Source organism: Patiria miniata, unplaced genomic scaffold, assembly GCF_015706575.1.
Source record: "Patiria miniata isolate m_02_andy unplaced genomic scaffold, ASM1570657v1 HiC_scaffold_9, whole genome shotgun sequence".
NCBI lineage: Eukaryota > Metazoa > Echinodermata > Asteroidea > Valvatida > Asterinidae > Patiria > Patiria miniata.
Genome location: NW_024037076.1, coordinates 10,988,417 through 11,047,333, shown reverse-complemented (window position 1 = coordinate 11,047,333; position 58,917 = coordinate 10,988,417). Strand labels below are relative to the sequence as shown.

Below are 58,917 nucleotides of genomic sequence, written 5' to 3'. Positions count from 1 at the left end.
AAAAAAACAAGCACATGTTGTTAGTACATTTTGTAGTACCATGTAAGATATAAGTGTTATCAGTAATAATTACAATGGCGAGTGAAAACTTAAAAAGTGATCTATTGAACATTTATACAATTTGTAAGCTGTATTCTAGTTAATCAAAAAAATGTACTCTCATAATTGTATTATTCAGTCCTCAATATGTTTACTCAGAAAGACAATTTATGTAATTTACCTGAGAAAAGTTACTTCGCTGGATTTGTACTTCAACTATGTTTCATAAAATAAAACCATTTGTTGCTAGAATAATGTTTTCTGAGTATACAACATTTAAAAAATTCGATTAAAAAGTACGTGAAGTGTTAGTTGCCATCGCCATGTTTGATTATTACTGATATAATTTTAAACTATAATCAAACATGGCGATGGCAACTAACACTTCACGTACTTTTTAATCGAATATTTTAAATGCTGTATACTCAGAAAACAAACACATGTTGTTAGTACATTTTGTAGTACCATGTAAGATACAGGTGTTATCAGTAATACTTACGACAATGGCGAGTGAAAACTTAAAGCGATCTATTGAACATTTATACAATTTGTAAACTGTATTCTAGTTAATCAAAAAAATGTACTCTCATAATTGTATTAGTCAGTCCTCAATATGTTTACTCAGAAAGACAATTTATGTAATTTACCTGAGAAAAGTGACTTTGCTAGATTTGTATTTCAACTATGTTTCATAAAATAAAACCATTTGTTGCTAAAATAAAATCATCTGAAAAAGATCAGCAAACCTTTATTTATCTAAGCAGTGACATTACAGCTGTAAAGGCTGGAGATATCAGTTTCCAAAAATATTTAAAATTACATTGATTAGCTCAAGGGTTCAAATTTATTATTACAAAATACAACTACGAAGTAGAGATTCGTGCTGGTTGGATTACAAACGCTGAGTGATCCGGAAGACAACAATTTCATGAGATACTACCGATTGAAAAGATCAGTAAATTTAACAAATTCGTTTCTTGGAAACCTTTAATAGTTCAATATTACGGCATTATTACTATGAAAACACCCAGAAACGTATCGCCATTACACAAAACATAACGTTATAATGATGAAAGATGAAAAATGTGGCAAAATGGCTTCACCAAGGCTTTCCTCGCCCAGTTGGGGTCAAGATGCAAATTTGGGTCAACGATATTATCACTTTTAATTTATAACCAGTGACAATATTAACGTGCCGTTTTGGTTAACACCATGTGGTAATAACTTCTGCTTAGAAGATGTTTAGTTCTGAAAAGAACTTTTCCTGCTGATTTTCAACTTTCGCTAAGTAGCTTTTGTTCTGATAACTTGACAAATCTGCCATTGTCAAACACTTTGCTGATTTGGATCATGTCGTTGATTGGGAACAAGTGGAAATCATAGCTCCAGAGAAACATTGGTACACCCGTCGTGTCGGAGAAGCTATTGAGATCCACAAACAGACACTGTACCACAAGATATCGGCTATTTCATAAGCAACATATGGCATTCAATAATACCAAGTTGCAACTCTCATAGCTCACAGCCAACTGACACACCTGAGCGAGCAGGGCACTCAGCTCATCCCAGTTCAACATAATGCCCAGGGCTCACAGCCAACTGACACGAGCGAGCAGGGCATCCCTCTCTAACACAATGCCCAACAGACAACCAATCAGAATCCACCTATACAAGCACTCCAAATCCTTACCAAGCCTACTTAAGGAGTAACATCTTCCACTCTAGTCTCCTGACGATAGAGCAGGCTAGTCGAAACGTTGAAACCAAAGACAAATTCTGTTAGAACTTGAAACAAGACTGTTCTTATCAGAAAAAAACTACTTAGCGAAAGTTGATTATAAGCAGGACAAGTTCTTTCTAGAACTAAATATCTTCTAAGCAGTAGTTATTACCACATGGCGTTACTGCAAGCCGAGACGATACCGATACTCCACCATGCAAAGTCTCAAATCTAATATTAACTTGATCTTAACCAGTGAATTGATGGTAAATGTACAACAAAATCTGTTTGTGTTTTAAAAAAGAAATAAAACGAAAAAACGTAGTTTGGAAATCACGTGATTAAAACGTGAACATTTGGTAAAAAAACCACCAAATTTCAAATTCAATACCAATAACAAAAAATGTTATTTTCTGATTTGTTTTATACTGGGTTGAATACAATTTCTGCCCTTTACCAGGCTTGCTCAGACTTGTTAATGAGGAGCTGCTAATAATAAGGATAAAGGTGAACGCAGAACCACAAACAGCAATCAGCCCATCCACCCATTATTTTTGTTTACACACCGGAACTACTTTGATTGGTATGGAATTTGAGGTTTGGTGTTTTTTTTTCCAAAATAATGTTCACGTTTTTATCTCGTGATTTCCAAACTACGTTTTCCAGTTTTATTAACACCTCCAATTTACCTATAAATCACATAAATAAAGTAACGCGATCCCCAAAGGTTATAGTAACTAGTGTAAATAACATTTTTAATAACCACTTACTCACCTTACGGAATAGCAGGTTTTCAACTCGTAAATGTGCTGTGTTTAAAATAGAAGATTATTTCGCTTTCGAAACACCAATATGTTTAACTTTGCAGGCACCGTAGAATCACTGGTGAAGATTACCTTATTCTCACTGAATAATCATCTATGCATGTAACTGCTGTATATAACGTGATTAATTGTTGTATATAACAGAATAGTATTTCTATTTTGAAACACAAATATATTTCGTTGTACAGTTATTATCAATTCACTGGTAAAGATCACGTTAATATTAGATTTGAGGCTTTGCATGGTGATGTATCGGTATCATTTCGGTTTGCAGTAACACCATGTGGTAATAACTACTGCTTAGAAGATATTTAGTTCTGGGAAGAACTTGTCCTGCTTATTATCAACTTTCGCTGAGTAGTTTTTTTCTGATAAGAACAGTCCTACCTTTAAGTTCTAACAGAACTTGTCTTTGGTCTCAACGTTTCGACTAGCCTTCTCTAGTCATCGTCAGGAGACTTAAGAGAGTTAGAGATGCTGCTCCTTAAGTAGGCTGTGTTAGGATTGGGAATGCTTGTATTGGTGTTAAGTGTTCAACAATGGCAGATTTGTCAAGTTCTAATCAGAAATTACAAAAACCACTTAGCGACAGTTGAAAATAAGCAGGACAAGTTCTTTTCAGAACTAAATATCTTCTAAGCAGTAGTTATTACCATATGGTGATACTGCAAACCGAAACGACACGTTAATGTTGTCACTGGTTATAAAATAATAGTGTTACTATCTTTGACTCAAATTTGCATCTTGACCCCAACTGGCGAAGAAAGCCTTGGTTAAGCCATTTTGCCACATTTTTCATCATTCATCATTAAAACGTTATGTTTTGTGTAATGGGGATACGCGTCTGGGTGTTTTCATAATAAATAATGCCGTAATATTGAACTATTTAAAGTTTCCAAAAAACGAATTTGCCAAACAAACAGCAAAATCAAACACGAAACATTTGGTTATGTGCCAACCGTGACAACAGAGGACAGTGATATTGGAGCATGTGAACACATTGAAGGACATGCAAAGACTGGATAACAGTCATAATCAGAAAAACAATTGACATAGAAGTGTATATTATTGTATACAGCCAATAATAACTGAGTTTCAGAAAAAAAGTGCTGCCGATCCTTGAAAGTTGCTTACACAAACCGTTTCATGAATTGCATTAATTAATGACTATCCCACGAGGTTTGGAAATGGGATTGTAAGGATGCGGATTCATAACCAATAGCGTGACTATCATTCAGTTGCTTTTACTTATTCATATTTTCTCATCCTGGCGTTTATAGAGTACACTACCTTCATTTTCTCCATTGTTTTAATCATAATCATAACTGTTTTAAATCTAAATGTTTTATTTTAATTTCAACTGAGGATTTGTATTATTCTGATTTGTTGGGTTTTAGTCGTTATTCCTTTATATGTCTTATTTAATTTAATTGGATTATTGATGTTTTTATTGTTAATACTATTATATGTATATTGTTTTGTTTTTATTCAAATCATCTTACTGTTTTAAATACATTTTTGTAAAGGAACCAGGGCCCTTACGGAAAGCAGTTTTCTAACTGATGAAGCCACCCTGTATGAATATGACAGCAAATAAATAAATAAAATAAATAGGTTGGGTTCTGTGGTCCAATGGTTAGGATGTTTGACTCGACTTGCACCGTGTATGGGTTCGAATTCTGACAGTGAACATGGTTATTGTGCTCTTGAGCAAGGTACTTTACCATTATTGCTTCATCTTTCGGATGGGACGTAAAGCCGTAGGTCCCGTGTAACTGTGTAATTTTAACTGAGGATTCGTATTATTCTGATTTTTTTGGGGTTTAGTCATAATTCTTTGATATGTCTAATTTAATTTAATTGGATTGTTGATGTTTTGAATGTTAATGATATATGTATATTAATTTGTTTTTATTCAAATTATCTTACTGTTTTAATTACATTTATGAAAAGGAACCAGGGCGCTAACGGAAAGCAGTTTTCTAACTGATAAAGCCACCCTGTATGAATATGACAGCAAACAAATAAATACAATAAATAGGTGGGGTGTTGTGGTCCAATGGTTACGTTGTTCGACTTGTGTAGGCCTACCGTACATATGGGTTCGAATTCTGACGGTGAACATGGTTGTTACGCTCTTGAGCAAGGCAATTTACCATTTTTGCTTCGTCCTTCGGATGGGACGTAAAGCTGTATAGGTCCCATGCAATGCAGGTTCAAGAACCCAGCAACACTTATTGCTAAGAGAAGGGGTTTGCCCCGGTGTTTTTGGCAGTGGATGCAAATATGCGCCGTAGCACCTTGTAAACTCTTATAAAATTGAGTGGGGTAGCACTAAGTAAAATCGGGTTAGGGGTTATTACAGTCGGAAGACTTATTTGTGCAAAAGTCTATGGTGATATCTTCTTTGTGACCAATTATCGGTAATGTTATAGGTTTCCCCGGTTGCATCATACGCATTCCTTGTATCGATACTTTAATTTGTCCCCGGACACCGCCAAACTCAATTCTCAATTTGACTTTCAATATACCACCACTGGATTTCATTTAAGGTTTAGTATGATAATTCAAATTTTTAGCATGCAATGTCATCGTAAATTTGTGAAATTCGTTTCTTGCAGCAATTGGCATTAAATTTAAAAAGCAGATTTGTCTTTTGTCATTACATTTGGTTCTGGTGATTTAAAACGCTACAATTAGAAAATGTGCCCAATCTTTGGACTTATTCAAAGAATTATGCTCATTAATATCAGTAAAATTTCAACATTTATTCCTTTATGATAAATAAAGTAGTTGGATGCAAGTTTTGAATCTTCTTTCCTTTATTTCACATTTTACAATATACTCTTTTTTATGACATGGAAGTTGAGCATTCAGATCAAACAATTTCGTAATACTGTATTGCTCTCTAGTAGCCACCCTACTTCTGTGGTTTTATTAATTATTTCAAAGAGCAACACTGCAAAGGCGTTTGATCTTACATGTAATGCTTAATTTCAATGTCCAAAGGTTTCGTGATGAAGTCATCAAGTATCGAATGAAAAGCGATTTCAGTTGAATTTTGGCCGTGAAACTGAAACGCCTTATCCTTTACTTTCGGGGCTACCAGAAGGTCAACGTTAAGTGAATTCTTAAAGGAGACATAAGTTTGATATCAAAACGAACCCTACAATTCTTCCAAACGCTTTATGGGATGATTAAGAACCTAACATGAACGGATTTAATGTCAACATTTGAAAAACAACTACTAAGTGGAACTTTTTGCACTAAATGGATCAGCGTTCTCATTTCGTTACAATATTTAACCCTAAAAGGGACTTTTTTCCGCGATAGCCTTTAACAATTTTTTTTTTTTGCGACCCGAGCTTTTATGACTTTTTAGCCTCAAGCCTTGCGCATCTGTTGACACCAAAAACATTACAATCGGACCAGGGATTGTCGCGCAGCGAAACATTTTTCGTGAAAACTTAATTTTCCCATAATCTGTTGTGTACACAGACCAGAATTGCCATTCATACATATGAATAATTAATTAGCCATAATTCCAAACCCCTTAATTTGACCTTTGGTCATGAAATTTCTTGGGTATGTTCATGAAGAGTCTGTTGCTCTATGCATGTACCGAGTTTCAACATTTTTCGTCACTAGATGGCCGTAATCTTAGCCCCCCCCCCCCCCCCCCCCCCAGGCTGAGAGATGGTCAAAATAACACGGCCTCTTTAGGGTTAAGACATTGCCTCACCAGGCAATATTTTTGATTTAGGGCAAAAGGCCATTTGACTTGCACTTCCTGTGTTACCGGAATTGCCATGAAAATTGAATTTAATTCGAAAACGAAACCATGTCGCTACAAACAAATAAATATAGCAGTGTTAGGTGAATAATACCGAACACAAAAAACAGCATGACGTCGTCAAATGATCATCTAAACGCACACCCTTTTAGCAGAACATCACGAAGACATTAAAATATCGTTGGAACTGCAAACAATTATTACATTTGTCGAAAGTTACTGTAATAAATCCACCGTCTGGGCAGTATTAGCATTGCGTGTGTGGTAGGTCCGTCCTACACTTAAGATCATGCACTGACACAAACAAACTAATTAAACTGAAGATATAAACAAGTTCTCATGATCTCACATCAATCACTTTAGATTTAATTAAATGTCAACAGATTGAGTTGCAATTCAAGACAGTACATTTCCTGATTAACTAACTCTAAATGTCTAAGTTAAAATTCAAATTACAAGTATTTCAAATTCCCAGAGTGTTCAGGAGGAGGACCTCGTCACTGTTGTCCTCCTTACACAACACACAGAGGAGTCGCTTGTAAATGCATGTTCGAATGGTGGTCGCACGTGCAAAATAGGCACACGCTCGTGAATGTCACATGAAACCAAAGAGTGACACGGAGCGAGAAACGAACTCAAAATAACTCGCTCGAATAATGTAAAATTCTCACAAAGACTCATCAGAATCATTTAAATAATGTCACCTATCATACAATGATAGTCGAGAGTGAGAAAATGATCCACCATCATCTTAAAAGTGTGACGAAAGGCCGACGAAAAGCCAGTCACATCTCAACAACATGGCGACCCACAACATTCAAGACACCGACAACAGTTTGTGCACATGCGCCACGAACTATAGCAACAAGATCCAAAACCTTCTCAAACGGGTCTCAATATTACAACGCCTAGTTTTAAAACAAACATGAAGTACATTGTATTTCATTAAACTATACTCAATGATCCATTTTTAACAGTGATAAAAATGCAATTACTTCAAAACAAGATCTAAAAGAATATGAAATCATATATGTACCTCTGTCATTTCTGTTTTAGCCTCTGAAGAAGAACTTGCTAGTTTGCAACGTCAGGCCACATTAATTTTAAGATAATCATATACTTCTAAGATAATTCGAACAATTATGTTTTCACGTATTAATACACTGTGGACTGTCGGGGTCACATGCAAATGAAAGAATATGCGATGAGGGAACATCCCGTAATCCTACATTCCCAAACTCCTCCAGATATTCTTCGGATAACTGCAGATAACTCTGTCTGGTTTTAGAATCATGACGTTATCAGACTCAAACAAATTTTATGGATAATTTGAAAATGGTCTATAATTTTTTTTTTTAATCCTTATTATCATCCATGTTTTACAAGTTATTCTTGATCCAAACACTAATAATATCCGATTCAATGTTGACCTAATACTACTACTAACAATAAAATCTAATTCCTGTATAGCGACAAATCCGTCAAAATTGACGCTCAAGGCGCTTCCAAATGCTTCTAGGACTTTCAAATGCCGTGACGTCATCAAATCTGAAGTGAGGCGTTAAATAACACTTATAATTTCCACATTTGTACAATATGTTTTTCTTTCACGATGAACATGTATCCTCTCTTAAGTAAATCAGTATTGACTCTCCCATTTGTGACTGATGTTGTTATCAAACCGGAAATAACTTGTATAAGCATATAAAATGTATTCTGACATTTATTATACTTAAAAAAAAACCCAAAGAGTTTTACTGTAAAGGCTAAATTTCATGATCCTTTTTCTGTTCCGACATAAAAATATTCACAAATTTAATGGGCAGTGTCTCATGCAGTCGTTAAAACCAACGCAAATCTGTAGTATTTTGTAATAATGAATTTGAACCCTTAAGCTGATCAATGTAATTGTAAATATTTTTGAAAATTGATATTTTCAGCCTTTACAGCTGTAACGTCACTGCTTAGAGAAATAAACGTTTGCTGATCTTTTTTAGATGATTTTAGCAACAAATGGTATTATTTTATGAAACATAGTAGAAGTACAAATCTAGCAAATTAACCTTTCTTGGGTAAACTAGGCCTTACATAAATTGTTTTTCTGAGTATACGTATTGCAGACTGGATAATACAGTAATGAGAGTAATTTTTTTTTGATTAACTAGAAAACAGTTTACAAATTGTATACATTTTCAAGAAATCGCTTAAGTTTTCACTCGCCATTTTCATAATCATTACTGATAACACTTTTATCTTACATTGTACTACAAAATGTACTAACAACATGTGTTTGTTTTCTGAGTATTTAACATTGAAATATATTCAATACGTGAAGTGTTAGTTGTCATTGCCATGTTTGATTATTACTAGTACAGTTTACCTTCATATTAAACGACAAGTGAATTATTGACAGTCACATTTTTAACTGTGTCAAAAGTAGCCTTTCTGCAAAAGGCAGAAACAGTTCATTCTTTTATCTTGATCTTTACAGGGATTGGGTTCCTATATTGTGTCCACTAAAACATGCATTGGCTGAACAAATATTAGGATAATAATATGCACAACACGGCAAGCCTTGAAAAGCTGGTCCCAGAGGCCACAACATTACATTCAATTGCTTCAGCTCAGGGCTCGATTTATGCATCTTTTGTACACAACGGGGCAGATTTGGCTGATTCATTGACATTAGGGGTAATCCTATATGATAGCACTGCCCGACTTACAAGTGACGGTGAGTCAGTGACTCCATAAAGTACAAAGCGGACTGTAGGCTGAAACTCTGTGGAACCAGCAAAATTAACAATTAAACAAGCAAGAAACTAGACTACTGAAAGCTTTTCTTTCTTCCGATAGATTACAACGATTCCGATAGATTGCAAATCTTTACTATCCTTCTCTCAGAACGGCGTACGGTCCACATTCAATCTAACAGACACGAGAATTGCGATCCAAGCGGCCAGCGACGTCATCCTGTAAGACAAAAAAAAATGTAAATGGGTATGACGAGTTTCCACTAGGTTTTGTTTTTGCCTGATAATGTAAAACAATTGAGGTATGATATAAAAATACAAAAGTGTCAGGCTAAAACAACACAGATCAAGTTACTCAAAATACACTAAAAGCCATATACCATTTAATTTTTCCAAGGATGCATCAATTTGTGGTTTGCGAGCAAGCAATTTTGCACCTTTAAAGGCTCTATACTAATGTATATGAGTGATAAACAAAAACAAAAAAAGGGTCAGTTCCAAATCTCCCTTTTAAAATCGGCTTAATATGCTCCATGGCTCACAGAGGGAGGCTATAATTTTACTTCACCACGAGATATAGCTTTCAATAAATTAGGTATTTTAAAGGCATCTTTCACCATTAGTCAGGTGTTCGCAATTGACACTTTAGATGCATTTTGTTGGGTCTAATTAAATAATTTTACATCTAACATTTCTTTTTAATGCAATACGCCATAAATTTCAGAATAAAAATCACAGACTGTTCATACACTGGTTTATTAAGCACCTTCCCATCATGTGATAACAGCTGTGATTAATATCCAACATGCAAAATAATATAATAAATACGTTTGCATGGTCGAACATTGTCCTTTACTCGCAGCAGAAGCTGAATTGCGATTTAAAGGCGCGGCTACAACGTGGTCGATCCGAGGGCCTGTAAATGTGCCTTGGGCAGCCACCATACCACCCATGTGTTGTCTCGGGGCACAATCAGATCGAAAGTTTTTGATTTTGGCGCAGGGAGGAAAGGGGTGAACCCCTTCAAAAAAACCTTGTGCCACAGGACAGAATCAACGAACAACCACTGAAAATTGAAGGATTTGAACCCGTCGCCATATGAGGTGAGATCTACTAGGTGAGTCAGAATGATCTGGACCCAAGTTCACCAGTTTTTTGGGCAAATAGAATATATTGGGGTCACCAAAAAGGGGCACTTGCCTTGATCCGTCGCTGAAATGTCGACCCGTATTTTTGACCGGACACTTGGCCTTCGTAAAATCAAAATAGGGGCCGCTCTTCAAAACCAGCCATTCTGCAAACTACGCATTATGTGCCCATTTTCAGGGTGCGTTCAAAGGGTTTTGGGGCTTTTCATATTCCTCGTTCATATCAGAAATCTCTATACCATTTGAGGAAATGGTTACTGAAAAAAAGGGTCCGAAATTTTTGGGCCTGTTTTGTTTTCATCTCGAGCGGGCACAATTATGCGCGAGGGGGCACATTTATGTCCGCAAAAGGGGCACTTGGTAAATTTGGGGGGGGGGGGGAAGTGTGCCCCCAGCCCACCCCCACCCCGGTTCCGCCGCCCCTGCCACATTGTGTTGTTGCCCACGCGCGAAGTGGGCCCGGCCCAATGGATCGGTTTACTTAGAAAGTTATGTACATGATAGAAAGTTATGTACATGAAAGTTATGTACTTTACTTACTGCTGTCCCGTCACTGCGATTCTCCATGCCTATCACCATATATGACATAGCAAACGCTTCACGGCCTGCCAAACCCTGTGAATTGCAGAATAAAGAAGGAGGCGTGCTCTTAACGTTTATAGCTTATAATTCGACAGGTCACTTCCAACAGTCTTCAGAATAACCCTCCGGCGCAGAATCTAGCCCTTTTGGGGACCCAATTTGGTTAAGTACCTTAATTAAAAAAAATATTTCAAACCAATTCTGGTGATCTTCCATCTAATCCTAGCAAGAGACACCCTCTACGGATATATGCAGTCACCTTTAGTGTGTGACCCCGGGTCAGGCATATCTGAGCATGACAACCTGGGCTAAGGACCGACGCAATTTCTGCCCATCCGGGGACCCACCATATGCACGCGCACAAAACAACTCCGATGCAATTTCTGCCCACCCGGGGACCCACCATATACACATGCACAACCAAGGTCACTTGCGAGTAGACAGTGCACGGCTTGACCACAGACTATGTATACAAATACACCTCCTTAGTCTACAGACATGGCAAGATTGTGTTCATGTGGATACAGTGTTGTGTAGCCTCAAACCGTGGCGCTAAATATTTGGGTCCCCGGGGGACCCCTTACTGTAAGTGTGTTACTAAATGGGCTTTCTGCGTCGGAGGGTTAAAACAGGATACAAAGAGGGGAAGGTGCACTCTGAGTTTATTATTATTTTCATGGGTTAAACCAATAAAATAAAGTCAATAAAGTCTTACCAGAATAAAGTCTTACCAGAATAATAACTAATGCATTGTTTTTTTCTAAATGATCGGATTCATTACTATCTTGCCAGCCAGGTTTTTTTATATTTGTCACATTCCTTCAATACATGCCTTTTCCAATGCTCCAACAGTGCGACACTTCAATATCTCAAGATATGAAACTCTTAAATATGCAATTTTAAAACACTTAAAAGCCTTCGTGTTTTCCAAAAAAAAACACACAAAAATGTAAATACTTACTTTTCAGAAAATGTTAATTTTTAAAATTCATTGACATAATTATGTTTTTTTCCCTTGATATCTCTTTGATATATATCTATTCTTGTGCAACTCTAAATTATCAATGAATTCCTCAAACGATGGACCTTTCGTTTGGTAATTTCAATGAAGTGTGAACAACATTGGCGGCTCTTTGCTTCCAGCAACCAGCACCACTTATTCAACTTGAAATGTTTATAATTATTTGTAAATGTTGTTAATAATCTTGAACCAGGTCAAAAATAAATAAATATGATTTGCATGGTTGAAAAGCACGATAAGGGATGGGTCTGAGGGTACACCATGGAATTGACAGGCTGTTGAGAGATGTCATGATTCTATGAAACAACATTCCCAAAGGGTGGTCAAATACACTATCCCAAAATGTCGGAAACATTTTCTTCCCTCGCCTGTGGTTCATTTCAGGGCAACCTTTGCTTTAAACCTATCCTTTATTGAAGTAATTGAACAGAAGAGAACATTGTGTGTAGGGCAACTAGACCCAAGGGACGTTATTAATGTTATTAACTACCTGCTGGAGGTCAGGTGGGTAACTGATGTTGTCCACCACACGATTAGTCATTGTCGCTTCCTCAACTATAATCGGGGCAACCTTATTCCGGTGGTTGGCAGAAACCTTTGCCTGCAGGCTTTGGTTGTGAAGAACAATGCAGACTAGCATGACTACCACCACGACAGCCAAAGCGAGAGACCCAATGATGATGAAAGCTAGGGCCAATGTTGACAATCCATCTGGAAATAAATGAGGGGATTATCAAACTTTGAGTAGGTAGTGATACATGTATAATGTGATCTAACGGTATAAAGAAGCTTTCATTCGTCATCACTTGGGCCAAGTGGACACATGCAACTGGGTTGTCTCTTTGTCATCAAAGTGTCTTTATTTATTTGTAAGTCAACTTGTATGACGTGATAAGAATACATTGCAAATTTACCTTCTGGATGTGGCAACACTTCGGACTCACATCGCTTACCACTAAAAGACTCAGGACACCTGAAAATAAGCCAATTCCATTAAACTGATTAAAGATTGTCTACTCGAGTCTAATTAATATTTTCTTCATGCTCAAAATTTGAGGCATATCTTTCGAAAATGGAAACTGGTAGGAAACATCTACAGATAGAACACCCAATACAAAGACATCATTTGAAGTTAGTACGCCAAGCTCATCGTCACATGATTTCGTTTTGTTAGATACAAGCGAATGCCACAACGGAGTTTCATATGCATTCCTCATGAAATGTGCTTTGCTTACACAATTACCTAATAAATTGGGCAACGTGTGTGTATTTTATTAATGGCAATTTGAAATACAGTGCAGACGTTGCTTTATGCTCAAAAAAATGTTTGTCAGTAAGTTAGTAACATCATGCAATTATTTGTCAATGCTTTTCATGCGTGCTTGAAATTTCGAAAAGATTGATTCTTACTTTTAAATTATCTTGTTTAAAGCTATTCACTAAAAAGATTTGGAAGAAATGTAAGGTTGACAGGCATTTCAAATGTATGTGGTTATGTTTGAACCATGCTATATATTTCAAAATGCTTTAACATATAAAGCTTGATTGTTGGGTCCTTATAATTAGCTAAGAGGAAACTGGGTTAAAGGGGATGAACTTTTAAGTCTGGCATTCTTTACCTGCATGCGTAGTTCTTATAAGGAAAGATGCCCAATGTCTCACACGTCCCACCGTTCATGCAGTAAGTCGGTACACAGTCTATTGCCTCATCTATCATATAAACAATCACAAGACAAGTCAAACCTAGCAAAGCTGGTCTCACTGATACGTCGCCTCATTGAATATCCAGGGTAACGTGTGTAACAAATCCTCCCGCAACAAGTCAATTTAAGTGTGTATTATTTACAGATTCGAAACAGGTTTTCGGCAATTTTCAATTTTCCCATAGTGAAGTTATCAGCACTTTGTTTTGGAAATATTCCAGGTTGAATATGTTCAGAATCTAGCAATGGTAGCTTATACAATTCGCCTGCTGCAATTGAACTGGTCAAAACCTTTTCCATATTTCTGTGACTTGTTATGCCTTCATGATATTTTTTTTTGTAAAATTTAAGTATGGAACATAAATGATATTCAACTTTATGGCATTCTAGAAATTGAAATTAAAAATATCTGATAAAAGTATTTGTACAGCTTCACAAGAAATACATGTTCATATTCTAAAGTGATATTTCATTTGGCAGCTGTTTATTGGAAATAACTGCTGCCAAAATAGCAAGCAAAAGGTTGTAATCTAATATTACGTTTGTCGTTTTTCATGCTGCTTACTATGCTTTAATAACGGTTCTAAAGTCATCATTTTATACGACAGTAGTGTCTACCATCAACCCACCATCCACAAGGATCGAGTTTTGATCGATGTCAATGACTGTACTGCCATCAGTCAGTGTATCACTGTTCGCCAGCACTTCACGTATAATGGCGTTGGACGGTGCAGCAGTTTCAAACAGTGCTACAGATCTGATGACCACACTGCCCTCCTCCATTAAAGGAACTACCACCGACAAAACGCCATTGGTTGATGGGTGTTCCTTAAGAGTCTTCAAAATCTAGGATTTAAAAATATCAAACATGAGCTGTGAACAGAGGTTGAACTTTTTAACCATTACTCCCTGTACTGCCCAAAACCGCCCAAGCACTCTTCAGAGATTTAATACGTTGGAGTACAATTAGTAGATGTGCTAAGAGTTATTATTTTCATACATATTTGAGAGAAAAACCTAGCACAATCTGGAAAATAATGCTCTTTTACATTTTTACAATTGTACATTGAAATCGCGATACCGAGACCAGTGCCTGCTTCATCTTGAAACGGCAGTCAGATTAGATTCCAAAAACAGTCAATCTTGACCCAAAAAAATAACGACGGATTGTACAAAATCTGTCATAATCTGTCCTGTACAAATGTACAAAAAACAAATATTAGAAACCCATTCTGTATGTGAATCTTGTCAGAATCTTAAAAAAATTGCTCTGTAGACGGTTTACAACGTACGTTGTTGTAAGTGTCATTAACGTTTCAGGGATTCCTCTTTTAAAAAGCAATGAATAAAACTGCTGCTTCCTGACTGAATTGACCTGAAATATTCGAATCCCAGAAAGTGAGGGTTCAGTGTTTTGAATCTTGGCAGCACCTCTCTGGTAGGACCTCAGAGACCAAGGTTTGTTGGCCGAGGAAACAAGAAAGATATAATTTACTTACTGTATTCTCAAACACGGCTGCAGTTTTATTGAAAGCTTTCGACGCTGGGTTTTTGAAGGCATCGTTGAAGTCCATAAGGACAGTAATCACGGCATTCTTGGATGGGTAATCTGGGAGACAAGAAAATCCAACGTTGTTGAGTGCCACTAGGTCGAATACATGAACAACCTTTTTAATGGTAATTTCGAATTGTTTGGTACAAACTAGATCAGAGCTTATTGTGACCACAATTTTTAACGGGTCTTTTTTTTTACATTTTTACTCTGGGATAGTATGCAGATGGTCATAGTCTATGGAATATCCTCTCGCGAGCAAGAGTCTATGATATGCGCACAGATTCGGCGATTAATTATGCAAAACAAGACTGCGTTTCGACCTCGATGATCTGAGTATTCAGGGCGCCTTCAATCTATATGGTAATAACAATAATAATCATAATAATAATATTACCATGGATTGGACATTTGGGAGACATTCCCTTAGACTTGTGCACACAATTGTTCAAACGTAATGTGCCATAACCCAATATTCCTTTGTCCTTTTTTTTCCACGAATTTCGGTATGTTTACTAATTAGACCACGAGCAACCAAAAAAAAACCTAATTGCGACACTTGAATACTAACATCATTTGAAGCAAGTAGGCCAAGCTCGTCGATACCTGATTTCGGTTTGTTGGATACCAGCGAATGACACAACGGAACTGCATATGCAGTCCTATTGAAATCTGCTTTGCTTACACAATTACCTTTTTATTGAATTGGACAACGTGTGTGTATTTTATTAATGCCAATTTAAAATACAGTACATACGTTGTTTTATGCATCAAAAAATGCTTTGTCAGTAAGTTAGCAACAACAAACAATTATTTGTCAATGCTTTTCATACGTGCTTGAAATTTTAGAAAAGATTGATTCTTCTTTTTTTTTTTTATTATTATCTTGTTTAAAGCTATTCACAAAAAAGATTTAGAAGAAATGTACGTAGTATTGCAAAGTAAAGTGAACAGGCTTTTCAAATGAATGTGATCCTGTTTGAACCATGCTACATAGTTAAAAATGTTTTAACATATAGAGCTTGATTGATGTGTCCTAACATTCCCATAGACTTGTGCACAACATTTTTCAAACTTAATGTGCCATAACCCAATATTCCCTTGTCCTTTTCCCATGAATTTCGGTATGTTTACTAATTAGACCACGAGCAACAACAATAACCTAATTTCGACACTAAAATAATGCCTCTAAATGGAACATGTGACATTAGGGAAACATGAAAATGGTACATCCACACGTATAATAATAATAGTAAATAATAATAATAACTTATGATGCGCTTATAATTATCATTTCAATGCGCTTTACAACTAGAATAAAGCTATATATTTCTAAATGTACCATTAAGGAGACACCTTATCGTTATTTTTTTCGACAAATACGGAGACACTGGTCATTTGGGAGACAAATAACTGTCTGCTTAATGGCACAGCCCCCTTGTAATATTCGTTGCTCATGGTATAATAAGTAAAATGGCCGAAATTCGTGTAAAATGGACAATGGAATATTGGGTTAGGGCACATTAATGTTTGAAATTATGTGCACAAGTCTATGGGAAAGTCTCCCTAATGACTAATTTCCTAATGACCCATTCCCTGTTATTTATATGATAATGCAAAATTACAATAAATAGCATAACTATAAAACATACCAGGCGAAAAGTTGCATTTCTATTACATTACATTCATTTTACGGTACATTACCTTACAATATCAATACACATGGCGACACAAATTTCTAGTGAGTTACTTACGTTGGCACTGACCAGAATCACCTTCTACAAATCCTTGGATGATATTGCAGTGGCAAGTAAATCCCAACGGATCATTGCTTGGTAAACAGTATTGGTCATTCCCACATCTGTTGTTGGAAAGACAGCGATTCTCATCTGCCAAGAAAAGAAATATCGGTGTGGGAATAAAATATATTTAGCTTATCACTCAATTTATTCCCCTAAAATGCCGGTAGTGTTTGGACTCGGGAACTGCAATACAGAGGCATAATAACCCTGTATTAAGTGCACAATCAGAAAACCATTGTGAAAGACGTTTTGCATTGGAACATTACCAGAGCATCTCATTTTGTACACACCATGCCACAATAATACACTGCGGGTGGTCAAGGAGTCTGCACACATAACTCTTTTATGCTCTTACTTAGATGGCAAACAAACTAAAGGTATAAACCATCCACAAGAAAACCATTCGGTGATTTGTTTAATTTCTAATGGCGTATACAATCAACTTTGTCCACAAATCTCCCGATCTCTGATTATTCCGAAATGGAGTTGCTGTCCAATCCGTGGGAATACAGCTTTTTTTTCAAACCACACTAGGAAAACGAGAGGGAAAAACACATGTTTTACCAGCACACGTCATTCCCGAGTGCGTAAGTGGACAGACGCACTCGCAAAACTCCGCATCAAAGGTCCCTCCATTCAAACAGCTCAACGCAGACAAATGACAACCTTCTGTAACGCCTGAAAAAAAAAAAGAACAGGGCAGCCATTCATGTTCGGGGAACATTACCTTTATAACAACTTTACTGCCTAACTTATAAAAACTTATAGGAACTAAACACTTAGAACTTTATTAAAGCGATTGCAACTCTTAGAGAACTTGGATATTAAAAACTTTGAACTTGTTGAATATTTGAATTGTTAAAGGAACTTTAACTATTAGGCAACTAGCAATTTGGTAATTGCAGTTAAAATTAAGAATTAAGAGTAACTTTAAGTGTAAACTGACTTAAAATCAGTTTTGTGAACTTAAGTTTTAAGCTCACTAAACTGATTTTAAGTCAATTTACACTTGAAATTACTCTTAATTCTTAATTTTAATTGCAATTACCAAATTGCTAGTTGTCTAATAGTGAAAGTACCTTTAACGTGAGATTGATGTCAAAAGCCACACATTTTTGTAAAGTCTTTGTGAAAGAACACGTTTTGGAAAGTACATTTGCGCCTCTGGTTTCATTCGGTTTGTCTTCGCTGCCTTGGCGCCCTTCAGTGAAATTATTTTAACGCGGACCTCCTTAAGGGCGTACCGCTTCAATTGAAACTACACAACACGTTTCATTTGGGTATTAAAGGGAATTAAAGTACTCTTCTATAACCCTTCTTATTTAGAATTTACCATATCAAAACCCAATCAAAATCTGGCGTCCGGGATTATTGTAAACAGGCCCAACATTGCCTAGGCGGGCCAAATCACGATTTGTATGCCCACAATTTCTTTGCTGTTAGAACATTTTGTGGACCATGAACTTGAAGGTTGTTGAAAAGATGGGTGGAAGCCGTGCACAGGAAAGCGAGCTATAAATAGGCACGCCTTTTGTAAAAGCTGGTCCAGGACCAGAGTACGTCACAAGTGACAGTCAGTCCGTGAATCAGTCAGATAGTCAGTCAGCTACACAGAGGACAATAGACCTTTATCATGCTGTCAACATTTCAGTCATGTTCCCTGTATGCAATAACAGTACTGAACTATAATCGGTTTTTTTTTGCAAAAAGGAACCAGACTATTTTTCCTCGCCTCGCTTTGGTTACGTTGATTTGATTGGGGAGAAAATCAAGATGGCCGCAACATGATAATGGTTTATAAAAAAAAAAAATTGTTTCACCTTTAGTGGTTGTCGACAAATCAGTTATGGAGTCTTCATTAGATTGTGTTGGTGGCTTTCCAGTCACTGTTGGTGACTCTATTGGATGATCAAAAAAGAAGAAGAAATTATTGAGACAGTATAACATTATCTCATGTCATTTTACAAGAAACAACACTTCCCTGTGGGAAATCATGGGTTTTACTCAAGTAAAAGTTTTTTCAAACAGTTTCACACCTTGAGTAGCGGGATTCTCAGTAGTTGCCACCGTTGCTGCGATCCCAGGTGATTCTGTTGAATGACACAAACACACAACAGATTTAGTTATACCGAAAACTTATTTTGCCATTCATTAAAATCAATTTCTCTAGTAGCTAACAATACTTCTAATATGAAAAAAATATCAAGTGTATCTCTATACACTACAGTACAGTGTGTAAGATTTCAAAAAGTGTTGAACAATTCTGCTAATGTCATTACTCTGTAAGACATGAAACCAAATTATCATGCAAACGAAAGGTTTTCGAAAAAAAAAACCAGCAGCAAATACCGTTATGAGAAATATTGACAAACTTCATTATAGAGAAAAATAACACAAGATGGCACATAATTGGGGAAAAAAATGTCGAGTTAGGCCAGTTACCTTCTGAAGTGATGCTTGCAGATGTTGTTACGACAGTTTCAGAAGATACAGAAGTGTGCATAGGCTCATTAACTGATCCTTTAAAATGATAAAGTACATATTCTCCAAGATGAGAAATGGTAAAAAGCTGCACCGAGGACATAACAGTGCAAATAGAAAAAGTCTGTATACTTCTAAATGTATCAATTGTTTTTCATTCATTTTGTTCGTTTCCAATAATAACACCACCCAAAATCCAATGAGGAATGTTCAAAAACTAACCTGTTGAACTTTCAGCTCAGTGAACATTACAATTCTTCGAGAAGACAGTATCAAAACCATGCACAATCTTTTGATCACGAAACACGATTTCATTCACAGCACACTTCATTTCCAAAAACCAGTTAATTGACTCATTGTTTGAAATCACTTTATCTCTTGATTTCGTCTAATTGTCTACATGACAGCAAGTCAGACAGGGTTTTTAGCTGCAGTAGGCCTTCGGTCTCCAATCCTAGCAAGCGTTTTTGATAATAATTCGGTACTCTTACTTTCAGCATCAATGCAATGATCCTATGGGATTTTAAAGAAAGATGAAAAGGCCCTGGTATTTGACAAATTTCTATATGCATGATCTATTTGATTTCCCTCCATAATTTGGTATACGAGTCACAATTATTTGTGACCAATACATTTGAACTCATTAATCACTGTACCGCCCCAAACTCCCTGCCTTTTTATTCATTTATGAATAAAAACAATGTAATACAATGTAGTACATGTGCTAACGGGTTGAGTAATGAGTAAGGATTTAGCACATGACTGCCAAAATCACAAGAGTTACCTTCGGTAGACGGCATGAGATTAGACACTGCTATTGTTTTCATGGACGTCACCGATTCTGCAATAAGACCAATGAAATATATGACATGGCCTAGCAATTCAATGATATTGTTAAGGTATGACATAGTCATGAATAAATCGGCATTATCAAACAAAGCCAAGATGTATACATGAACTCAGAAACAAGTAATAGGTTCAACATGTTAACAATTTATCATGTAAACTGTGGCATCCATTATGTTGACCTGTGTATACAGGTTGTAAGGACTACAATGATTGGATTAACACTCTTAGAAGAAATGTGTGGTATTTTAGGTTTGATAACTCCAATTTTCCAACAGCAAATATCTTTCAAAAGAGTTTGCCGAAAATAGCCACATGCCCTTTGAGGTGGACGCTGTCACTGCATCTTGACTTGATTTTGCAGTTGTCGGTTCGACAATTCCTATGTTTTGAAGTAAATAAACAGAACTTTTAGAACCGAAACATTAATTCTGTTTGCAAGATGGGTTTTACATTTTCAGATGTGTTGAACAGACGAACAATATCTCTCACAAGTGTTTTCAATACAAGAAAGCAACATACCTTTTTCTGTGGTGGACTTTGTCACTGCATCTTGACTTGATTCAGTTGTTGATTCGACAATTCCTGTTTTGTCAGGGAATAGAGAATAATTTAGGTCAGTTCAGTTTAGTTCACATTTATTTTCATTCTGCACAGGACAATTGAAATATAACAGAAATAACAACATATAAGGACGTATATACATGTAATTGCCGGTACATATACATGGAGGCATATTCTGAAAGCCAGAGCTTTTATTGAGATGCTTTTAAATAATAACTTATTAAAGAACTACTGAGTGAAATGATGAGACATACAAATCAGACCGACACAACAGACAAACAGATATACAGAATGACCAAATTGACGGATGAAAAAAACAACTGATTGGACATGACATTAAAACATACATAATGTGGTAAGAAACAATGTACATATTGCTGACGAAATGAAAACAGATACTTGAAAAACACCTGGTCTTCACAGTAATTGTACTAAACGAAACAAGATCAGAAAATGTAGTTTAGCTGAGTCTCACCATATGAGGACTTATTGGAATATTTGTACTCGTGAAGCACAAATGGTCGCTGCCTCTTAAGAATATTCACAAGATAATTATAAACGAACACTACGACGTGTTTGGGTATTTAGGGGTAATACAGTGTCCTCTTATTATCCCACTTAATTTAGAATGAACCATTATAAGGTAAAAGCGAAGCAATGACTGATTTCCAGGAATACTGTTGTTCCCTTTGTGTGAGAATCCCACAATTAAGTACCATCTTTAATAACACATATACCATCTTTTATTCATAAAGGTTTTATGAATAAAAGTATTAATCTTACCAATGCATCGCTTCCCATCTTCATGCAGTAAGTATCCAGCATTGCAGCTACACGTGAAGTTCATGAGGATGTTGTTACAGTTCTGGTCGCAGCCCAGTCCACCACCGCTAGCTGGCTGGTCTCTGTACAGCTCACACTCATCAATATCTGCAGACAGACGCGGTAAAAACGGACATTACAACCAGTGTTCAAATTTCATTTCTTGAAACTATCAATGTGGTAAAATGTGCTACTCTGTGGACTCAGCACACAAATGCCACCCCCATGAGTTTGGGGAGAAGACCACAGAATGGGACATTCGAACGCATTGCTTAAAACCAGACTAAGGCCCTACCGCAACCTGGGCTTACTTCCCATTTATATGCTCGCGATTCTCGCAATTTTTCTAGTTTATGGCTGGAAGTCAAATTTATAAAAGGTTAAGGGGGGAGGAGGGGATGAACACCATATGACTAATTGAAGGCTTTTTCAGAACAGACAATCTTGAACACTATCTGGAAATAGAAGGTGCTCTTCATTGCGGCACATCGCTCAAGATTTTGCTGATCAGACAATGATTTGGGCGACACAAGCCACCAAAGGTGTGCATGTGACTCCCCAACCCCACCACGCCTCAGCAATGTCCGTGACTCTGGACAACTGTGGGCATTCCTGACTGACCTTGGCAGGTTTTCCCGTCCCCTTCAAGTCCCGCTGGACAAGGTCCGCAGGTGCTGTTCAACGAGGGTGGATCCTCATCCACGCAATCAACATTCAGGAAACACGGGTTGTCTGCGCACGCGTCGTAGTTCTCTTCACAGAACTCTCCCGACCAGCCGGGCTCACATTGGCATAACACCACCTACAAATGATAAAAAAACATTCAACTTTTACCTCATGAACCAACAAACAGTAGCAATTGATCAGGCCGTTGTTATTCGAGCATATTGCACTGCATGTCTACCATTCCTTTACTTGTCGTTTGGATCAAGATCACAAATCATGACGATGTGATAATAAACAGATCCAATAAGCCCTACACCATGACACTTTGACCAATAACCGCCGTGCTTATTGTTCGACATGCGTGCAAGTGTGCGTGATTCCAGCTGGAGCATGCAGTTTGGCGCATATTTTGTTACCCACGTGCGTAGTGGGCGGGTTTAAATGGCTTAGTCTATTGAAAAATGGTGCACTCTGTTTGCAAAATATCCAGAATGTCCCTTTTATGGAAACCTACCCCAAATCGGTCCTGAACGATGTTCACTCGACTAGAGTACTGATCAAATAGGCAGGTGCCGTTATTCTGACAGTCACAGAGCTTCACGATTGGTTCCAGGGTGGCATTCGCTTTTCCATCTGTTGCTAGGAAACAGATCTTCACCTTAGTCTTGTCCTCTGGTGTCCAAGAAAATCGACCTTCCAAAATAAATTGAAAAAAAAGTACATTAGCTCACAGGAGTTTTTGCCAAGTTCGAATATCATATTGAAGTGGGCACCACAACCAATCACTATTGATATGTTAGAGTATGATGGAATTTATGACTTTAATAAGGATTGTTTACAGCTTAATACGAGCTTTAACATACGTTGCTTGTTTACAAACCTGAGGCTGAAATGGCTGCCCCTGCTACCATCTCAAGTAACTCGAAAGTGACGTCATCGCCGTCAGGATCAACTGCTTCCAGTTGCAGGATGAAGTTCTTGCCAACAATAACTTCGATGGAGTCCACAAGTGTTATGTTTGGTGGGAAATTGGCTAGAAAGAAAAGGTGATTTGCAGAAAATTGATTTCGTAAAAATGCTACAGCATGCAGGTCTCCCACCACTTTTCTTTATTACAGCGTACGTATACGTATATTATAACACCAAATAGGCGGGCGCCGACATCCGGGATGTTTTACATTGGCTAATCTAGCTCCCAGACCCATATTCCTGAAACTCGATGGTTCTTGAGTCTGGAGTGCAAAATTGTACCACCATTGAAGCAACCAATAGAAACTGGTGCGCAAATGGATATATGACTTAATCATGCCAACGACTATAGAAGAAAAAAAGAAAACAACACTTAGCACGCCATAGTAAAGCTTGTACCTGATCAATTTTGTCTGAGGGTATACATAGTCATCTGAGTCAAATGTTTGGACCTAGTAGGTGGAAACTCTAGCTACGGCGAGGTCTAATTCACAAGTGTCATGAGTCAGTCAGTGCGTCAGTAAAACAGGTGCAACGAGGACTGTTGGCTGGCCCTCTGGCACCTGCCAACAGATGCAACACAAACTAAACTGGCTTCTACTTCAAGCAAACGCTGTGTATCCACTTACTTGCGATTGCCATGTTTTCCATGTTCATCTCATTGAGTGCCGATGTAGCCATACCGATGCTTGTATCATTCAGAGCCAAGGAGTCGAACAGGCACTCTCTGCTAGATCCACAGACCGCTTTGGCCTCGTCGTATCTTCCTGGCGGTGCCTTGTCGATCAAATCTTGCAGGAAGTCTGGAGTGAAGTTGGGGTCGTTCAAGGAGTCGTAGCTTTCAGCAGGAGACTGATAGAAGAACAGAGAGTCTTCCTCCACAACTCGCCCTGAAATTTATCACGCCAAAATAATTATACTCCTTGCTCTGCAAAACAATCCAATTTCAAACCAATCATACAATGACAAGCCGTCCACATTAAAATCACATTATTCATGAGAGGTTTGGACGTTTTCTTACATGTTTCGCCAAATTCGAAGAGGTCTCTCTCCACCAACTCTCCATTGTCTCCAGAGCCCGTTTGCAAAGTGCCATTGCGCCTCAAAGCATCATTGCTTGGGTCGTCATCCCACACACCTTAGCAAATTTATCAAATCGGTGAAATTGAGAAATGGGTTTACAACTTAAACCGAACTCCCTGGGATGCGATTTAAATTCAAATTGAAAGAATTTTGGACTGTCACTTTATACAAACACTGTCATCTCAATTCGGGCGTTTCACAATACAGTGCGCCACCAAATTAGCTCAAGTTTGCTACTGACACTCATTCAAATGGGGCATGTTTTGTCGACCGTAAACTCAAAAAAATGGACTCTTCATGGCAAACTCTTGGTGACACACTGCACTGTGAATCGCCCGAATTGATTTAACCTACAATTTACTAACTTTATTTTTCTTCATCAGATTTGCCAAACCAAGTGGCATTGTAACAAAAATAGGATGAAAAAAAAATAGTCGTGGTACTATACAAAACCATACCTAGAATTCCTTTCGTTTTGCCTTTGAAGTCCTCGTTGAAAAGGACTGTGATGTCGGCCATGCTGTTATTCACCCCGACGGAAAAGGTGATGTAATCAGAATACATGACGCTCACTTTGATTGGGTTCTCCGCCCTCGTTACCTGAAGATTGTCAAACTGCAATCCTACGAGGAAAAAATACAATGGACTAACATTTTCGCATCCATTTTGAGGAAGATGTTGATGAAAACAGCACCGTCACAAAGTCATAGCCCTCAGCTGAGTTCAAATGTATGAATAACAGATGGAAAAGGTTACAAATAGACCACCAGATAAACCACTTATAATCTGAAATCGCCGTTGTAGGTAAAATACATCATTTGTGTTTTGTGCAATATGTTTGTTTGAAGAAACAAGTGCTCAAAATCTTAAGAAGGGTGCTTGTCGTTTATAATAGACCACCAGATAAACCACTTATAATCTGAAATCGCCGTTGTAGGTAAAATACATCATTTGTGTTTTGTGCAATATGTTTGTTTGAAGAAACAAGTGCTCAAAATCTTAAGAAGGGTGCTGAACAACTAAACTTGATGAAGTTTCAGCTCAGTGAATGTTGTATATTCCGAGAAAACAATATTTTAGGATCTCGATTTCAATTCAAAAGTTGCAGAGTCATGCTTTGAGTTGCGCCCGAATTCAGCGTCCGGGACACGTTCTCATCCAGCTGTTCTCATTGAGATGTCGTGCACTGAACCAACGAATCACATATATATTAATAGAACACATATTTATTCTTTTGATATCTATGATAAATTATAGCAACCGCACGCGTGTGTGCGTTATCTCAATGCTTGCGCGCATTGCCAAATTAGAAACAAACTGTCCAAAAATGCGTCTTTAGACGCATCGTTGCATATGCCCTTTTTCGTTGTTTTTTCTTCAACATGACAGCTTGGCAGAAATAGTAATTTCACAGGGAGTTTATTCCCATTACTACGTTTAAACCAAGTATGCTATTCAACACTAATTTTGTCAGTTACTTTTTGGATAGCAGCAAATGATGGACTGTACCTTTAAGGCAAATGTAAGATCAGCGACGGGTCTTACCTTCAGCAGTGGGTGTGACAACGGTCCCATTGACAGTCGTTATCAAGTTCATGGCATCGTCACTTAACTTGATCTCAATCTGTATTGAATGGGAAACAAAACCGGCAAACTGCTGTTGAGGTGTTTGAAATTAGTGCAAAGCATCGGAATTTTGTAGATTTCAATTTATCGCTGGTTAACCTGATGATGTGCAGCAAACCTACACATTCATTATGGCCCATTCAGTGGTTCCAGTAAAATTTAAAAAAAGATGATCGAACTTAAAAAAAAGACAATCACTAGTGCACTACACTTATTCAAGGTAAAGAAAATCAAGATGAAAAAGAAAGTATTCATATACATTTAACAAGATCCACTCAAGTGACTTGTTCAGATATTTAAATATTAGGATAAAACTGATGGAATATGAAAAGAAACGATCGAATTCATAAAGGACTAAATGTACTAAAGCTAGAGCTTTATTCGCTGAATAGAAAGGTAGTTGTAAGATGATGAATTAAGTACATTGTAATTAAGTACAATGGAATATTAAGTGTTTACGAAAGGAGAAAGAGAAAAACTCAGAAAGGAAACAAACAAATGTAATATAAAACCTTTTAGTTTAAATGATTAATAAAATACATGCACAACATTGTGGGCACTTGGTAGGACAAAACAAAAGGACTAGTATAACACATCGAGTCTAGAACCAAAAACTACAGAAACGATTACTTGGAGAAAAAAAAAGAAGCTTGTCACTGACTTACACAATATTTGTTTGAGAACGCAGAGAAGGATCTAATAAAAATATGGAATGCAAATCACTGAGTCAAGTCAAAGCATTTTTGAAAAGGTAATCTTTTAAAATACTTAATCTGTGTTTACAACCAGACCTTTGCTTCTCCTGTGTAAACTGCAGCGAAACCAGAGTAGACAGTGGCCTGGCTAAGTTCCCCTGTCTCCGTATCCACGGCCTGTCGTGTGCGACCTTGCAGTTCAAAGAGTTGTTGTCCATCGTCATCCTCGATGAGTGCTAGTGTGTATTCACCCAGACCATTAAAAGAGTACTCCAGTCCATCAAGCGTTACGATATGGGGGTCTCCCCACAACCACACTATTTAAAACAAAATCAGAACTTCACAAATTAAATACAAGTTTGTGTTTGGTCTTCACCAAAGTAGTCTAAACACTGCAATTCACAACTTAATGATTGGGACTTGAACACTCGACCACCTGCTTTGCTCGCTCAAGGTCCGCTGGTCAGCTCAAATCTGCTTTCAGCAGCCAGTGCTATACAACCAATATGTTTTATGCAGGAAACTGCATAAAAAAGGAACTCCTCTATCCTGGGGTCCATAGTTTGCAAGTATTGACACATGTAATATATCCCAGAAGAAACCTGCTTGTGGTTTTCATCTCTCAGCGCGAAACAATAGAACACTTTTGTCGGCACAGATCAAAACCCCTGCCTTGTGGTTTCGTGTACAATGGGACCGTAAATTACCAAAGAATTTGGAAGGATTTTATCATTAATCCGATAAGTCTGCTTTTGTTCTGCTCAGAACGTTCTCCGAAGGGCAATAAATTGATGCGCCTGATTTCAAAACTTCTGGTCAGACAAGACCATGTACCGGACGAGACTGGGCTGAAAACCGGACTGGCTCTGGACCGGACGAGGTACCGGGGGGCCCTTTTCATACCAGGGCTGAATGGTCACGGTCCCTTACATCATTAAAGCTATGAAAAAAAAACCCAGGATAATGTTGTATACGCTTGACCTCGCCGTAGCTAGAGACTAGGCTAAGCCACTAAAATTGAACCATCCTGCTTATCGAATACAAGTGACAATTAAACAAACAGTTTGAAGGGCACTTGGACGAATCATATCCATGCAAATGCTCTTTACTTTCATAAAAAAACCTTAACGTTCATAACTCACCCCAAGCCGGGGGCCTGTACCACCTGCAACTCATTAGAGGTCGCCATGTCCTGTACAGGTGGCAAAGAGTAGACTTCTGACAACAATAATGACGTGGAAGTACTTCTTCCCCTGTAAAATAAAAAAATAAAAGATTAAAATCCCCTATAGACCTTCATTATAGCGGTTGGATTTAATACAATACAAGCTTTGAGTTTGTGGGACGGGGACTCCATATTGTCCCTCTTTTGTTTGTACTCCCATATGTTTTTTACAGGAATCCAAATAGGAGACCTCTCTGGAATTGGGGACCCTATTGTCCTCTATTGTTCAACGTCCCATATTGAATGCAGAAACAAACTCACACACACCAGCAGCCTGTGGCTACATGTATCTAGTTAAAACGGATGATGACCACGTGTTTCCCAGCTTCCAGACTGGGCCTATGGTGACAGGGTGTTTGATGGCCTTGTAATAACCGCAGCTACACTTACAATACAATACAATGCAATACACAAAACAATTTACAATACAATACAATTCAATACAATTACAATACTATACGTGACAAAAAAATCCTTCGGGAATTGCCCTGGGTCTGATCTTTACCTCAGAAATTCAGGGTCAAAAGTTCAAAAAGGGTTAAAGGGGCTTTTATGACATAATTTTATGAAAAAATGACGGAGTAATTAAATATTAAATTGACTTTTAGTGTAGCATTGACGATAAGTCATTGAATGTACACAATCATGTAAAATGTACCGTTAAGATCTCCTGGCACTTCCAATCTTTTCAAGCACTTACTTTTCCATAAGTCGAAAGAGTCGGCCGTGTAGAATATAGGCCCAAGTGGATACCTCTCAAAGACAGACGCGACCCTGGCACTTCGGACGTCGTACACAAGATCACGACCGAAAAGATTATAGCAGCACAGTGGACCAGGAATTCCTGAAACCTGGAAAAGCCTGACGTAGCAAACAGCGGCTGTAGAACGAGTGTAGTTTTACAAAGCAAAATTTCATTAATTTAGCACTTTTAAAAGATTCACCCTCTGCGACTTTTAATAATAATGTACGCATTTAACACGAAATGAGGAACGCTACAGGTGATATCTCAAAAATGATCCACGTATACGATCTTGCTGTCTAAAGTTTGGAGTCAGTGGAAATGAATAAAGTACTACCGACAGCAGCTTGACGGCGGCTGGAGGGAGATATTCCCAGGGGTCAAAATGCTTAAACGACTGTTGCTGGTCCTAAGTGGAAATAAACAAAGAACCTGGATTTTAAATAACGTCCTTTTCTCCTGTGCATATCCAATAAAGATATGGAAGCAGAACATGCCAGGAAGCGGCACTGAAGGACCGTTTTATCTTCACCCAAATTTCCCATGAAAACATACGGTTTCTGTATAATTATTAAGCAAATGAATGTCTGGGAACAAACGATTAGTCCTCAAAATCGAAAAATTTGAGCACTTGTCATTCAAATGCAAATGCCACTTGGTGAATTTACACTCAGGTGAGATATTTTATGTGGCGCCTGTCTTAGGTTGACACTTTGGCTAAGAGCAGTAACTACAAACTCTTCAGATGTTTCTTCTCTACAGTTGTTTCTTTCATTTGAGTAATACAATTCTCGCTTTCTTCTTACAAGACTTCACAAATAAGATGAAATAAAAAAGAATGGCAACTTACGATATGAATTTCCATCATCTGGCAAGACGACTGATCGCGAGACCTCGGTGTATCTCCAATCAAATCTGGCATTCCACAGACTGCATGGGCACGTGTCTGCGAACGGAGGATAGTGGGTAGCAAATAGTGGGTACGGTACCTGGCGGTGGTACCAATCGTGGCAGGACAAACGTGGATTGACAAAACCGTCCGGGAGGGTGTCGAGCCGGTAGACCCAGCGTCCTGTCTTCCCTGTGTTGCCCACTATGCCACCGGGACGAAACTGTGATTCTTCGGGTATATCTACATACACAGTTTCGCCAAAGAGTCCGGAGGTGTAGCCCTGGATGATGTTCTTGTTGGGTAAAAAACTGGTATCCCAGTTCATGCCGCAGGGATCGTAATTGAAAACGACGAACGCGCGGACTCCGTCAGTCACTAGCAAGGTTTGGAAGGTATTTGTCTCCTATTGAAAAAAAAATATATATCGCACTCATAAAATGTTAAATAATAAAAGGTTTGCGGGTAAATCAAGGGCGAATAATTTCTCAACTAAGAGAACGGTTCTGAAAAGAACCAGAGGTATAAAATCGACGTTCCGGTCAGTATGCTCTGACCGTCTTCACACTCTCCTGAAGACGGTCAAAGCATACTGACCGAAACGTCGAGTTTATACCTCTAGTTCTTTTCAGAACCATTTTCTCAGTTGAGAAATTATTCGCACATGGTGTTTCCGCAACCTTTTATTATTTAGTATCTCCACCATGCAAAGCCTCAAATGTTACTCATAAAATGTTAGTCTTTTTAAAACCAATACAAAATTTCCCACCAAACATAACACTTGTGGACACCATCAAAGTTATTGTGGTCAAGAACCTCATCCTGCAACTGGATGCAGTTGATCCTGACGGCGATGACGTCTTTGCCTTTAAGCATTATCCCAAAATAATACGTCTTATATGTTGGAAGACTTACTTCTAAGGGTGATATGGCCTTTACATTTCTCCAGGTGATAGACAGAGCCCAGTTTGCTGAAAAACCACTGTAGTTGGCTGAAACTATGAGACTAGCAACATCCAGCATGTTCTGGTTGACATTTGGGTCATACTGATCGTGCACCTGCCCAACAAATGTCAGTGCAAGCAAAAATAGACATTGGTGCCTGATGAATAGTTTAAGGGGTTATTTGCATCTAGGCGAGAACAAAATATCTCCAAGATCAGATGAGTGCAACCTGGCTTTTGAAGTGCAGTGATTTTTAGATGCAGCTCCCATAAAAACTTCCGTTATTGACTAAACCATTTAACAAACCAGTTTAGCAAAAATTCCCAACGATAGTGGAAGACGTACCTGCCAAAACACATTATCTGTGTCAGTGAAGGCGTTAGCTTTGACATCCGCCCAAAACGGCGCTATCATCGTCCTGTTACTGGGGAAAGTTTTACCCTGCGGACTGGGGAATGCTCGTTTATCAAGGCTTTGGTCGTTGGACAGAACAATCACTCCGTTGTCGGTAAACTGCAGAAAGAAAGGATGTATTGAATAGCATTGATGCATAAAATCGAGAAGTATAGTGTTAAAGGGCCCATGTCACGAATAAGCGACAAAAAAGATTGCCAAGGAGCTGCCAATACTCACGTATATCTTTTCGTATAGCTTGCTGCCGAAGGGAAGGAAGTTTGGAGGATATATGGTACGTGATATCAGATCCTTTGCTGAGTGTGGCTGCAAGAGATATACACAAAGAGCAGATGCCAAATCAAAATTAAACCACATATACGTGTACGCAGGTGGTAACTGGTGAGGCCCCAATATGCACAAAAATGATCTAATCTGTATGGTTGACAGAGTTGTAGTCACCATAAGTCAATTACAAGTCATCATCAGTCACAAGTCATCGAGTTTGTGAAATGTGACAAATTCCTCTGCCTAGTAACTAGCTGTGACCTTACCGACTTGATTTATGTTGACTTGTGACTGACTTGATCACATCTGAAATGGTTGAAACTTTCTTATGTATTGACAAGTGCCATTGCAGGTTACTTTTTGCAGGAATCGCATAATAGTTGTGTGTGCAGTCAGCCAAAATAACACTTTTAAAACAAATCTAACACATTTGAACTTGAAACTCGGACAGCATTTTATCTTCTTTTTTTTACTTTCGGATTTTCATTTGTCAAAGTTAAATGGCTGGATAATTTTGCGCAGGTAATTTTTTAATGCATAAATGCATCGCAAAACTTACCCTTTCTGCGTCTTTTGACAACAGGGAGTCTCCAATTTCTTCTCCAAATGGCACAAGATTGCCCTCTATAAAAAAAATGTAAACCTGTTAATAATAAACTACCGAATGCATAGTGACTGTCTTGTTCTCAGTGCGTAAAGCACCCTTGCTCATAGTTTGGTGCCCAACTCATGTGTCACATGTTGCTTGGGAGTAAAACTTTAGCAGAGCAGCATATAAGACAAAAGTCCTGATTAAGTGTCAAGAGGGTACTCTCTCTAGACATTACCTGCCATACATGCAATGCGTGGTATTTGATCTATTTAAAATCTTAAAGTTTTTTGCCTAACTTAACAGTTAAGAGTCCATAGAGTAATTAGCCTTTTTTGTTTAACTGTGAAAACGTAATGTAGATTATGTAAAAAACACAAATAGAAAACCAATGTTGAAAATTTGAGCAGGGAAGTAGACGTATAGCATGGTGATAAAGACTTTAGCAGGCTGGCCCGCCCTCCAAAAAAAAAAAAAAACGTCGAGGAGAACACTGTCTTACCCATGACGTTAAAAGTGAAGTCCTTTGACTCTGAACACCCAACATCATTGACAGCACGGCATGTTATTGTATGCGGTCCTACTCCAAATACACCTCCTGCAACACCGACACCGACGCCATCACCAGAATCTGTGCAAACAATGGTGACTTCACCAGCGTCAACGGCATGAACCTCAGTCCATGTCACTGTAGATGTCTTCATGCCTGGATCCGTGCACTGCCCATCGACTTCAGGTACTGTCAGAGACGGGAAGTCTATAAGGCAAGAAAATATGTAACTTAGCTGCACAAGAATGACACCACTCTTCTAAAAAACATCTCTAAACCTTACTTTAACCCTTTTCAGACTTTTGCATTTGTTTCAAAGTTTTGAATGTAAACCATAAAAATGTTTGCTTGAAACCAACATGGTATCTCCAATTTTGTTTGCAGATGAGCTAAAATTAAAAACAAAAAAACGGTACTTACATGAAACACCGAAAGTAATCAGGCAGTCTGGGAAGGCATTATCTGCCGAGGAGCAGACCACGTGGTGCATGCCAACACCAAACACACCCCCGGTAGTCTCCACAGTGGCTCCATCCAAGGAATCTGTGCAAGTAACGTCGGAGCTAGTACCCGGAGGGCCGAGCGACCAACTAATTTCTACGGACGACAGTCCATCAGCAAGACAACGGTTGTCAACTTCTGGACACTGCAGAGTGTTACTGTCTGAAGAATAAAATCGAAAAACTGATGACCCTCCCTCTCTAGGTGACAATTTCAACTACGCCATCACAACAGTCAAACTCGATAAATGACTGCTTTTAATAGTTAAAAATTCCCTGGTTATTTTGATATGGCCATGCTTTGACCGGAGGTGAACCCTGCGAGCTGCGAAGCGTAAAAACTTATGCCGCGTAGCTTAGGTGCTCACGCGTGAGGCAGTTTTGATTTCGCGAATACAATATTATTTTGTGGACACAATCCTTTCTATGATTGAATCCCCTTCCAGTAGGTCACTCACAGACATTGTGGCTGCACAGACATGTACATATACACTGCATGCCCTGTGACCATTTCATGTTGGATTGAACATTACATGTTGGATCGACCATTACATGTTGGATCCCCCCCAACAAAAAGATGGACATGAAACAGTCTAGACAGCCTTTCTGTGGCTCTAGACAGCTGTCACTGGGCCAGCAGTAGAGGATGATTGATGACATTGTTGTGACGGCGGTATATAAAACACAGAGAACTTTTTTTGTGCACAAGTGAATGGGCTTTGGCAGGAGGCCCAACTTTTCCAGGGGCGGCTGACCCCCAAGTGAACTCCTACAAGAAAAGCGACCATACCATCTCAAACCACAAGGTTCACTGTAGGATTACATATAGTTTCAAGGGAATTGGGCGATGGCTTCACAAAAAAAGTTAAGAAACAAAAAAAGGACTAGCGCGTGAGCCCCTGCGCAGCCCGCAGGGTTTATGCCATCTGTATCTACAATTTACCACATTTTTTTTTGTCAGTTGATGGAATTTGACTGCAGTGTTAAAACGAATGTGGTCTGACTTTTGTTTAGCTGTTTGGGCATTTCAGCCGACACAGCTCTTGTTTCGTAAAAATTGTGTTTCCTTTTTGTCCGACTCTTAAAAGGTTTGTACACCTCTTTCTTCTACACATACATTTTGGCAATTTCCTCAATCTGATAAACTCAACCTGAAGATGTATGCTGAATATGTTCGTCATGATGACGTCATCAGGTGTCTAGTTACTTCACATTAAACGCTTTTTTTTCTTTGCACTTTAGCACTTTCATATGTATGATAGACTTCATAGACCACTACCCGATAATGGACCCTAATGATTTTCGCTACAATAACGTCATCGTATGTCACGTGACGTCATATTTAATGTGTATTTTTCAAATCACTATAACTTCGGAAGTCTCAGTTCGATTGGTTTGAAACTTGGTATGCAAATAGACAAGGATGTGTTACAGATATATATTACAGTGACGTCATCATTTTGGGCATAGCCCTTTTTTGTTACCAGCCAATGCATGGAATGTAAGTGGACGAAATTTGCGACTGTAGGCAAGCATTTTCTTAACTGAAAGAGAATGATTGCATGTAACTCATTGTACTCTTGGACGAAATAAGCTTACCGCTGTCACAGCGTGGTCCTGAGTATCCAGGATCGCAAAGATCAACATCTGTGCAGTTTGGATATGGTTTGCCTGGTCCTGTACATTCCACTCCCTCAGCGGATTCTGTTTACATAGTACATAATGGCAGTGCAGACACTTTTAAAACAAATAATTTGACCTATGTAGGATACTAAATGTTATTTTATAGACACGTACACGTGTCCTATTTTATGTTTTTCGGGGTTTATTTCATGCGAACTTCACGTTTCAAGCTCGACAGCACTGGAGTGATGTAATCGTGGAAGGCGCTTCATGGCATATTCTCTTTCGATGTAAACACACGCGGTCACTGTAAAGTCAGCCATGACAGTACGAACGTTATCCTAACTGCCTTCTACCTTCAATTTCATACAAAAAATTCTCCAAGACTTTCGCAGGGAGCAACCCTGACTTAATGAGCTCTCCACAGAACTATTTTTGAATGTGTAATCTTTCCTGCATATTTTCATAATATTCATCTTATTGGTATTATTAATTTCAATTTGTTTTTTGTTTACTTACGAGAACAGTCATGACCACAGTTTTTGTAGAAACAAGTGCAGTCGAGCCCTTCGTTTGACTTACAGATGCAGTTTGGTGGGGATCCGGTTTCTTCACAGAATGTTCCATCTGTTGTAATGATATCCATGTACACTCTTTTAATGTAATCTAATATTTGGTGGCGACATGTGTAAGATTTTCCCAGAGTATCTCGGACAAATCTGCACTGGGAACTAAGTTTTGCCCATTATATTGATAAGGTTTTTTTTCCGGGTATAAGTACTAAAGTTTCTACTTGCTTTTCAGGTCTCGTTTTCAGGTCCCTTATCACCGAATAGGCATTTCCTGGTTAACACACTCTTCTTACAAGCCCTTATGATGAGGTAACTGTAGCACTGCTCTCGGGCTTTCTTACTCATTGCATACTTTGGGGATGTTTATCCTTAAAGGGGAAGAACCTGTGTTCACAGGAACGGAGTGCCCAACTCTTCTTCGAAGCAAATGGGCCACACTCGAGTCCATGAAATGCTGCTGGGGGGATCGCCACACCTCCTCCACAGCGAGTCTGTTACCTTTCTAGCATTGAATAATACCGGTACCCATTGAACACCTTCGTTGAGAGGAGTAATTTAGGTTCTGAAAGTGCCTTACTCAAGGGCACAACACGCAAGGCCACGGCGGGGCTCGAACCCACAATGTCACGAACATATATCCTGCGTCTTACCGCGAGACCACACCTTAACATCAAGCTGCACCTACCTGAAACTTCTGCCACCGTCACGTATGTATAACAGTGTGCAGCGTAGGAATTGTCAGTAGCGGTGTAGCGCACCATGTGAGGTGATGCTCCCAGACTGAGAGTCGTGGTGTCGCCCACCTCGTATATCGAGCCGCCAATGTTTATGCTGATGGTATACTGGCCGGAGTTGTCGGATGCAGACTGGACGTCGGGCAAGGAGACCGTTGAGTAGCTCTTCCTGCAGTCTGTGTAGACTGTGAAGTGAGCAGGGCAAGTGATGCTGGGCGGTTCCACATCTAGAAATAACCGTACAAATTAAGGTTAACTGACAATTGTGTCATTTTTGCCTATGACGAAAATCCAGACTGATTCAAAACATTAGTCTCTATAGGGGTCTACTACTTTTCTAATTTGTAATTTCAGGTCAATTCTTTCATTAGGCAGTTTGTATAGCAGTTTATGCATTAAAAAAGATAATATATTTGTGAACCCTACATAATAAAAAAAGAACAAAATATGTTTATATTTTGCAATTTCTAATGATTTTTGAAATGTCAGATTTTTACCTTCTACATTTTTAGTTATATTTTATGAAGATGCATTAATGTGTACCATTAATAATGTTAATTAACCAAAATATTGATTTTAAAATTAACTGATATTATCAATGACTGTTGTAGACGGCCTGCAAGACAAAATGTTTCTTGAGGTTGATATATAAAACCACCCTATCTTAAGACTGCAAGTAAAGTTGACAATAATATATATTTTTTTCCACAAAGAAAACATGCGAATGCGAAAAAAAACCTGGTGTTCAGTTACCTATGCAATACACGCCGTTCCCTTCATATCCAGGTCTGCAGGTGCATGTGAAGCTTTCGAAGGTATCATTGCAGATTGCATTGTCGTCGCAGTTGTGCAACGGCGCATCCGGGTTACATTCATCGACATCTACAGGATGTATGAAGCACAAGACATCATTAACAAATCAGGTACTTAATAACTTTATCCTGTAACCATTAGACAGAGAAGTATAGGCAAAAATAAAGGCCCAAAGTAAAGGCTTCAAAGTAGTGAAGTTTTGGCTGAAATTTCAATTTGCTGGAGGGCCGTGCTGATTGGTTCCAAACCACGTCCACAGAGAACGCCCCTTGCACAAGTGGGCCGTGTGACAGACATCACAGTCGGTGTGCTTATTAATCAGGTGCTTGGCTAGTAAACCACTCTCTCACGAGAGGAGGGACAAGGAATAATGTTAATCAACGAAGTCTATGCGGACGTGGTTGACACTACCAGTACGCGATCAGGTAAATTTTAATCCCATGAAACCCCCAAGCGTCCCCTTGGCCGGATTTAAGGTTAAACAGGTGCGAAGTTGTATTGTTCTCAATTTTGCATAAATATATGCATACATAGGCCCTATGTAATTCTTTATCAACATCTGTACAGATTGTACGCGGAATTCAATTGCGGAGTTGCTTCGATATAACTGCCTCTGACCTGGTTGTGCGGTAAGTGGGATCAGTCCTCCCAAGCAGTGCTCATTGTAGTCTGAACAGCAGTCTCTGCTCAGCTCGCACGCAGCGTCGCACCAACAATCACCGGTCCGAGGTCCGTCTGAAAAGCATCGACCGAAACAGCTATCTATGGAGAAAAAAATACATGTGTATGAAGGTGGGGCATAAATAACCATTTGAGAAGAAAAAAAATACCAGTAAAATCAATGTTCGAAAAAGTTGGTATCAATGGATGAAACAAGGAGACCTAAATTAGCCTATACTGTCTTTGTCTATGCGCAGACCCGGGGGGGGGCTAAAAAAAATCTGCCAAATGTCCGGACAAAAAAACCTGTCTACATTTTAGCAATTATTTGCTGACGAAAAAACACTTGCAAACATTCCTGGATCAGCCCCTGAGTGGACAATTTCAATACTCGCTGTCCATCAACAGATACGTGGACTGCACACTCATTTTTCTTCCAACCTTTTGTCTGATCTTTTGTCATCAGGTTTTACTACCTATCACCATTTTGGGTTGAATAATTAAGAAATCAGAACAAACAATCACATTGGGCAGGCACACCCAGGTGTATTAATTAGAAGCATCAATTCTCACCGTTAATTTCAAATTAAAAGCAAATTTGCAGTAACTAATCTCAGATGCCGATTCCTCTCCTATCTTCCTCTTTTTCGCATTTGACATTTACCCTATATGGATTGTGCCCTAGTGAATAGGGCTCGTGACTCATGATCAAAGAGGCAGGTGTTCGAAACCAGTTATTGGTCATGTGTTGTGTCCTTGGGCAGGCTGCTTAACCCCCACTTGCCTCTTTCCACCCCGGAGTTGGTAAAAACATTAGAGTAGCATGCGCTGGACTAGCATACCATCCAAGGGGAATATAAATATATATTCTCTCTCTTTTTTATTACTTTACTTTACCCCTGTTAACTACATTGATCTGAATTTTAATGACCTTTTTAATTAAAAACAACACCCACATAATTTCTACTAAACGTTGGCCTACCGCAATTTTCTTCATCATTGTCGTCAAAACAGTCCAGTTGACCGTCACATCGCCAACTCCCATCAATGCAGACAGAGTGACCGCAATCAAAGTTGCGCCACGAACATGGAATGGTGTCTTGAAGTAAACAAGGAACATAAAATGGACAGTTGTAGGTACAATGAACAATTTTTTGCCGATTTCTGATGTTAAAACGTGGGCCGATGTACGGGAATGCATGCGACATTAAGATACTTATTCCATGAATTTCACCCCGAAAATGGATTTGTGTTTACAATTGATATTTACACAATTCGAATTATTGGTGCCCAACAATAACTCGGCCGTTGCAGAGGCCTTTTTCAGAGGTTGCAGAAGAGTTTCGTAAAATACAAACATCCTTGGGCAAACATCTTATTGATGTCCTGCAATGAAATAAACGGGCATCCAAATATGCTGAAAGTGCCAATACGGCAACAGTTTGAAGCTTTAAATAGTGTCCTAAACAGTGTTGTAGTTCTGTGCTATAGTGAAATTTGAGGTTGAACAGCAAGCGATAAGCCCCACCACTAACATTGTTCTAAATTCGTTATTAAAAAATATTGATACATTCCTTGGGAAATATTCCTTTCCAAAATTAAAGTCTACTTAATCAGACCACTTTTCCAGTATTTTGAAACCGTTCTTGTTTTCACTGCGATTGCAGGTTTTTTGATTTATCAAGATTGTATTAATAACATAATATATAATATTGTGTGGTTTTGGTTTTGAAGAACTTTTATAACCATGAAAATGATTATGTATTAAAATGGTAAGAAAAAGCTTTTCTTCAACCCCCTTCCCCTACCCCCTTCCCCTAGATCATTGTTGATCTAGGAAGGTAAGTTGTTCTGAAAAATAGCACTGGTAAAATGGAGAAATAAGCAACTTTGAGCGTAAAAAAGTACCTATAAAAATAAAGTTTCCTATACATGTATTTAAAACCATCAATAGAAGATATGTGCAGTAGACGTGACGTCACACTAACAGACCGGATTACACAAAGTTGTCTTTAAACGCGGCCAACTCTGTATTGCTAATGTGTGGGTATCGATCACTTCGTTAAAATGTTGATGGTACTCTGCAAGAAAGGTATGCTTCATCTCTTTAAGAATATAGACAATGCACAAACACACATACAAGCAGAAATCAAGGGTGCTTACAAGTTGACGGTACACTAGAAGCAGTCAAGACAAATCTCCAAATACTATTCTTGCCAGTTTCCAAACTGAACCACATTGTCCGGTTATCGGAGAGTAGATTTGGTGGAAACCTCCACAGGTGGGAAACAAAGAACGTGTCGTTAGCGCCGCTGTCACCTGCCTTGAATGTGCCGCCCTGAGAACCTGAAAAACTATGAAAAGTGACTAGAACCCTTCGATTCGCCTCTGTCTGTATGGTCCAGGTTGTTTTCAGGTTTCTCGGGTAGATGCTTGGATAAAACGGAGATGTAATCCGGGTGTTTTCGTTCGCACCGAGAAATAAATTGCGATCTGAAGACAAAGAAAGAAAAACATTATTCCTTCAAGTTTTTGTGATAACTTGTGCAATCCATGCTCACCTGTGGTGACACCTAATGAATACCGATAATTAATTTTAAAAGGATTCTACCCCCCCCCCCCCATTGGAACCAACCAACAATAACCTGATGGGGAAAAGAAATGGATTGCTAATATTTAGTAAATGAAAAATTCAAACTTAATGTTATGATTAAATATTATGATTTCCAGCGTTTGGAACATTGTTACAAATGGACAAAGAAAATTGGCTATTTCATTAAACTTTAATACTTTCTTTCTTTCATTTTTTTAAATCATATATTTTGTTCGCACAATTGTGTTGACTTGAAAACGTGTACAAATGTAATTAGTCAGTTGTGTAATTATGTTCTTACTGTCACAATCGAATTCATCACTTCCATCCAAACAATCATTTACTGCGTCACACTTCGAAGAATTACTTATGCAGACTGAATGCCCACAGTCAAACTCGTAAGGAGAACACGTCATTTCCTCTGTACGACCAGAAAAAAAAACAGTCAATCGAATAATGATAATAATCGTGCGTATTTATAAAGCGCACATATCACCGGGACTGGTGCTCAAGACTCTAAATCATAATTACCCCTGCTCATTGGGCCAATGAAAGTTTCAAACCATCTCAGCTCTCTGGGGAGTATATAGCTCGATGCAGCTTGTTAGGCACAAACAAGCTAATTCAATCACAATAACCATCACTGCCCTCACATGAACAAATATACTTGTTGGGTGGAGAGAAGCAATGAGTGACAAAATGTCTTGCCCAAGGGCACACGCACCCTTCTGTTAGCAAAGAATTAAGCCATGAAATTATGCCATGTAGATGCTTGCAATACCTGTAGCTGGCACGCTGGCGACAGACAACAAAAATCCGCGTCCATTGTAACTGCCATCTGATTTGAAAGTAAGCCACATCACCGAACCGCTGGAAAGCAGATCAGGCGGAAGCTTGTGCCAACTCCATCGGAAAAAGGCGTTGTCTGTGCTCCTGTTGCCGTCTCCTGCCTGGACAAAGTCAGTCAGATGTTCGGTTTGGAAGTCGGAGAATCTGACGCGAATCTTGCGGTCTTCGTCGGTGTGGATGATCCATGTAATCTCAATGTTATATGAATACCATGGATAGTTTGTAGACCCCAGCTCGGCTATTTCCATTGCCCCAAGGAACACAACACGATCGTTGTCTATAAAAATCGAAATACAGGTCTGTAAGTAGTTTGAAAGACTCCGTTGGTATATTTACATTCTTCAATTATTAGAATTAGAAATTTTGAAAATTAATGGGGCATATCGTTTTTTTCCATTCCCTTGTTCAAATATTTCTCTCTTACTTGCAAAAAAAGCGGGAAAAAATACAAAGGCTTCGGACAAAATATTCACACGCAGGTCTTATAAAAGAATTCCAATTGATAGACTAAATTTGCCAACATAAGAGTTTCTTTTCCCAGCACAATACATATTAACAAAAATATCACCAAGTTGGTGCTAACCGACAACCAGCTAACCAGATAAAACATATTCTTTTGTTTGACAAACATTTTGACAAACATTAATACAAATTTTGCTCAAGACATGACCAATATCAAATGAATTACTTACGACAGTTGTGCTCGTCACCCTCTGCAACTAACAAGCAATCGACTTGGCCGTCACATTTCCAAATGTCAGGGATGCAGACAGAGTGATGACCACAGTCAAAGTCACTTGGGGAGCACGACGTCAACATTTCTGCAACGATAACAGATGTGTTGTTAATCGATCTTGGTTAAATTCCACACCATAAAATACGGGAAAATGCGAAATTACGTTATTAATTAATGTTAGTGTTTCTTTACACGAATCGTGAAAACAAAAGCCTGTCATCTACAGTCTGACCAAGACCTTATCAGCATTGATTTACAAACCAACGTTAAAAATTACAAGTCACGCAGGATTTATTTTCATGCACTGACGGACCGAGAACGCTGACAGATGATTTTTTTTATTTTCAAGATTACCCAGGCACGAGGATGTATTTGACACCTTGCTATAGGAATTCACATCAAAACATGTACCCTTTGTAGATTTGCGTACCTGAAGAAGGTACAGAAGAAACCACTAAAAAAAATCCAGAGCCGCTGTAATACTCGTCAGAGATAAATCGAAGCCACATGTCACTGCCAGTGGATAGAAGATCGGGAGGCATTCTAGACCCATGCCACTTAAAAAAATCAGTGTTGGCTGCAATGCTACCATCTCCTGCATGGAGAACATCACCACCGTAGTACGTGTAAGTAGAGATTGCAAAGCTGGAGAATTTAATGCGAATCTTCCAACCCACTTCGGTTTGGACGATCCAAGTGATATTGAGGTTGATGGGGTAGTTGACTGGATATAATGTCGAACAAATGCGGGCTGTCTCATTGGCCGGAATAATCAGCAAACGGTCTTTATCTGAAAAGAAACCCGAATCAAAAACTGACTGTTTCTCCTTTGTAGGGAACATCATGAATACATCTTTTTTTTTTTTTTTAAATCATGAAAGGCATACCTGGACCTTAACAGCAAAAAAAAAACACCATTATTGCCTAAAAAAAGACTACTGACGCCTTGTCGCCCAGCGATTCACCTGCCTACTGAAGTTGGTTTGTTTTCTGATAGTAGGTATGTGGGTAGGAGGAGAGTTCCATATTCGGACCGTAGGTGGTAAAAAGAACCTTTGATAAGCAAGTTTGAACTTGTTAACTGAAATGCCAGGTCTGGTAATCGGACAGACTGCCAAAGGCATGGATCTAGAGTATACTTGTGTAGTATCAGCTGGCACAGGGGTACTGGACTTCCTGATATTTTTTGTTCTCTTAGAAAACAAATGTGATTCACCAAAACAACGTGAATAATTTTATCATTACCGCAGTCCAACTCATCATTGCCATCTACGCAGTCTGAGATGGTATCACACTGCAAGGCGTGGCTGAGGCAGACCGAATGGCCGCAATCCACGTCACCCAAGGAACAGGTCAGAGATTCTGAAAATCAAAGCGAAGAAAATCAAGAGGAATATTGTGTAAATCTTGACAATATATCGTCCCCATTTTCGCTACAACCTTATGGCCTGAGACTGACCAGTCAGTTTGCTACACCTCATAAATATTCATGATAAAATTGAGGCACGTCATTTGCCGATTCCGCCGCGCGTCCGAAAAGTAAAAATGATACGCGCCCGCTTGACGTCATCCCGTTGAGCATCCACTTCACTTCTGGGCGGTATTTTTTTCTGGTAGCACCAGAAAGTTCCCTCAAGTAGTCCACGCAAATAGATTTTGTTTTTTCTTACAAGTCATGTGTTTTCAATACAAAATTCGTGCATGTGGGCCAGTCTATGAATTTGGAGTCCAAAGTGACTTTTTGTCCTGTTCCTGTTACACGGGAACTTTGTAATTTTTTCATTCAAGTGTCATTGACGTTGACTAGATTTTTTTTTTTTTATTCGTTGAGGATAATTAGCTCCTTCACTTAACCAGTTTTGGATTAATATTACCGCTACATTAAAGAGCGAACCTTGAATAACAGACTCATAGAAGTCAGATGCAACAGGAACAGGAAAATGTGGACACCAGAGTATTTCCGAGAATGGTCCACAGGTCCATTATATGCCTACCAGTTAACGGGACGCTCGTAGCCAGTATGTCTAAGAAGTATGCGTTAAACGACTTTCCGTGCTCGAAGGTAACCCACAGCTTATTCCCGTCTGACAGCAGGTCTGGGGGTATATGTTCATTATAGCTAGACTCTCTGCTCCATTCAAAAAAGACACTTGCGTTGTTGGTACTATCGTCACCATCACCGGCTTGCAATACGTAGGATCCACTCAAGCGGAGGTAACCGGTGTGATAAGTGATGAGAACCTTCTGGTCTTCCGCAGTCTGAATGAGCCACATGGAGTTGATATGAATAGATGAAATGTGTATGGTGGCTGTTTCACTGGCACGGAGGAATATTTCATGAGTACCTGGCAGATAAAAAGTAGAAATAGAAATAGGTCAAACATTTCAAAGTGAATGGCTATGATGTCTACATGTATATAAATGGAACATTGTTGCAGCTGACGTATGATCCCCTATTCAGATTAACGTGAATGACCATCCACACCTCGGGTAAAATAGGGAAAGCGAAGTTGATGTCACAAATCGTGCAATGAAAAGTCACCGTACTTGAATTACATTCAATTTTTGCCATTTGTTGTTTTTGTCATAAGCTTCCTTTACATTTGCACTCCCATGGCAAATAGACCATTCTTCACCAAGTAATTAGGTCTCAGTATAGGTGTACTCCTGTCTGAGCAACTACTGGCGAATTAGGTTGGTGACGTTAGAAGAAAAAAAAATTAAAAGCTTTTAAAGTTGCTCAAATACTGGACTTCCTCCGTATTGTGACGCACACAGTAGAGACAGCAATATGTGAAAACAAGTTGTTTTAAGGAATTGAAATCATTTTTTTTTCACTTGATATTTACTACGGAAGATAGTAACCTTTTATTGACCAACACAAATTTAAGTCTGTTCCAGATGCCTGTCCAGATGCATGTCTAGTTATCCTGTGAATTTTCAGACACAATTTAAAGAGGTTCATCCAAAAATGATTGCAGTATTTTTCTCGGCGTCATGTACATTAGTCTGTTGATTTTCCCTCGTTATTAGCCAGGTAATTAGTTTATATCTCCCAGAATCCGGAGTAAAAAAAACCAAGTGAAACTTAAAAAAAAAAAAAAAAACGGTCTCGAATTTGATTTCCGCAGAACAACTTTTCCCTCACATGTAACTGCCGTCCCCTGTATGGCTCGACACGGAGAGGGCTCATAGCCACACTGACGAGGCTTCTAGTTAACCAGTTTATACCAATCCTGCTAATTGATGAATTCCATTAAAATATTAATGGGGTTTTACCACAGCCTAGTTCATCGCGTCCATCAAAACAGTCCGGTACATCATCACACTGCCAGGAAGAGGCGATACACACAGAATGCCCACAGTCAAACTGGTAAGGGGAACATGTCAAATTGTCTAGGACAAATGGGTGAAATGAAAGGATACATTTTAGTGACAGAATCGTCGTGTACACATTTCAAAATGCTAGGCTCATATGAAACTTGGCAAAAAAAACAAACACCGGCTGGTTTTAATGCACTGATGAGGACTCTTGTCATTCCTTTTAAGCGCGCCGCTCTTAGCTGGCTTTCCTGAAATGACATCACAGCAACAGCGCCCCAGTTGTCCGGAAAAGCAAGGATAATATTAAATGGTTAAAGAATAACCAACAAAGTTGCACAAAATGTGTTCCTACAAAAATTCATTTCATTTGAACATTTCATCAGATCATACATCTTTATTGATTTTTGTTTGCCTTATGGCTTACCAGAGGCAGGTACGCTGCGTGCTGTCAGCAGAAACCCTGAATATCTATTATTTTCATCGGCAGTGAACCGAAGCCACATGGTATTACCAGCTGACAGCAGATCGGGCGGGTTTCTGTACCCACTCCACTGGAAAAACACATTGTGGGTGCTATTGTTGCCATCACCGGCCTGCAAGACATCATACCAATACTCGGTAGAAAACCGGCTAAAGGAAATGCGGATCTTGCGAGCTTCTTCGGTTCGGATGATCCACGTTATCTGGATGTCATTGTCGTACGCGCTGGGGTATCCAGTCGAGGCAAGCTCAGCTGTTTCGGATGCTCCAATGTAAACGAGACGGTCCTCGTCTGGGTATTAAAATTCAAATATATTAGTAATAGCTTGCTTTAAGATCTTGTGTGCACATTAGTTTGAGTGCAATTTTCGCTCTTCTCCTGCTTGCGAACAAAACTAAATCACCAAGTGTACAGAAAATAATTCCCACTATTTATAGCAAACCTCTTCCTTTGTGAATAATATTCGAAACCTAGTTTTTTTTAGCTTATATGTACAGGACAACAAAAAGTTAATCCAAAATAATGGATTTTAGTAAGTAAACATTCTGATCTTGTGCACTGTCAGTGTGTTTACAGTGTGAGCTCAATTATGAAAGCCACCACTATAGGTCAGCCCAACTTGGAGAAAATTTGTTTCACCTAAATGATTTAAATCACCATTGACAAAGGCCAAAAAAAAAGTATCCGGTTTTTGGTATGGAGCTTGCCCAAAAAGTGGTGCGGCGACGCGGCTTTTTTTTTACCTGTTTTTTTTTGCTTCAAATGTCGGCTTATGACTGCAAATGGTGCCCGACTAAAATTAGTGCAAATATTATGGGAGACCAGAGAGGCCACATAAAGCTTATTCTCGATCATAACCCCATCTAAAAACACGTTAAAATTGTGCAGCAGCAGGATTCCAGTCAAACCAGTGAGTTTGGCGGTTTTGAGACATCATCTTTCATTGAATTTTTTTTTTTCATTTTGCCGACGCGCATGGCTACGGCGACGCGCGCGCATACCAGAAACCGGAGACTTTTTTTTTTGGCCTAAAGGATGCAAATAAGCTATGCATAGAAAATCGATAAATCACTCTTTTAGATGCCAGTACTACGACAGCGTCCAAATACTATTTGTATACATAGTAGTCCAGCATGGGCGTAACCTGGATTTTGCTAGATGGGGCAAAGACAATTATTTTTTTTCCCCCAAAAATCCCTTTATTTTACAGCATTTTCCCGAATGATTTCCTCAGAACAACTTTTCCCTCACATGTTACTATCACTGCTGTGTGGCTCGATGCAGAAAAAGCTCAGTATTTTAGCCACACTGACGAGGCTACTAGTTAAACAGTTAATAACAATCCTGCTCATTGATGAATTCCATTAAAATATTAATCGGGGTTTTACCACAGCCTAGTTCATCGCGTCCATCAAAACAGTCTGACACGTCATCACACTGCCAGGAAGAGGCGATACACACATAATGCCCACAGTCAAACTGGTAAGGGGAACATGTCAAATTGTCTAGGACAAATGGGTGAAATGAAAGGATACATTTTAGTGACAGAATCGTTGTGTACACATTTCAAAATGCTAGGCTCATATGAAACTTGGCAAAATGCCTCACCGTCTGAGTTTACTGCACTTAAGAGGACTCTTATCGTTCCCTTCTCAGCTCGCTTGCCCTCTCAGTATCTCAAGTTTTAATCTCCTTCGGGCAGTCTATTATTGGATGAATGCCCACCACCAACAGAAAACAATTCACTCGACTGAATGACGTTAGATCTGCCTGAACCATGGAGAAAGGAACAACCCTCCAATGACCTAAACACATCAAGTGTATACGTGATCAAGTGGTTTCTGTCCAGTAAAGGAGCTATCTTCGTATTCATGTTGTTTTATCGTTCAAATTGCGCACAAATAATGGACATTCTGAATTGTGGGACTGTGCACATAATTGTAGGCACACCGGCCATCATATACACTCGGCTCACAGACCCCCCCCCCCATATACCTAGGCTTTTAAAAGGAACAATCACCCTATGCATGTTTAAAGGACCAATACAATCCCAAAAAAATGCACCTTTGTGTCACATTTAACCTTATTTTAAGTTCATTTTACCATTTTCAAGGGTATTTTGGTGCCTTTTTATGCTAATGTAAATGTCTACATTCTTGAGCAAAAAAGTGATGTCATATCAGAAACCTACATGTTAAAGCTACTCCAGCACAAAAAGGTTACCAGGATTTTTGATATTTTGCTGTTGTAAATGTTCTTTTCTTTGGTGATTCGGCGTCAGTACATGGCAATAGGCCAATGAGCAAACTCTTCTCACACATGTTTAAATGAGCAGATGTTTTGCTTCACATTTGAACAGAAAACGTCTAGACTGAACAGAGTGTTCCTGAAATGACATCACAGCAACAGCGCCCTCAGTTGTCCGGAACAGCAGGGACAATATTAAATGTTTAAAGAAGTGCACTTTTGAATACAATTAGGCCTAACCAAAAACGTTGCACAAACTGTGTGTTATTACGAAAAATTCATTTCATTTTAACTTTTTTTTTCCAACGAGCAATACCGTGTAAAGAGCTGCCTCAAAAGGTCAGATCATACATCTTAATTGATTTCTTTTGTTACAATAATATTGCATTATGGCTTACCAGAGGCAGGTACGCTGCGTGCTGTAAGTAGAAACCCTTGATATTGGTAACTTTTGTCAGCAGTGAACCGAAGCCACATGGTATTTCCAGCTGACAGCAGATCGGGCGGATTTCTGCTCCCACTCCACTGGAAGAACACATTGTGGGTGCTATTGTTGCCATCACCGGCCTGGAAGACGTCATTCAAATACTGGGTATAAAACTGGGTAAAGGAAATGCTGATCTTGCGAGCTTCTTCGGTTCGGATGATCCACGTTATCTGGATGTCATTGACGTACGAGCTCGGGTATCTAGTCGAAGCAAGCTCAGCTGTTTCGGATCCTCCAATGTAGACGATGCGGTCCTCGTCTGTGTATTAAAATTTAAACATATTAGTAATAGCTCGCTTATAAATCTTGTGTGCACATGTGTTTGAGCACAATTTTCGCTTTTCTCCTTCTTGCAGACAAAAAGAAATCACAATAGTGTACAGAAAAATCTCTTTTTCCCCACTTATTAATAGCAAACCTCTTCCTCTGTGAAAAATATATGAAACCTAGTTGTCTTAAAGCTTATATGTACAGGACAACGAAACAGTTAATCCAAAAAATAAATGGATTTTAATAGGTAAACATTCTGAACTTACAGTATGAGTTCAATTATGAAAGCCACCAGTACTACAGGTCAGCCAAACTTGGAGAAAGTTTGTTTCACCTAAATATTTTAAAATTACCTTTGACTGAAGGGTGCAAGTAAGCTATCCTTAGAAAACCGATAAATCATTCTTTTAGATGCTAGTACAATGACAGCGTCCAAATAATATTTGTTTGCATAATTATCCAGCATGGGCGTCGTCAGGAGTTTTTCTAGAGGGGGGGAACAAAAATTCCCCCAAATCCTTACATTTTCCAGCATTTCCCCGATTGATCATGTTTTCCAGGGTGGGCAGGGACATTTCCCCCCCCCCCCTCACCCTTGCCCCCCACCCAATAAATAAACAACAATATGACCTCGTATCTCTTTTTTTCTTTGTTTTGGTCCCTTTTTTCTCTTTTTTTTTGGCTTGCGCCCCTTGTCCCCCCCCCCCGCGTCACCCATGTTATCCAGTACTTTCAGATTTTGTTCATCCACCCTCTGATTACAAACTCACATTTCGATAATGAATTCTTCAATCTTTATTTTATTGCTTAAAATGCGTTTTTTGGTGCATTTTTAGCTTTATACTTATACAAAGTTTAAATGGTTACCGTTGTAAATTTGCTGTAAAAGGTGAATTATTGTTGTTTCACTATATGACAGTAAGTCTATGAGCAAAATTTACAAACACAATGTTTGCAATGAAAAATGTGGGGGTTCACAATAGTATTTGAACAGAAAAAAAACTAAACCGAAAAGTAGGTGCCGGAAATGACGTCACATCAGTAGCTTTCTCAGTACAAAGAAAATGTATGGAACATTTTAAAGAGCACAAAGTTGAACAAAAAGTGATGTCGAAACAGTTTTCATATCACAAGAATGACAAATTTGCACACAATATTTTTTAGTGCAAAATTGATGTCATGAAATCTTTACGTTTACATTATCTGACTCTTCATTACCGCAATTTAGTTCATCCGTTCCTTCAAAGCAGTCATTTACACGGTCACACTGCAGGGTGCCACGGATGCAGTACTGTCCACAGTCAAATTCAGTACGAGAACAGGTCAACATTTCTGAAAAACACAACGAGAAAGAAAACCTAAAAACGTGGGAAGGTCAATGACAGGGGCAGTGCATTCACAGAACTATTTTGAAAAGTACAGCCGGGTTTTCATATATATATATATATATATATTTTTTACAGTTTTAGAACATGCCAGACATTTTTTTTTCTTCACAGGTGGAAATTGCCTCACATAATTATTTGGCTTTTATGACTTTTGAAAAAGTAGTAAACCTGAAAATGCAATAAAAAAAATCATTTCAAATTTTCCCGTATTACAAATACATAGTTTGAGTTTGTGCGATTGGGCAACAATTAAAAAATGGACTCTTGTCAAAAAGAACGAACTGACCAAACGGGGATAAAAAAACATGCATCATACAATATCAATAAGGTTGCTTGGGAAACTTTTGTTAACAACTTGAGTTGTCCTCCAAAATGTGGTTTCCACAGACATGTTTTAGCAAAATTTTTACTATAACTATAATTATCACTGATATATAACTATAATTTAAAGGGGCACTGCATCCTGAAATCCACGAAATTTTTATATTTGGATTGTTTACCTATCCCTTTTCAAACATCTGGTTGAAAGGAAACCAACCTTATGTCTTACCGCTCCCGAAAAAAGACGAAACAAAAAACCGGTGCGAACACGTTCTTCATGTCGTTTCAGGTTATGTACGTTACACGTTTTGTATCGTACTTGCAGCACCAATGGTAATTACACACAGCACCAATGCACTAAAATGTGGTTTCTTACAAGTCCGCAAAAGGCGTGCACTTTATGAACAGCCCGACTTTTTCTGGGTTGCAAAAGTGGACCCCGAAAGTCGTTCGCGCACGCACAACCCAAGAATAAAAACAACAACGCCCAGTTTTTAAAGGAAAGTTGTGTGGATGTTTATATCCTATGCGTTTTGTAGTCCAATTGGGTTCATTGCAGGACGCAGTATCCCTTCAAACACTTTTGTACCCATTTTTCATCTTAATGACGTTAAATGTTGCAAAGTATTCTTTATACTAGATAACATGCATAACATGCCACAATCATCCACAAATCTAAAAACATTGTTCGGCTCTAATATTGGGTAATAGTTATTGCATGTGTTTAGAAATGTATTTAAGCTCTGGAACACAATTAAATTAGAACATCAATGTACTCCTTCCGCACAAAGAGGAGTAGTGTGATCAACAGACGCACATATTGCATGGGCCTACCTGTCGAGGGAACACTGGAAGCCGCCAGCATAAACCCAGAAGCACCCCGCTGGTAGTCGGTGATGAATCGCATCCACATCTCATTCCCATTGGACAGCAGGTTGGGCGGGAGCGTAAACCCATTCTCCTCGAAGAACTGGTTCGCAGTAACATTTGTACCGTCGCCAGTCTGGATGTAGTCGCCGCCACGCCAAGTATCGACCCTAAACTCAACGAAGGTGATGGCAATCTTGTGATTCTCCTCAGTACGGATGATCCACGTCTTGTCGGCATTGTTTGGATACGTGAACGGGAAGTTGGGTGAAATTATTCGTGTTGATGCATTTCCTGCGATGGTTAAATTTTGGATTTCTGCAAATGAAAGTAAAATACAGTGTGTTATACACATGCCTTTGCAGTAAGAAAGCATTTTTTTTACGTGCTGCGGTTCCGTTTGTTGTGTGATGAAAAGGGGAAATGAGCCGATGGATTTCACGAATAACCTGCTCGACAAAAACGGATACATCAGTACAATACAGAATAAAACCACTTTTCATTACGTACAACATAACACTGGTCAGTCATTAATGAAAAACAAATGAATTCACATGTTCTTTTAACCTTAAAAGGGCCGGGGCGGAATCCCGCCCCCCTCAACTTTTTTCCGCGATAGCTTTGAAAAAGAAAGAGTTTGCGACCCGAGCTGTTATGAATTTTTAGCCTCGAGCCTTGCGCATCTTTTGATACCAAAAACATTAAAAATCAGGCTAAGCACCGTGAAAAATAAATTTTCCCATATACGTCGTATACACAGAGCAATATTACCATTCGTACACATGAGTGAATCAGCAAGATTCCATAGCCCTTTGACTTATAGTCACAAAATTGCACCATGGCATATTGTTGAAAAGCTATTCAAAACTTAATTGAATTGTATTTACGTACACAATTATAGGTAAATTATTGGGGGAGGGTGGCTAAATACGTTGCTACTAGGTGGTCGACCTGATGTCATGTGATTCAGGTCTGACCACTGAACATGTAGTCTGACCACAGTTCCAAAAAGTTGAGTTTCGGCGGAGGACGAAAAGCCGGAACATACAAAATCCTCGTGACGCAGAAGAGAATCTGGTCTAGGGGCTACTTGGCATGGTAACCCGCCGCCCCTCCGCGAGAGAGCGATACCACGGCCAACCAATATCTCCAAAGGAAGAATAGAAGTTGGTTCGGAGTGATGAATCCGAAAATGATGCTTACGAGGTTGGATTTGTAGTTTATATATGCCTAATTTGCATAATTCTTTAACACCTGTCGTTTTTATATATTTTGTTCCCATAATGTGGGTATCTTATTTTATTATTTTATTTTTTGAAAAGTTTGTTTTGGTGATTCTACTTATACTTCCTTACTTCAACTACATTTTGTAAATAATACAAGTGAATGAATAATTATGAGGACATCCAAAATGACTAACAATCCAAAATGGCCACAATTACACCCTAAAGTTTACCGCATTTACTTTGTCCCCAGATATCATCAAGTAGTCTTGCCAAACCTCAGTATCGATGAACTTCAAATTCACCATGTTGATTACCCTATTAACAACCTTTATGGTAAAATCATGTGAACAAAGATAACATTGTGATATAAAAGGGGGAAACAGGGTGTCTGTAGATAGGGCTTAAAAGTAGATGAAGGGTTGCCTGACGTGGAAGACTTGAACAAGTTAAAGGGCATTTCAAAAAATATTGGTAAGAAAAAGTTTTGTCGTTGACACAATTGTTGTCAGCAACAATAATCTTTTATTGGGGGGGGGGTTCCTTGAATTTGTTTAAGTCCCCCATATTAGGCAACCTTTTGCGAAATGTTTTGCCCAATTTACGGACACCTCATTCCCCCCTGTTTTCCTTTTTTTGCCTAAATATCAAGATGTTATCATTTTGACCTAATGTCTCTTGTATTTTTGTAAGGGTAACTGTGCTAGTACGTAACTTTGTGAATTTGAAGCTAGGGTGGCATGGGTGGCTTGTACGTAAAGCGCTCGCCTCTCACCAAGGTGACCACGGTTCGAATCCTGGCCGCGGATCGCATGTGAGTAGAGTTGTGAGTTGGTTCTCTCCTGTGCCACGAGGTTTTTTTTTCTACTGGCCCTCCGGTTTTCCTCCCTCCGGAAAAATCAGACACTTTCGATCTCAGGCTGTGCTCCGTGGTCAATATGGGTCGATGTGGCCGGCAGCCACATCCAGCTGCGAGTAAGGATGGTAAGCCTCCCAAATTATTATTATTATAATTATTATTATTATCAAAAATGACTTTTGGCGAGACTAATTGATAATATCTGAGGAAAAGTAAATGTGCACAGCCTTAGGGTATAATAGCAGCCATTTTGGATTGTTTCTATGCCCTCATAATTATTCAGTCACGTATATGCTTTGGAACATGTTATTTGAAGTAAGGAAGTGTACGTATAATCACCAAAAATAAACTTTTAAAAAATAAAATAACCAAAAATATAACCAAATATGGAAACAAATATATTACACGACACGTATTAAAGATTTATGCAAATTAGGCATTTTCCCACTGAAATCTAGCTTAGTAACCATCATTTACGAATTCAGCATCTCCAAATGAATAGATAAAATAGCTATGTTACCAACTTCTTCTAAAAACGGTCTCTTCTCTTGCCTTAAATGAGCCTTTTTTTGAAACATCGCCTAGACTACAAGTGTCTCTGCTCCACGAGCAGGGTCTGTGGTGGCTGACCCGGGTGAGCACCGAGAAAGACGTCAGAGCTAATCGTCAGACCCATGTCGACCCTGGTTAGCTAAACAAACGCACCATTATCATCCAGGATTTCATGCACATGCCTGTACTAGTGAACCACACGTATGACGCATGAGTGTCTTTTAAAGGAACCTAGACAACGGCCCTACTATTGTGTGTGCCTGTAAAACCAATGCTTTTGTCTCGAGCCTGCGCACATAAAAGCCCGCGTCTTTTATTACATGAAAACATAGGGCCTACCACATAATTTCCCAGTAGCTAGGCACTGGTCAAGAGTGGGCCCTGATTCAAAAGACGGCAATACATAAGCCTAAACATTGGTGCTGCTGTCGCGTGTGCCTGAAAATTCCATGTTTTATCTCAAGCCCGCGAGAACAAAAAACCGCATCTCTCGTTACCATGGAGATATGACAACATAGGGACTATACATGTCAAAGTAGCTAGGCACTGGTAAAGAGGGGGACCTATTCAAAAAGAGGGCAATATAGAAAACTAGACACTGGTGCTGCTCTACGATCTTGCGTGTGCCTGCAAATGCCATGTTTTATCTCGAGCCCGCGCAAACAAATAACCGCGTCTCTCCTTACCGTGGAGATATGAGGCCATAACCTAGGCACTATACTAAAAGGAATGGCTCGTTTAAACTTTAACAGCAAAGTAACTCAACATTAATCGACTCGACACTGTTGACCTTAGGACTTGACTTGTTATGAATAAAGGAATAAAATTTGTGTGTTGGGAGGTTTTAAAAACCCAGTTGAAGACCAGACAGAGTCTGGATGGGTGATCATTAAATGAGAAGAAACCGAGGGTTATTATCAGGATTCCAGACTCCAACCGGTCTGAAACAGAGTGTTTATCTTTCCGCTAAAAAAAAAAAAATCTTTTCGGTTCAAAAATCAAAACCCTTCAAGAGTTATTAATGAGTAAATATCACACTTTTTACCGGCTTCCATTGGTCGATACCGAGACCCACGCCAAGTCACGCCGAGTGATGCTAATGAATATGATATTATGTGCTTTGTCATTGTGTTACCGGGCCGAAATCGGTAAACCATATAGCCCCCTTTGACGCTATAGGATCTTTGCTGAAAAGTATGTAGGTGGCTTGTCGCGTGAACTTTAAAATTCGCCCTTCGCAACCACACGGCTGCATAGGGGCTGGGGAACATAGGGACTAGCCAACATCGGGTGGACCCGTACAGGGTGTACTCTGAAAATCGGTCTCACCTTTCACAAAAAAAAACCCAACAAAACCCCAAAATGTAGACACTGTCAGCACATGTGCATGCATCTCGCGTTAAAATAGCTGATGGCAAGTTGACGAACTTGACGGGAAAACGTATCATTAGTGTCACACACAAAACAAAAAGAAACGTTTTTCCTTATTTTAAGGGTCCATACCTGCCTTATTTATGTGTCTTAATTATGTATGTACTGCAAACAGACTAATACGTATTTCTGTAACCAGGGAAAAAAAGGTCTTTTGCATGCGTGTTGAAACGAAACTTCTCGGATCAAAGCGGTCTACAAAAAGGCTTTTAAAATCATCTTGGACCATGACCACTTTTATGTTAAAACCTTGGCTCGAAAGAGGTAAGACCTTTTTCTAAAACTTTCCAAATCTTGTGTTGCTTCTGAGCGTTTTCAGAGCTAGTTTTCCAAAAATAATTATACTCGTGCTATGGAGCTTCCACCAACTCGACATTTACAGCCGTGTGGTTGCGATCGCGAAAGCGTGCCGGTTCCTAAGCAAAGCTAATCCGATAGCGTACTTTGACGCTGTAACACAGTAGTGAAATTGGTGATCCCCAAAAAACTTGGCATTTTTAAAATGAAAACTACATGCAGGACATGTTCACGTTGGTGGGCAAAAATTTTGAAAGTTATTTTATCCCGTTTGGAAACCGTATCTTCACGCAACTGTGTTCCCCAGTTCAATGTTCCCCAGTCCCTATGTTCCACAGTCATTAACATAGGAACTGATGAAACATAGGGACTGGGGAGCATAGGGATGGGTGCGTACCTATGTTCCCCTGACCCCGTCCCTGTGTTACCCGGTCCCCAATCCTAACCCTATCACTAAGAACTGGGGAACATAGCAATTGGGTAACATATAGGGACTGGGGAACATAGGGACTGGGGAACATAGGGACGGGTGCGTACTTATGTTCCCCAGACCCCAGTCCCTATGTTACCCGGTCCCCAATCCGAAACCTATAACCCTATCATTAAGGACAGGGAACATTTAGGGACTACATGGGGACAATAGGGACTGGGGAATATTGGTATGCAGCCCCTGTACTCACGGCGAATTTAAACAATGGATCTGCGGCTCATCTGCGTCGACACATTATTTAGGCAGCCTTGATCTTTTATATACAAATCGTGGGGCAAGTTGGTGTTTCAAAATGAGGGAATGGAAAGAATACAAATTTGAATTCTGTAGACGTCGGGAGTCCCACAACGTAGCGCACTTCACGTTTCCTACGAATTTATTTATGCAGTGTCGCCAAAACCCCTTCTGATTCTGTAACCTCAAAAAAGCTTGCTGTTGAACCCTTGTAAAAACAAACGTGTCTTGAAATTAAGCCCGAACGTAATAGGTGGTAAAATGGGCACAAAATCGAGAAAATGTTCCCTGACGTACGTGAGCCACTTACAAAAGAACAAAAAAACTATACTCAGAAATCCCCCAGTGTTCATATCAGAATAAGGGAGACGTTACATTTCCTGAGAGGTTTAAATATATAAAGGCATCATGATTATTAGTATTATATCTATTTAACTCTGGCGAACAAACGGCCGGATTGCGGTACAATTAAATAATGATTTCAGGTTTAAAAGATAGGCATTAAAAACCTTTAAAAAGTTATATACATTCCTTCAGATATAACATAACTATTTAAGAGCAACAATGTTATACAGAGTTAACACTAACCCCTGGACCATTCTAGCCAAGCTCTACTTCTCGATAAAAATATTTTGCGCACTTAAACATTTGAACATTTCAAAATATGTCTTTAACGTTGACAAATTTCGACAAGGCATCATTATCTCCACTCAACTATCTTAAACGTTCACTTCCGATTTTAAAATAAACTCAAAAAATCACGCCCATTTAAATATTTTTTCTAAAGTTAGTGACGTACATAGTCTCAAAGGTTTATGAATGTATGGAGCTTATTGAAATTTAATTCATTGTAAAATGTAAGATAAATGGCCATAACAAGTAACACTAGTGCGAGAAAAAAATCAACGTGCGCCACGTTAGGGGACATCACATTATATTTGTTTAATTGAGGGGAGAGGGAAAATACAATGTGGTACCTTGAGCATCCGAGGATGGGACTATGACTGCAGCTATAGACAATGCAGCTAGCAGCATCTCAGTCGCTCTACGTCGACGACGCATCTTCGCGGACCAACCCAACTATTTGCCCAGATCTTGTCAAAATGGTAAGTAAGCCGTCTGCTTATAGTCGCAAAACAGATCAACGTCCTCAGCGCCCGCCAAACGCTGCACTTTTGACGATTTCCCCTGCTCACGGGCTTTTGTATAAGGGGAAGACAATGGAGCAACCTTTCAACAGATATTTTAGAATTTGTTTTGTCCTAAATAAAAAAAGGGTGACCCGTTGCATATGTACGGATGCCGATCGTTGCCGCAGAAGAAGAGTGTTAGAAAACAATAAGTCACTGTTAGCGTTCCAATAGCGCTTGTGCACAAAATTCCCATTGGCAATTTATTCACCATGTGTGTGCCAGGTTTTACGGGGTACCAGCTAAATCTCAGATGTCACATTAGAAACTGTTGAACACACGCACTTAGACTGCAACCCAATGCATTGCAAGATAAGCTAAACCAGATGGGAAACTTGTGAAAGACAACATAGTTAGAATCGAAACTGTTTATGTGGTTGGCACTTTTTCATAGTTAGTGCTGAACAGTGGCGTAGCCAGGAATTATTCAGTGGGGGGGGGGGGGGGGGGGGGGGGCGCTGGGGGGCTGGAACATTTCATGGGGGGGGGGGCGTCATGTAGATCAATGATAATTTTTTTAGAAACTCAAAATCTCAGTGGGGGGGGGGGGCGACTGGGGGGGGGGGGCTGTCGCCCCCCACGCCCCCTGGTGGCTACGCCACTAGCGCTGAAGTCGCCAGCTGTAGGTCGTGGGGAACAGGGGACAAGATACAATCTTACTCACCCCAATGGCACTACTCGGCTTCCGTGCTTGTATACGAGCTTGCACCAGCGTTCTAAAGATCCATTGATGTTGTTATTTAATACGTTTAACACATTTCCAATCCATATCCGTCACGTTCATCAAGCGTTCAGGGGAGGCAAGGTCCGGGTTATACAGAGGACAAACTCAAATATAATGCAGCCTATGAAAAGGTGTGACACGCAAAGCTTAAAGTCCAAGCTGAGACAGCATTCCAATATAGGCCTGCGACACAAGCTGTAGAGACAATAAAACAGGCATTTTGAGGCAGAATATCAGGAAAAAAAGTATTCGAGGGTTTTTTTTTTTTTAGAGGAGGATGCCCTCCGGCAATGTTGCATCTCGGGACTAAGTGCGGCTAGAAATACCGTAAATAGCGACGTTCGCATTGAAAAATATTTCGTAACTTAAAAAGCTACGTATGTGAACGTTAACATTAGTTCACCGCACTTGGATTAATTTTTGCCCGCGCAAAGTCATTCGTTGCGTTAACCTTACCGCACCGTAAATGTTGTGAGACAGCCTGGACCAGAGACAAGACCTCATAACACACGTCTATGTGAGGACAGCCAACAGCCTCGTGCATATCTTATTGGTTGTTTTTAAACACGTTTTGGTTGTAATCGACACCTCTCCTATCATTTGATTGGGGATTTAAGCGAACAACCCGCGAAATCCTTCTTGATTCGCTTTTTTTTTCTGTGTTTTACTTGTTGTTTTCAGTTTGCCGAATGATTGATCTATTAGGTATAATCGTTAAGGTGGATCTTTAAATCATTTTTCGGACCTAAGGGTTTCGAGAGATTAAACATTAAGTCTGAGAACCTTCCCGATGAATCTGTAAATGAAGAATGCGCGTTTAGCTGATCAAATATAAAGGCGCCTTTATTTGATCAGCTGTAAGGTGCAATTGTGCGATGATTGACCCTGTTAACCTGTTGGATTGGCAGTATTAAGCCTTTGAATACAGGGTTCTTCCCATGCCGGATACAATCTATTTAATTAAATAAACTTTCTGTCCAAAAGTCCAAATGCTTAAAATCTGCGAGGTAGGTGTACCTGGGTACACTCAGTTTTTTTTTTTCAAACTGGGAAATTAATAGACAAATTAAGAAATCCGGTATTGATCGTTTGATTCTATAATGCACCCGGACCTGTCTGGTTAGCCTTGTCACAAGACTAAGGTA

At 39.1% G+C, this 58,917-nt stretch overlaps 1 protein-coding gene across 1 annotated transcript; it reads right to left on the bottom strand.

Annotated features, from left to right (window-relative positions):
* Positions 1-9,301: 9,301 nt before the first annotated feature.
* Positions 9,302-56,920, bottom strand: LOC119720470. Its single transcript, XM_038190141.1, has 51 exons — positions 56,836-56,920; positions 50,740-51,090; positions 49,415-49,528; positions 47,838-48,185; positions 46,581-46,697; positions 45,136-45,483; positions 44,667-44,783; positions 43,382-43,732; positions 42,633-42,749; positions 41,818-42,177; positions 41,344-41,472; positions 40,584-40,928; positions 39,418-39,702; positions 38,192-38,308; positions 37,168-37,311; positions 36,490-36,618; positions 35,688-35,963; positions 34,950-35,057; positions 34,407-34,511; positions 32,728-32,970; positions 32,260-32,514; positions 31,728-31,792; positions 31,121-31,207; positions 30,833-31,000; positions 30,458-30,601; positions 29,504-29,945; positions 28,612-28,791; positions 27,829-27,939; positions 26,783-27,003; positions 25,911-25,989; positions 24,824-24,988; positions 24,304-24,420; positions 23,912-24,172; positions 23,194-23,346; positions 22,828-23,006; positions 22,269-22,449; positions 21,609-21,755; positions 20,784-20,846; positions 20,200-20,256; positions 19,377-19,454; positions 18,971-19,024; positions 18,755-18,832; positions 17,499-17,612; positions 16,887-17,021; positions 15,080-15,189; positions 14,210-14,426; positions 13,497-13,587; positions 12,792-12,850; positions 12,368-12,588; positions 10,815-10,889; positions 9,302-9,346 (listed from the first exon to the last, which is right to left on the bottom strand). Exons 1-51 carry the CDS (start codon positions 56,918-56,920, stop codon positions 9,302-9,304), a joined length of 8,541 nt encoding a protein of 2,846 aa, XP_038046069.1.
* Positions 56,921-58,917: the final 1,997 nt, after the last annotated feature.

What these genes read in the sequence shown, in the direction of transcription:
- LOC119720470 (XM_038190141.1), bottom strand. Translation starts at nt 56,920, where the DNA reads ATGCGTCGTCGACGTAGAGCGACTGAGATGCTGCTAGCTGCATTGTCT. An exon ending in TGTCACACCCACTGCTGAAG is followed by an intron (nt 24,989 to 25,910) that starts GTAAGACCCGTC and finishes TTTTCCTCGTAG; the next exon opens with GATTGCAGTTTGACAATCTT. An exon ending in AGATGGGAAGCGATGCATTG is followed by an intron (nt 20,847 to 21,608) that starts GTAAGATTAATA and finishes CTGACAAAACAG; the next exon opens with GAATTGTCGAATCAACAACT.